Here is a 72,089-nt window from a genome sequence, read left to right on the forward strand (position 1 = left end):
AAGTACCTGTGATTTTTGTTGTTGCATTTTCACTAAAAAGTCAAAAACATGTTTTGCTCCCTAATGAACTCTCATAATTTTTCCTCCGTTTGAGCATTAACATAAACTGAAACAAGTAGAAATAAAAGGCCATCAGATCCCACGCAAAGCTTCAGCCTGAAGCATCATGTCTGCTGTGGGACTTGCTTATGGAAAACGCTGGTCTTCAAGAATCCCATCGAGTGGGCATTGAGAAAAACAGATTGGTAGATCATAACCCGAAAAGCAGGCTTGGAAAGTAAGGTCCCATGATCTCAGAAGTACCTTTTCCAACCTTGTTAGAATCGAAGGAACAACCTTCTCCCACACATGGCCACCTACAAATAGTGTTTCTAGGGGATGCTAGACTGAAGCCAACATTTCTAATTGAAGAGAACGTGTTAACCCACATCTCAATTGTATGTGTGTGTGTACACATACACATGTGCAATGATTAGTCGCCTGAGTTAATTATAACATCCATAATGCAGTATTTTCTTTATATATAGCTTATGTAAATTGCCCACATAATGGCAAATGAATATGATAGAGAATCTGAAGTTATTGATTTTTCTTTTATACACATTTTGCAGTGCCAAAACCTTGGTGTTTGTAAGCAGTGGCATCTGCAGGAATGGTCAAACAGGCAAAGATGGCCCTTATAGCATCATGATCTATAGCCCTACTCCTTCTCTACATGTGTTAACATGTTTTCAAAAGGGTTCAGCTATGATCGGGATGCCTGCCATCTTGTCTGTTTTGACATCACCCCTTCTAGATATCCTTCAATAATTGAATTTTTTTGGTAGTTTAATATCTTAGATGTTGTCATTATGCATTTTTGTTTAATTGCGTCCTTACACCTAAATTTCATGGTAATGGTAAGTTTTACAATAATACCACCATTAGTTTCATGCAGAGACATTTGGATTAAAAAAAAATAAGTCCAATAATTTGCAAACTTCTTCAGGTTTAGAAGGGCAATCCGTTACAGACGCTATGATACTGCAGTGAAAAAGCTTAGGTAGCAACGCTTATTCAAATTTTTCCAAGATGCCAATAGATTCTTGGCAAGTTCTCCACCTGGTTCACCGTTTTAACTTGCACAAATTCCTATCTCTGATATCTAATTTAGGTAAGTCCTTGTTTTTCTTCCAACAAAACATGCTCATCTTTTCCCTAGCTCAACTTATATTTGCTATAACATTAAAAGGCGGGACATTAAGAGAAAGGGACAATAATTCAAATTAATTGCTTTTTTTCCTTTTCTTTTCGAAACCCTCAAATACAAAAGGGTCCCCTTTTTTGCTGCAACTTGTTAGTTAATTAACTAATTATTTGTAGGACATAGGATGTAGGCCACCAGAGAAGGAAAATACCAGTCAAATTATTTTCCTTTTTTTCTTTATAACTCCCAGATATGCTGTATATACAAAATATTTGCTGCCTGATGAAGCTGCTGACATCCTTAGTTACGCAGCCTTGAGAAGATCCAGATAATGTACCATCTACAACTGTTCCTTTCCCGCACACCTTCTTTAAAATCCAATTTTGAAACTGATGATATGGGACAGAAGCTGGCCTAAGAAATGTCACCTCCTTTTTCTTCCTTCCATTTGAAGAGCTGGATTGCTATGACAACCACAGTCCACTTGAATCTGAAGGCTTTTCCACAGAAATACATTTATCTTAAAGAGTTTCCTGGTAGGATGCTTAAGATAATGCAAAATTCTTTTTTTTTTATTATTATATAACATCTTTGTTCAAGGTCTTGATTTCAATCGGAAAGGTCTCAACAAGGGCTCCCAATGAGTAAGAAATAAGTCCCAGAAGTAAGAAGAAGGCTACAAAAGATGAGGTTTAGATCCAGGTGAGCATTTATAAAAATACAACGGAGAAGAACCGAAACGTCAAGATTCCATTGTCTGGACTTGTCTGTGAAATCATGACAAAATGTATCTAACATTCACCTGTAGGATTTGGCTATGTACAAAATGCTAGGGATCAGAGGTGGGTATTCAGCAGGTTCTGACCAGTTCTGGAGAGCCGGTAGCAGAAATTTTGAGTAGTTCGGGGAAGCAGCAAATTCCACCTCTGACTGGCCCCGCCCCCACCTATTCTCTGCCTCCTGAGTCCCGGCTGATTGGCTGGGTCTTCTTTTGTTGCCCTTCACAGGAGAACGGAGCTGGAAAGCAGGTTAGTGGGGTGGGGAGGGAATGGGGATTTTGCAGTATTCTTCCCCCGCCACGCCCACTAAACCACACCACACCCACCAAGCCACACCCACATAACCGGTAGTAAAAAAAAATGGACTCCCACCACTGCTAGAGCTGTTTTTTAAGGTTCCAGCTAAATTCCTTCAGGAATTTCTGAATTCCTAATTTTCTCTTATTTGAATGCAGAATGATCCATGTTCACTAAACTGATGAGATGACTGTTACCTTTATTTTTATTACTGGTAGTGAATGGGCTGCTTCTCCTCCCCTTCTCAGCATCCTGCCTGCTGGTTCTGGCCAGGCATTTCATGTAGAAACAGCTGGGGTTTGGCACCTCCACAAGCAGCATTTTCCAACCCCCTTCTTTCTCCTAAATAGAAAAAAAAAAAGCTTTTTTAAAAAATCAAGCAGGAGAGGTTGAAAGAAGCCGGTCACTGGCTTCTTTTTCAACTCAGCCTCCAATTTAAGATGGATTTTGTGGAAAGCAGGATTTTCCAGGTAATAAAAAGGTGCATCTGTTACAAGGGCCATCTATTCTCTAAAGAAGCAAGGAGAAATTAACTAAGAACTGCGGTAAGCTTAATTTCTTTTCTGCCTCTGCTAATTAATGCTTAATGGTCTCTGATATTTTAGAGTTCCGTGTACATGTTGAAAAAAAAAAGTGTGGTTTTATGCAAGTTGGAACCGTTTTACAACAGAATTTCTCTAGCTTCTAGGACTTTACTTTGAGCTTACCCAGAAACTTAACTGTAATTTTCTTAGTTATCTATGGGAAAATCTTTTGATGTCACAAGCTGTGCTCCGAATAGTCCTGAAGTTTTATCACCTTTGCTACTGAATGATTTATCTCTGATTATTGAAAGCAAGATAAAAGAATTTTGTACATTTTCCTTTTTAATTAAGCAATCTTATTTTCTGATTGTGAGACTAATTTTCTTCCAAAAGAACTTCAGAGTCAAATAACCTTAAACCAATTCAATACCTTTACTTCAAATTATATCCATATAAATTATGATGAAAACTTGATTTCATTGGGATCCTCCTATACAACTGTCAGGGTCATCTCCTACAACAAGGAGTATAAGTATTATTCTATAAAACGTAGGTAATTTATATATTTGGCCAAGAACATAGTCTCTCTCTGGCTACAATGAGGGCCATATTCTTCATCGTACCAAAGAGATTTGTTGAGGGTCCAGAAATGCTTCTCAAAGTTGCACAATAAGTTTAACAGAAATTGACAAAAGAAGAAATTGTATATAAACTTCACTAAAAAAAAATAATCCCTTGAACTTTGGAATATTGCTTTGCTCTTGTGACAGTTCTATTATTTCTGCAACATTCTGAATCAAAAAGATTTTGTACTTCATCCCATCCATCTTATTTTTTAGCTGATTCTTCTCAAGAAAAACATTTTAATTATTTTTCCTCCAGCAATTCTTTGTAGATTGTTCTATTATCTTTCTAAATGCATCATTTTTTTAAAAAATGAGAATTTCCAGTGAATGAAAATCAGGCTTGTAATGCCAGCAGAATACTATTTTTTTTCTTATTAAATAGCAACAGCTCCTTCATTATTTAGTTTAAATGGTAAAGGCAGAAAAAGTCTAATCGTCAAGAAATGAAGTGTTTTTCTTTAAAATAATTGTTTCCATGTGAAAGCTTTTGTGAGTGCACAGGATGAATACAGGAGGATTGAATATATGGATTTTATATGCAAACTAGAGGTAGTTAGTCTTCTACTAGCATCACTGTTATCAATGACTAGGATTTCCAAGGAAAAATTTTCAGGAGCCATGGAAATTTGGGCATGTTAATGGGTACTAAACCTTACAATTATTGTCCAAAGAAGCAATCATCAATATATTATTCATTCAAGTAAGCATAACCCTTAAGGAGAACTACCTACAGGTAGTCCTAGACTTGTGATCACAGTCAGGAGCAGAATTTCTGCATAATTCCACATTTCTGAACACCCACATAATTCACTTAACAATTGCAGTGATTTGTTTAACATCCATGACAAAAAAATGGTTGCAAAATTAAGCATGACTCACTTAATTTGCCTTGCTTAAGCAATGAAACCTCTAGTGCCAGTTGTCATAAATCAAGGCCTACTTGTAATATGGGACTGAGTGCTAAGATCAGGACTGCACACAGTACCAGGGCCAAAGCAAGGGGTGGGCTTCAAAAATTTTAGCAAGGGGTTCTCTGCCTGGTTGCTGGGTGGCCATGATGGATGTGGCCTAGTCAGCCCCCTGCACCACGGCGGCGGTGGGGGGGCATTTTGGCCCTCCCCAGACTCTGGAGGCTTTCCTCGAGCCATTTCTGGTCTTGCTTAGGGCAAATGACATTAAGACCCCCCTCCCCATTTTAATCCTTCAGATCTCCTGAATTTCTTCTCAAAAATTCAGGTCCATTTCCCTTCCTTTTAGATGGGTTTTATAGGACAACACAGAATATTTGGGGAGGATTAAAAGAAAGAGCAGTTTGGGGAAGTTAAGAGGGTCTAGAAGAGCCATTCTTTGCCAAAGTCTCATAACAATTCACTTCCTAAAGTTTGAGATGTTATTTCTTTATGTCATGGATGGTCAACCTTTTTTTAAATGTATTTTTGACCAACAGCCTCTCTGAGAACTCCATTCAATTGCTGGATGGAAGTGGGAGGTAGAGGATTCAATTTTTTTAACAACCGGTTCTGTGGGCGTGGCTTAGTTAGTGGGCATGGCTTGGTAGTCATGTGACTGGCTGGGCGCGGTCAACTCAACATCACTCACATTGAGGCACACATCTCCTTGCCTGGCCTCTCATGACTGTGGGGAAGCTGCAACAGTCGTAAATGTGAAAAACGGTCATGTCACTTTTTCAGTGCCATTGTAACTTTGAATGGTCACTCCACACAAGCAAAGTAGCAGCAAAGGAGGGGAAAAAAACTCCAGAGAAGTTCCTGAGACAGCAAGTCTAGTCCTGCCAAGAATGTAATAAGGGTTAACAGAGAGGCAGTTTCTGTAAGCAACACCAGAATGTTTCCTTCCTGCCTTCCTTACAGGATTAGGCCAGTAATTTCTTCTAACAACCAGTTCTCCAAACTGCTTAGAATGTTAACAACTGGTTCTAGCGAATAGGTGCGAACCTGTAGAATCCCACCCCTGGAGGTAGAGCCAGAACAAAAAATGTTCAAAGCCATCCATTTATCAATAGCTCCCCTTTTCCGACATACTTTACCTTTTTTCACAAATGAAGGCGAATATACATAGCTCAGGATAATGTTGCAAGATCCAATCTGGGACCAGATTCTTTGTCTTTTGAGCTTTCGAACTCATACTGGAGCCCATCTTCTTGGTTTTCCTTTTTTTTCTCCTTCAGAGACTTTTCCTCCTTTGTTCTCCATGTGCCTATTTATTAGAGTGGGGATTGGCTGTTCTTGCCAGAAACCTTAACTTCCCTTTTGGCAGAGGGGGCTTTAATTGAGTCATATTAAAATAATATTGTCAAATTTCCAAGTGTTGAAATCCATTTAACAAGAAAAGAGCAAAGTCCATCTTCCAAAACAATTTTTTTTATTTGGGAAAGCATCAAATTGGTAAAGTCCATGGTAATTCCGGATCTGACACAACCCGAATTATTGTGGGGAATTACCCCACAATATCAGAAGTTAGAAACAACCCCCAAAAGTCACATTCTCCAATAGAAGTAATTCAACGTTGCTTGATGTCATAAATCTCCACCTAAAGGGGCCTGAACATGGTCAGTTCATTTTCCCAGGGGAAGAAGAATCACTTAGCTTAAACAACTCTCCCTATCTCCATTTCTCCCCACTTAGGAATGTGGCAAGCCCGAAACTCTTCCCTCATGACCACTAAAGAGGAAGTAAGAAAAAGAATATATACAAAGCCTAACTAAAATGTCAATTTTGGGCTTGACAAATATGCACATCCAAGGGGCTTTAGGAGAGCAACCTGTGAACCCCAACTTTATGTGCAGCTTCTCTAAAGTGAGCCCCAAAATCCCATAGTAGATGTGGACTGTCAACAAGTGCGAATATTCTGCTGGTTTTCTGTTTTTAGGCCTTGTGTCAAGATCAATATGTTGTGGTAGACGTGGAGATATATTGCTGCGTCTTTAATAGAGTGATCATTACATCCAATGTGTACATACTGAGGTAACTAGACAATATACATAGCCTTCAAAAAACAGAGCCATTCCTCGTGTCCCTAGAAACCATACTATGGCTTAGCTTTCCAGTCAGAGACTGTACAAGAGTCTGTACACCATGTACAAACTCAAGAGGCAACCAAAGATCTTATTATGACAGGCACGTTTATAGATTAACAGAGTTGGAAGGGACCTTGTAGGTCATCTACTCCAACCCCCTGCCTAAGCAGGAGACCCTACACTATTTTTGACAGATGACAGTCCAGTCTCTTCTTGAAACGTGCTCCTGTCTCCGCCACACAACAAACATACCCTATTATTACATCCTCAAGATGGTTGCTGTAAACCTGCTTCATCTTCTGGTATGCTTCTGGGTTGTTTCTTGTAGGCCCGAATGGGGAACCAAAAGCCTGCCTGATGTTACTGAGCTAAAAACATGGTTGATGAGAAGAGATCTGAGGAACTGCTGTCCACCAATATGGTTGTGTGCTTCCCCAGCGTGATTCAGGCAGGGGGACTTCAACAATGAGCTTGTCCATAATAAAAATTAATTGTACACACATATGGGTGTGTATGAATATGCAAAAGGAAATGTGTAAAGAAAATATTATTTTCCTACATATGACTGCAAAAAGCATAGTTTCTGGAGAAAGCCAAAAGGCTTGCCTTGGCAAATAATGGGAAAGGCCTAGAAAATAAATATGTAACTATGCTTAAGGACCCATTCCTCTTAATGTACTTTACAGAACTATTTTCTTCAAATACACTCTAGGCAATAATTGCCATATCTGCCTATCATACATTTTCACATTCCTTAGCCTGATCCAGTGCCAAGGTTTTTGGCTTGTAATTAACATAGCTTAGAAAATCACAGGATGGATGCAGTTAAGTCTTTCTTTCGCAAATCAGACTTGTCTGTGTTCTCCTTATTGTGTAAAAGTTTCAAGGAATAGACCTCTCCCCCTCTCTCTCTCTCCTTCCCTCCCTCTCTCCTCCTCCTCTTTCTAATGGCAGCACCTGAGACATTCTAAACATGAATTTTGGACACCTAAAATTGATAAAATTCACTGAGATCCAAAAGACCAAGGAGAACTCTCATTAACCTTTTGTTTATGCAAGAAACTTTTTTTTTAATCAAAGGCAAACTTTCCGCAAAATTTCTAAACATTTGTTCAGGGTGGTTACAGCTCCATCTAATACTGTTATTGTTCAAGGTCCCTATGGAGGATAAAATTTGTAATCTAATGAATGCAGAAAGCATCTGGCTAGTATGGCTTAAGATGCAGTCTTAAAACCTTTACCTGCCTAAGACACCCTGGTTATTTATTGCATTGACTCAGGCTTGCATGCAGCCTGAGTTGAAAGCAACCCTGAGAAGCTTACAAGCCCAGATATACCAAAAAAAAGGTTAAAAGGAAGATTATAATGCAATGGTAAACGCAACAATCACATATTCAGCAGTAGGCAATTCACAATTTCTTCCTTGAAGGGAACAAAGACTCCAATCAAACGCGCGCACACACACACATAGTTTTGGAAAAGCCAAATTCTTAATGTCTTTCCAAAATCATTCTGATCTTGGGCAGGTCCTTTTGTGGCATTAGTTAAGAAGGCCCAGTCCTGGGACCCACAGCCAGACCTCTCTTTTGCTCAAGATTCTTTAAAAAAAAATTACCAAACCAACAAACTTCCAGAATAACTGGTCTTTTATAAATGAATCACAGTCAAGGCATGAGTTGACTTTATTGTTGCAGGATATAATAGAAGGCTGAAAGCCTGGCAGTAGATTGTCTGTAGGATGTGGTTAAAAAAAAAAATCAAGATGGCAACCACAACAGTGACAATCAAATCTGTGTTTGTTTTTTACATATGCACACATAGCACTAAGCCATAAACCACGACTTACACACCTTAAACAAGCCAAATTATCCTCTAGGGTTCTCCATATGCTCATTTTATATATATCTTACAGAACTGTATGTAATGTATGAGCTCATTCAACAAACCATGATTGAAATAAATCATGTGTGAATTCTCTGGCAGCTGACCTCATGCAATTTATCCTATCTCATCTGAACCAATCTTTGGTGAAATTCCTTTTTCTTTTTTTCTGAAGTAAGAAAGGTAGTATTAAAAGAGTTGTCAATTTTTTAAACGTTGTCCAGGGCACTTAAAGATCTCAGCAGAGGTTAAAAAAAACTTGTTCTCTGGACTTGGAAAGAAGCAGAGTTAACCCTTTTTCTTTACTATTACTAATTCTTTACTATTTAGTTAGAAAAGCCCCAGAGAATATTATATTTTGAAGCTGATTAGGAAGCTGAGGAAAAGGCCATGGTAAACAACTACTGGAACGCTGGCAAGAAAAGTGCATGTGTGTATGTGGGTGACTGCAGGAGGCAAATGATGTTATCAAGCAAATGCACAACTTGCATGAAGTACATGCGTGAGATGCTGGGATTTAAATATATAGTCCTGGCATGGATATTACGGTTGGCATCATGAAGTTAGTTATGAACACTATTGATATGTCTATGTCCATGAGGTGATTAAATGACAGGTTTGAATTAAGGAAGCCTCTACTTTTAAAGCACTTAAAATATTGTTCACATCCATTGAAAACTAATGAGTATTTTTGAAAAACCCAAAACTTTTATCATGAATTATTCTGTGACTGATTTATTGTTTACCCTTTTTGAAGACAATTGTTGCACAACAAGAATGCAGTCTGTATTTTTGAAGCGACTAAAGGAACAGATTGCACATTACATATGTGAAAAACAAAGTGCCGGCATGTTTTTGTTCAAATGGTGACTGATTCTGTTACCGGTTTATTTATCTTAAGAAATGATTCATTAACACCAAGGCAGAAATGACTGGAAGAATGTATTCAGCATGATGTATATGACCTGTGTGTTGTAATACAAAGAAAATACAGAATATGTGTGGTATGTATTGGCGGCCACATGTTATTAACCTAATTAGTGGCACTTCCCTTGATTAAATTAGTATTACATATGTTAAAATGAGAACGGGAGAATTTGTGCAAGAAGACCTGTAGTTATAGAATAAGATGATTCAGGGATTCGATCCTATGCCATGATAAAGAGGAACTTGTACTTCAGAGGTAGTACAAGTATCTCAGAAAACCCCAGCTGTTTGGTGGATGCAGCATTCAAAACACCACTTGAACTGGCCTAAAGCAATAAACTTCATGGTTAAGTGAGCCAGCCTAGCGTAGTAGTTAAATTGCTGGCTCTAGAAACCAGGAGACACGAGTTCTAGTCCAGCCTTTGGCATGAAAGCCCAGCTGGATGACTTTGAGCGAGTCACTCCCTCTCAGGCCAACACACCTCATAGGGCTTTGTTGTGGGGAAAACAGGAAGAAGGAGATGTATTTATTTATTTATTTTATATGCCGCTGATCTCTTGGTTCAAGGTGACTCTGAGCGGCTTCCAACCAGGGGTGGGATTCAAAAATCCCAGCAACCAGTTGACTGCCCAGGTGCTAGGTGGGCATGGCCATGGTGGGCGTGGCCTACCAGAACTTCCTGTTTCCGGCTTCCCGTAGGCCTCCAGAGTCTGGGGAGGCTGTTTTCATCCTCCCAAGGGTCCAGAAGCCTCCCGTGGGCCTCTGGGAGGGCGAAAACAGCCTCCCTTGGCCTCTGGAGGCCCTCCAGAAGCCAGAAACAGGCCTGTTTCTGGACTTCCAGAAGGCCCGTTTTCTCCCATCCCAGAGCACTTACCTGCATCAAAAATGGGTCGTGTGGAGTCTCCTGGGAGGTGCGGGGCGGGAGGGGAGTGGCCAGCCGGTCGGTTGAAATATCGGTTCAGTGAACCAGCTGTAACTTTAACATCCATTTCATCCGAACCAGTCCAAACCAGTAGAATCCCACCCTTGTTTACAACATAATGCAGTAGTCCTCAACTCACAACAGTTCACTTACTGATTTTTATTTTATTTTATTCCGTTTGTCAATTGCTTAGATAGATAATAGGTACAAGTAAAAACATAGTTATGAATACATGGATACAAATAAGAAAAAATAAATAAAAGAAACAATAGGACACGGACAGTAGGCATGTTTGTGCGCTTATGCATACCCTCTACAGACCTCTTAGGAAAAGGGTGAGGTCAATAGTAGAAAGTACTGACCATTCCAAGTTCCCACAGCACTAAAAAAGTGACCGTTGTATGACCATTTTTCACAGTTACCACCTCAGTTGTGGTCGTTAAGTCAAGGACTACCTTAACTGTATTTAGTACAGTTAGTCCTTGACTTACAATGGTTTGCTTAGTGACCATTCAAAGTTACAATGGCACCGAAACATGTAACTTATGACCGTTTTTCACAGTTACAACCATTGCAGCATCCCCATGGTGACAAGATCAAAATTCAAATGCTTGGCAACTGGCTCATATTTATGACCGTTGTTGTGTCCCAGGGTCATGTGATTCCCTTTTGCAACATTTTGACAAGCAAAGTCAACGGGGAAGCCCCGTTCACTTAACAACCACATTACTAACTTATCAACTGCAGTGATTCACTTAACAACTGTGGCAAGGAAGGTCATCAAAGGGGACAAAACCCAGTTAACAAACGTCTCACTCAACAACAGAAATTTTGGAGTCAATTGTGGTCGTGAGGGCACCGCCTTGAGTTACTTGTGAAGTAATAAAGGCGGGATAAAAATCTAATAAATAAATAAGAGAGGAGGGTACTGTAGCCCCTTATGTAATACTTACAGTTCTCCTTATATGGGAAAGTTTAAGGACCCCATGAATCATGCTGCCATCCGGGGGTGTGGGGGGATTTCTCCCCCTCCCAATATGAATACAAACACATCACTACTTTAAAACAGGGGTGGGCAACGAGGCCCCCTTTATGACCTGTGGACTTCAACTCCCAGAATTCCTGAGCCAGCATGGAGTTGAAGTTCATAGATCGTAAAAGGACCAGAGCTCCCCATTCCTCCTTTAAACAAGCCCCAGTCTCATCTGTGAGGCCACTCGTGTGCATATATAAATAAACCTACATCCGTACAGCAATTCAAAGCAGAGTACTAAGATGTCAGCATTTACCCAGCGAATCTGTAATTGGCCTCTTGTGAAACATCCTTCAGAAACAAATTGACAGAACTGAACTCCGGCTTGTCGTTTGATCTGTAATAGTCGGAGGTGATCTGAAGACACTTCCTGGATGGGGTGAGGTCAACTGATTTTTTCCTTATCTTCAGCAAGGTTTATTCCTTTCATTCATCTTGGCAGCACTTCTTGTATGCATTGTCATGCCAACGAGATTGCTTTCCCCCCACCCTCCTTCCAAATACTAAAAACTAAAAAGCAAACAGTTCTTGGAAAGGAAGCAACATGGTTTCTCTTGTATTCTCCACCTCACCCCATTCAGAGTTGTTTCTTTGGGAGGAGAAAGACAATCTAGATTCAGCTTCCATATAAGATTTTCCTCTGCATTTCACAGCGTTCCTCATGCTTTTGACCATAATCAAACTTCAATTCTTTTTGATAAGGGAACTCAATTCAAAACCAACAGTGCAATGTTATCCTTTCGGAAATATTCCCACTGAGTTCAACTTTTGAGAACAGAGAATGGCAACTTTCAATTGCTAGAGTCCCTCCAGCATAAATGTCAGCAGACCTCATGTTTCCCCTTTGACCATAGTTTCTGTTTTAATTGTTTATGATATGGAAAGGGTGGGGGGGGAGGAGAGAAATCCATAAAAGCAAGCTCTCTCTCTCTCTCTCTCTCTGTTATATCAGTTATCTATCTTAAAAATAGTGGAAAAGAAGAAAACAAATCTACAAATTAGTTTATGTTGCCTTAATTTCCTCCAAATAAAATTCCGAGCCATAGAATTCTTGTTTAAATATGTAGAGGTGAGCTTGATAGAAAACAGACGACCTCTCACTGTATTCATATAATATTTACTGCAATCATAAAAGCATACGATATGCATTTACGTTATCTCCTGTTTCATTTCTCAATTTTTGGCATGTTTAAAAGAGAACCACTATAAGTATATAAGCATATCATAAGAAACAGTGTTACATTTCCCATAAGGAGCTAAATCTACCAATTTTTCCCCTAAAATCTCCAATATCCTCCAATTAATTTTGGATTGAATTGTACTTTTAAATTTATAGTAATGTGGCATTAGGAGATGGCCAGGCTGAAACTGAGGGAGGAGTCAAGGACATCATCAGTTTAGAGTCCCTTCGCATCCACAAGAGATCTAAGTCCAGCCATCCTTGAATTCCAATGACTCTTATCTACCACCAATTTGCCTTGACAGTAGTTCAGATTCTTGTAGTGAGCTAATATGGATTAAATTTGTACTTACTTGAACGGCTTTGGTTCCTGATTTCTTGCACCTGACATTGGCCTATTAATGCTAAATGTTCATTCATTCATTGTAATTCTTCATTCTATTCTTCCCTATCCTTCAATATCTAGATTAATTTAATGCATTACATGTCACACATAAATAATGTGCAAATAATACTGCAGCTCTATGAGGGAAATTTTGTTACATCTCTGTAGGTGCACCATCTAACCAACCATGTCCAGACTCAGAACTTAAGCGGGGTTAGGCCTGGCTGGTATTTGGATGACAAATTTCTTAGAAATGCCTGGACTAAATTGGGAAGTCCAAAAGACTTCCCAGGAAAATTGAAGGACAAACTTATTCTATAATTCTGCCAGCGAAAACAGCACAAACATGAACGTGAAGTCATCAGGAATTGTTTGACCTGAAGGACATTTTACTTCCTTTTATTTATTTATGTTTTGTTTCATAAAGCAACACATGGTAGATTTCTGATATAAAACTGGTTTTGAAATGATCACGTAGTTCTCATTTCCCTGTTCTACTTTCCCCAGTAAATCCAATAACTGGAAGAGACTTTGTATATATATTCCCAATTCCTCTTACAAGCCTTGAGTTATCTTCTAATCCAGAGGGGATTCTGAAACGGAGCTACCTGCCTATATATACCTAACTGGCTTCCCTTAAAGTAATAACCACACATTCCGGTTTTCTCTTTTTAAAATCTAATACTGTAGCAGTTTCCTGGCTTTATAATCTTGCTAAATCTAGCAAGTCTCACCCTCTTAACTCTAAACTTATGCAAAGGTCTGCACCAAAAGCATTTCTCTTCCATCCTGTGCAGACACACACACAGGATTTCCACATCACACTAAGAATATGGATTTAATTTATTCTGGAAACCTAGTCATTGTGGTTTGTAAATCATGCTTGATGGCTTTAGTCCAAAGTGTGCATCGAGCTATTGTGGTTGAGTCAATGAACCACAGGCAGAATTATCAATGGCTTCATATTATGGGTAATGCTAGCTATTTTTTCCTTCCAGCCTCAATGAATCAGCTAAAGTTTGACATTTAACCTATGTACCAGAATTGTGATCTTCATACTTCACACAGGAGCCATGAATAAAATATTGAAAAGTCTCTGCTTCAGGAACATAGGCAGTAAATTGAATTCTAAAGGGGGAAACAATCCAATTGCTGACATTTTGAGAACCTATCTTCTTTCAATAAATTTTGGTAAAGAAACTCTAGACAAAAATCTTGGTTTTACGGAGGTGGGACGATGAAGAATTTGACAAGTAGTTTGAACTGAGCTGTGGCTTAAATAGGCAGCCTGCTTACAGCCTTGTGATGTAACAAAATATGATAATAGCCCAGAAGGTCCAGAGCAGATTGAATGGCACTATTTCAGACGAGGATCGAAGGACAGAAAGGAGAATCAAGAACACATGCCCGGAGACTATTGCAGTAGCATACTGTAATCTTATTCAGATTGCAGTAATATAAAATGTGATGCAGTCAAGGCATGACCAAATAAAGGACATATATTCCTCTCTCCAAAAGCCTTTGGATCCAATGAGTTACTCATCAAATGAAAATCAGTGAATGATAAATAGATACAATGTGAATTGATTACCAATCATGGTCTGAGATTATGGGCAGAGAAAATTGGGGGGTGGGATCTGGAAATCTTAGAAACAGAGAATATGAAGGACAGTCAAGTCAAAAGAGAACAATATCTACCTTATCCATCTTTAATTTGAAATGATGAGAGGATGTGGTAATCACAAATTGTCTAGAAGTCGTCACAACAATAACTAAAGGCATGTTGATCAAGGTGCGTAGAACAAACATACACAATATTTTAAACACATTTGCTATGGCATCCACTTCTGTGTATTAGAAATCAACTGCAGATGACAATACCATCTTGTATATTGGTATCTATTAAGCAAGTGGTTCATTTAGCTGGTGTTGTCTGATCTTGAAAACTAAGTAAGATGTGTCTGCCTTAGAATTTGCATGGGACAACTACCCCTAAATCAGACTGGTGATTTTCTTCTTGCTGTTTCCAGAAAGACATTCTGGAAAGAAACAACAGCAAACTATTTCTGTAATGCTGCCAAGAACATGACTTCCTCAAAGTATCATCTACTAGGAGCAATTTCCTTTAGCAAGGGCCTCTATTGAGTGCAGCTGACAAGGAGGCTGGACTAGAAATCACTAAGGATGATGTTAGCTCCAATTTTTGTGGATCCCTCCCCTTGAGGTGTGCGTTTCATCTTGTCTAAGATGGAAAGAAAGCTGATAAATTGTTCTCCCTCCATGTCCACAAAATCAGCATATGTAGCTTTGGGTGGGGGAGGAATTCAGTAAATAAATGAAGAAGTATATTTTTGATTAATTTATTCAGTTGGGCTCTCTCCTTCCACTTGTTGTAGTGTGGAGAACATAGCCATTTTATATCAATTTATATCAATTTTCAATATATTGAAAATTCAAGAGAGTCTACAAACTATTAAGTGCCACTGTTGAGCACACACTCTGCAAGGGAATTTCTGGGATGCAATATGGGAGCGCTGAAAAGTCACGTGTCCCACCACGCCTAGGATGCCACTATGGGATGCATGGCTGTGTGATTTTGCCCCTAGTCTATCAACAATTATCTGTACAGGTATTTTTTTGACTTACAACCACAAATGAGACCAAAAATTTCCATTCGTAAACAAGACAGTTGTTATGTGGATTTGCTCCATTTTGTGGCCTTCCTTGCCACAGTTAAATGCAGTTGTTAAGCTAGTAGGGATTGCAGTTGTTAGGCTAGTAACACGATTGTTAAGTGAAGCTGGCTTCCTCATTGACTTGCTTGTCAGAAGGTCACCAGAAGTGATAGTTTGACCTTGGACATAAATATGAACACTGGTTGCCAAGCATCTACATTTTGATCATGTAACCCTGGGGATGGTGCAACGGTCCTAAGCGTGAAAAAAAAAATGACCTTAAGTCACTTTTTTCAGTGCCGTTGTAGCTTCAAATGGTCACTTAATGAATAGTTGTAAGTCAAGGACTACCTTTATTTTCAACCCTATGTGACTGCCTGTAAAGAGACATGGACGTTCAACACGGAGCTCCTTCCTCAAAGTCCCTCCTCACAATCTCTAAATCCACACTGAAAGGTGAAGAGCAAAACCTGAGGTCATTCAGCAAGAAAGATAATCATACCATTGCTGCCGTTATACTATATTTAAATAGTGATTCCAGACAAACAGATTCTGATTTTTGGTTGTTGTTTTATTTTGCTAGAAAAATACCAAGGACCCATGTTTAACTAATTATGGGTTCTTTCTGCAAACTCACTCCAGAGGACAGGCAGGTGTTCCCTCTTGATTATACTTTGAATTACTGCCATTGAAATCGATATCATTTTTTAAAAAGGAAAATACAGATAACCCTCGATTTATAGCAATTCGTTTAGTGACCGTTCAAAAGTTACAACGGCGCTGAAAAAAAGTGACTTGTGGCCATTTTTCATACTTACGACCATTGAGACATTGCCATGGTCATGTGAACAAAATTCAAATGCTTGGCAACTGACTCATATTTATGACAATTGTACTGTCCCGGGGGTCATGTGAACCCCTTTTGCGACCTTCTGAAAAAGCAAAGTCAATAGGGAAGCCAGATTCACTAAACAACGCTGTCCCTAAATTAACAGCCGAAGTGGTTCTCTTCACAAATACGGCAAGAAAAGTCGTAAAATGAGGCCAAATTCATTTAACAACTGTCTTGCTGAACAACAGAAATTTTGAGCTCAATTGTGGTCATTAAGTCAAGGACTACCCATAACTGTAATTGGCACAGATAGTGCTTGACTGACAACTTAGGGACCGTTCAAATACAACGGCACTGAAACAGGTGACTTATGACCGCTTTCCACACTTATGACCGTTACAGCATCCCCGCAATCACGTGATCAAAATTCAGATGCTTGGCAGCCGGTTCACACTTATGACCGTTGCTGTGTCCCAAGGTCATGCGATCCCCCTTTTTTGCCACCTTCTGAAAAAGCGAAGTCAAGGGCGGGGGAGCCGGATTCACTTAACAACCGGGTTACCGACTTATCGACTGCAGTGATTCACTTCACAACTGTGGCTCCAAAAAAGGTCGTAAAATGGGGCAAAACTCACTTGGCAAATCTCTCTCTTAACCCCAGAACTGTTGGGCTCCGCTGTGGTCGTAAATCGAGGACTGCCTGTACTGAGCCGAGGCCCTTTGTCAAATAGCACTTGGATGGCCGCTTCCCAGCGGGCTGAGATGATTTCTCCTTCCCGCCACGGGCCGCGTTACTTCCCGGCGGTTTCTCCCCTAGAGGGCGCGTCTCGGCCGATTGCCGTCGGTGCCTGGCCGACTTCTAGCAAACCCATAAAAGGGGAAGGAGGCGGATCGCTCCTTTCTTTCCTTGAGCCTCGGATTGGAAGGCGGCGGGGCATATAAATCCCGGCAGGGCGGAGTGAAACAAAGCAGTTTGCCTTAGGATCCGGCGCGGAGAGGTGGGGAGCCGAGTAGCTGTGATTCAAAGGATCCCGCGAGCGCGCCCTGGTTTGGCAGGAGATTTCCTTTTGCGCTTTGGATCGCCTCCTCGCCCCTCGAAACTGGTAACTTGCGTGGGTTGTTTTTTTTTTTTTTAAATCAGAGAGAGAGGAAGAAATCCAAAGATTACGGACATCTCAATGAAGGAAAGAAGAGCTAGCCAGAAATTAACCAGCAAATCGATCATGGACCCTAATCAGAATGTGAAGTGCAAAATAGTGGTGGTGGGAGATACGCAATGTGGGAAGACGGCGTTGCTTCACGTCTTTGCCAAGGACTGCTTTCCCGAGGTAAGTTGCCCCCCCCCCGCCAACCTCGGGGATCCCTCTCGAAGTTTTTTTTTTAAAAAATTATTATTATTTATTTTATTTTAAGCATCGTTTCGGCTGGATTTCCCAGGGAACGGTCTCTCTCGTGCCGCTCGGTGAATGCGAAATGCGACCGGATCCCGGATCCCGCGGTCGAGAAATTAGCCTGTCCCGGACCCGGGTTGGGGATGGTGAAGATGCGGGGGGCGGGGGGTGGGCGGGGGGTGACTGCGATCGTCAGGATCTCAGTTTTTACAATGAAACTCTCCAAGTCTTTCTTCTGAGGTCTGGATCCCGATGGTTGTTGCTGTCCGGATTAAAGCCGCTTCCTCGCTCGTGATTGATAGTGTCACCCAGCCACCCCGGTGGTGACATAAAACCTGTCTTCCTTGGCTGATATATTAGCCCGGGACTGGTTCATTGCCTTATAAATCATGAGTGAGGAAATGGGATTGGATGCCTGCGACTTCTAGCCTCTGTCCTTTATCCTTCCTCCACTCTTTAGAAACCAGGCTTGACTTCCTCGGAGTAAAGATTTGCTGAACTTACTTATAAGCAGTTGAGTTAAATTTAGTATATTTAGCGACCCTTTGATTTGGTAAATTTAACTTGTTTAAGTGAGGGCGTGAAGCCCTAAGAATCTGTTTAAAGCATACTTGTGTGCATGCAGAAAAACTCCAGCAGGACTTTGTCCAGCTACACCTATTGTATCTTTCCCTCCTGAAAAGATATTTTGTGAGGGATGGGGAAGGAGATAACCATTGGAGTGGGGGCATCTAGACCCCTGCCCACTCAAGATTTGAGTACTGCAAAGGAGGCAAGATTCCTCATCTGGGAACAGAATCCATTTTAATTTGTCTTTCCCTGAGCTGGTGCCCACGAAGGACGACTCCCATTAGTCCTGTCTACCCTGACCTTTGGCCAAGTGTGAATAACCCAAAAGGCTGGCTTGACTTTCAAGATCTGAGGAGGATAAACTTGGTTGGAGGGAGGCGTGAAGAGAGCCTGATGCCGCAATTGTGCATACGTTCTAAAGCAATAAAGGAAAGTGCTATTAAAGAATTAAAGGCATGACCGGTGGCTGAGAGATCCTGGGAAAGATTTGTGTTCCTTTCCAAGTCTGTGAATCTTCCGTAAGGAGAGACAAAAAAATGTTAAAAGTGATGTGCTGTTCACTTCCAAGCGACCGTAACACTGTTCTTCTCTCTTTTTGTTGCCTAGAATTACGTGCCCACTGTGTTTGAGAATTACACCGCCAGTTTTGAAATAGACACGCAGAGGATAGAGCTCAGCCTCTGGGACACTTCGGGTAAGAGCCTGGCTGTGTAGCAGGAATTCTCCCCTTCTGTTTCCATGCCATTCCAGTGACTCATAGCTGCCTTGTGTCGTAATTATAAGGCTTCACTAAAACCTCTGTTAACACCCTGTTGATGAAGTAATTACTTGCCATCTAGAAAGCTGCCTTTTTCAGAGGGATCTGTGTGTGTGCATGTGTCAGATTTTGACATAAAGTATTGTGTCCCCTCCTCCTCCCTTCCTTTGTTTTAATTGTAACTCTTTCTGCAGTGTGGTTAATGCTTCCATCATGTTTACCTGACTCCCCCTCTCCTTCCCTCTTATTTTTAATTCTCTCAAGGGTCTTAGGGTAATTAGCTGAACAGATGGGAGAAGGTTATACTGGCCTATTGTGAGCCATTCTTTTTAATATTTTCCTCCACGGCTGGGGGGAGCCGGCATGTGTTCTCCTTCTGGTAATATGTAATTTATACAGCCGCAAGAAAATGAGTAAATACACATATGCCAGCATAGATTGGGGGTGTGCGTGTGTGTGTGTGTGTGTGTTGCTGGATTTTTTTCCCTGCTGTTTTGGCATGCATTTCCCACATATTTTCTTCCCCCCAAATACTCTCCACCACAAAAACGTGTAGGAAGTCCTTCACTTAGTGGATCATGAGGTGATTTTGGCATGGGGGTGTAATCCCTGGAGGATTTGACAATACATCCAGCAGGGGGTGGAAAAGCTTTTGAAATGGAATTTGACAAAAAGCTGAAAGAAGTTTAAAGGCAAATATGAGTTTTATGCCTGAGCATACTTCAAGATATGCAGTCAAGTAATTCTAGAAAAGGGGTAGTGACAAGATAGATAATTGAGGAGTGGGTTGCTGAAATTCAGCAGCTGAACAAACTTTATGCCTTTCAATTGTTTAACCAGCGGTAAGAAAAGGGGTCTTCTGTAAAAAATTTGTCTTGGGATCTCCAGTAATTTGGACATAGACTTGAAATTATCATATTCAGGTCACCTCAGGTTTATTGAGGAAAATAAATGACAGGATTTACTCTCAACTGAGCCATATTGTTGTGTACCTGATAAAATTTGGTCATTTTAGTTGCTGCTTAAAGTAAAGTAGGCCCAGGAATCATGAAGCCTTGTTTGCTAAGTCTAGGAACTAGATCGACATGAATTGACTAACAATGATCCTGTGGCTTTCAAACAAGAATCTTCCCCACCTACATGGGGATATCCGAGCTTGAACCCTGGGCCTCTAGCATCCATTGTTTGTACTTACTTACATCTGAATGATGGTCCTTCTCTTTCCCTGGCCTCCACCTGGCTAAATTACAACACTGGAAACCATTGCTATTTCCACCCTTCTGCTGTGCACCAGATTGTCTCGCAGTCTTCCAAATGAATTTTCTGCCCCATAAATCATCCTCTTGAGACTTTGCCTTTCCGCTAGGCCATCCGGTGATTTAATGCTAGGTTTGTAGATACTGTCACCTCAGCCCATGTTCTATCCTAAGGCAATAATGTTGAGACGGTGGGAGAAATTAAAGAAAAAAGTGTAACCTGGATCATTTCTGAGAGACTGAGGCAATAATAGTATAAAGAGAATAATCTTGTTTTTTCTGGTGGAGATCTATAAAATGATTATACTTCATGTAAATATGGAGCATATTTATAACTTCTTTAGACCTTCAGGCCAAATCTGTAAAGAGCTTTACGATGAACTGTGCAAGGAGATGCTAGGAGCAATGTACACAGATCCATTGATGCCCCTCAGGACTTGCATAAGGCTGAATTCTCTTCTAAAACAAGCTTTCAGCACCTGCAGGATTTTGTATTCTCAAGCACCACTGCAAATCCTAGAGTCTGTCTCAGCCTAATAAAATCAGCTCCATTTAGCAATGAAATAAACACTTTTGTTCAAGCACAGCATTCCATGAAGAGCAAAAGCAGAGAATGCTGGAATCTGCTCCTTTCAGTATTTTACTTATTAAATTAATATGCAGCTGATGTATTACCAAAGTAGCTTAGAAGTCTCTTCTAAGGCCATAAGGAAGTTTACTTCTCTCTAACCTTCTCTTCTGACTGATTTTATATATAAATCCAACCCCAGAGATGAGATCTATAAAATTCTGAGTACAGAACAAATAGAATCTTCCTGGTTTACTGTCATTTATGGTGATTAAAACAAAACACGCTACTGAAGAAGACAAGGGGTGGGAGATAAAGAAGGGTACAGGAGGATGTGAATGACAAAGCAATCTGAACTCTTGTCTGTATTGCTTTAAGCCTGTTGTGTGTAAGACCACCCAGTGAATTAGCATTCTTCTGAGGCAAAGAAACCCCAAGAGTTGCTGAGGAGGACGCCTGTTTTACAGCCTAACGCACAAAGTACAAAGTTCTCTCTGGTTTTAAAAACACTTTTATGTATTAGAACAAATGTTTGTCTGCCGGTTGCAGGAAGCAACGTTATGAAATCACGTTGTGGTACAAAGAATGGCCCGATGGCGAAAGGATGTTAATAAAAGCCCCAAATGGCAGGCCTTGCTTGTCTTGTACATTGGGCAACGTTTCTACAGCTCTTTTGAAGACACCACAATTAAGTCCTTTCTGCTTTAGCAATCTTCACAGCACATTACTGCTGTTGGCATCATTGGAATGCAGGCTTCCAGATGTGGATGACAGCTGGGAGGCCCGCAGCTCTGATTCTTTTTCTCTTTCCTCCTCCCCCGACAGAGGAATGTGTGCTGCTTTTCTCGCTCCACTGGGATAGAGCAGAATTAAATTCTCTCCTTCGACCCCGTAGCAGGAGAAGAAGCATGAAATGGAGAAGGGCAGTGAAGGAAAATTAACACAAAAACCTCAGAATTTGTGCTTTTGTTCAAAGCTGGAGATCTCCTAAACTATGGTACATGGTTAGGGTGGCCTGGAGAAACATTTTGTTTTTAAACTTAACGAGTGAGAGTTAAATTCCATTAAAGCAATGGGCCTTATTCTAAATCTAAGCCAACCACTTCAGATTAGGGTTCTACTGACATATTTTAGCCATTCTTGGAGTTATAAATTGGTTGTTAAGTATCAGCTGCCTAGATATTTTGGGCTGTGGTTCCCACTGCTCTTGGCCTGATGCCCTATTAACTGAAGGTGAAGAGAATTAACAGTTTTTTTAAAAAATCTGGCATTTACTGGATTAATTATCCCAGCATTTTTATGTTGCTAAACAAAATAGAACAATTTCTTCCTGGCATGAATCAAAGATAGCCTTCCAATTCCAACAGGATATGATGAAACCGACTTCAAAAACTTTAAGAAGATTGCCTTGATTCTTAATTATTATGTTTCTGTATCTTGAGTTCTTTTGCTCATCGGTGTCCTAAGATCTCTTCTACACTGCCCTCTGGTATTTTTTAGGTGCTTAATAAGCAGGGGCTATAACTCTAAAAAAAAAGTAATCCTCATCTGTATTACTCACACCTGCGAATTACTGGGTAGAGAAACCTTAGTCTGTTACTATCCTTCTCATCTTTGTTAAAGATTAGCATATCTTTTGCAAGCTTACTGTAGAGGAGAAGACTGTTCTGTTTACTAGACATATTCTTGTCTAGAGATTATAGGACTGTAGCATGTCTCTGAATGAAAATCTAGGCCTACTTTGAACTGCATAAACTTTGCATTAAAGTCTGATTGCTTGAGTAGGACACGTCTCAAATATCAGAGTAGCAATAAATATCAATATAATGGTCTGAAATAGTCAACCTTTGATCCTCAATAGTAGAATCCAGCTTTCATTGCCATCTTTATCACTGGCTGTGCTGGCTAGGAAATTGGCTATCAGCACCTACAGGACTATATGATCAACCCTATTAATGACATAGGGGAAACATTTGCTTGACTATAGATGATAATTGGGGCAAAAGGATGGCAAAACAGAATAAAAAGAACAAAAGGACAATTTCTCATTGAGAAATCCCAAAGTTGGTATGAGTTTATGCATGGGGGAAATGTGGTGTTCCATTATGTAGTTTATTTAGAGTGAATTTTTATAGACTTCATGTCTACCAGAACTAGTCTTGAACACAATTCAAGAAAATAATGCCTCACTTTTAATGATACTACTTGGGTAGTGCTCATCCTTCAAATGTTGGTTGAGGATCCCAAAACATTTCAATATGACTCTTAATCACTTGTGTTCTCATTAAGTGAGTAGGTCTATTTTATTTCACTGTACATTTGGGATAAACATTCCTGGATGAGTAGTGTTCTCAATTAACAGCAGTTAATTGCTGTTTGACCAAATCTATCCATTTGGGCTTAAAATTCGTGCAAAGGTTTAGAAATCAGCAAGTACAATAAACATCCGAATGTGTTATGCTTTAATCTACGCCTAGACCTGCTGGGATTGCAAACATTCAAATAGAAACCAGTAGAGATGCTTTAGAGCCATTTTTGTAAAAGCCCAGATCTCAAATTGTAAAATGTGAGAGAGTGCAGTCCAGCCTGCACAGTGTTTTGTGTTATAAATCTAATAAAGGCAGCACTGCCTTTCTGACATGCTTAAAGCATCTATACCATGAGAAGGCAGCTTAGCAGCTCTCTCTTCCCTTCAAGGTGGACCCCACTTCTGATTATGAGCTCCTGATTCAGATTGACCACTTATGACAGGGGTGGGCAATCCTTTAGCGATTCTAAGTGGTGAGATATATCTATAGCAAAGTCGAGGAGGCTCCATTATTCATGTGGGTGACCTTGGTTTTTGATGGGAATGCTGCTGTTTCTTTTGAAATGATCTTCTGCCTCTTTTATATATTATCTCAAGGTTTTCATTATTTCCCAATTCAAAATTGTGCAGAATCGTGTTAGCTTGTTCAGAGGAGACTTCCTCACAAAAAGTGGACTTGGGGAGTTCCTGAAGTTTGAAAGTTGCCAATCTTTTTGATATCCTGCAAGATGAGAGCCAGTTTGGTTTAATGGTTAAGGCATCAGGCTAGAAACTAGGAGACCTTCAGTTCTTGGCCCACTTGAGGTACAAAGCCAGTTGGGTGACCTTGGGTCCATCCCTCTTTTGCTCAAGCTTAGGAAGATAATAAGGGCAAATCACTACCAAAATCTTGCCAGAAAACTGGAGGGCTTTGCCCAGGCAGTTATGAGGAGTTAATATGATACAAGGGGATCAAAAAGAAAAAAAAAGCTGTAAGTCATAACCTGTAAAATGTACTAAAATATTAATATTACACTCCACAAAGTACCCACCCTAGGAGAGTGTTCTAATATTGTCTCATTAATCTAAATTGCACATGAAGTGTACCAATCAGATTGGACAAATCACTGTCTTCCTTGTTGCAGTTATTGGAAAATAATTTGCAGTAAATTATTTATTCTTTCACAGTCATATTAATACAGATTGTTGCCACAGAAAATGAACTCATTTTAGCAGCTTTATTTTGCTATATTAAGAATTTAAAGCACCTGAAATGAAAACCAAATGTATGTTTACTGGGGTTTTTTTTCTTTATGTTAAATAGTCTATCCATCACACCTAGCAGATGTTTTTATACTCTCTTATTCAAATTGTTTTCAGGCGTTCAGATTTCACAGTTATACGGTTACCCAGTGCTAAATCATAGGACATCGAAGGTAGCTAATATATGAATTTTGATTAAGTTTAATTAAAAAAAAAAACCACGATGGCATACCAAGGGGCCTTGACAACTTTCAGATTGATTGATTTTGATATTAATCTACTAGGGTAATCCAAACATAGTCTTCCTAGATGGGTTGGGTTTCAACTCCCATAAATCCTCAAAGAATGTTATCATAGGTCAAAGTAATTTGTCTTCTGAAGCATTCTGTGGCCTTTTGGAATGTTGGAGTAGCCTGAAAATATGGTATAATTTCAGGGGACATTTCATCTCCTTGATCAGTTTAGCAATCAGGATTGTTATATGGGCTAGCTTTGATTATAAAAGCCACCCATGATAACTTAATTGAGTTTAAGAAGCTTTTTCATGTGTGACATCTGGAAGATAAGCATATAAACTGATCACCCGCTCAGCTTAGGGAACTGGTACTGGAGGCAGTGGGTCAGCCTTTTATTCCTAGATCAGTGGCAGATCCCTGATAAAAATGGTGATCAACAGTTATTACAAGTTACTGTTACACTGTCAGGCACTACTCTTTTCTGCTGGTCTTAGTGCTCATTTTACATTTTGTGTTTAAAATTAGCCCTGGTGGCGCAGTGGTTAGAATGCAGTATTGCAGGCTGACTCTGCCCACTGCCAGCAGTTCAATCCTGATCGGTGCAAGGTTGACTCAACCTTCCATCCTTCCAAAGCCAGTAAAATGGGGACCCAGATTTTTTTTTTTGGGGGGGGGGCAATATGCTGGCTCTGTAAAAAAACTCAGGGTTGTAAAACACTGTGAAGTCTAAGTGCTATTGCTCTCGTGCTTATTAGACCTACTTTTCAATGGTCCTAAAACGATGGACAAGCTTTTGAACGTATATTAGAAATCTTGATCAGGCAACAAGGGGAAACTTTCATCAGGCAGCAAGAAGGAAAAACTGGGAGAGAAATGGTCGGAATGAAGCTAGAGAACCTGCATATAGCCATGTCAGGTTGACAAGTGGGATCAAGGTGTCAGCTATAGATCAGGCTTAGAGAAGCCTAAATGTCCTTTCCTAATAACAAGGATACCAACATATGGAGTGCATGTTGTGATGTTGTGGCACAAGATCTGCTCTCTCGCATTTGTGTTGCAACTTGGCATGCAAATACATAAAGAACGGAGTTTGCGCTGTGATGTGCCATGAAACATTTCCTTGTCTTCTTTCCCTTTATAGATAACTTGACTGTCCAAAATTGTTCAAGTAATAACTTTATTTATGACCAAAAGATCCAAACAGCAAAATAAAAATCTAATCTAAAATGTAGCATTAGATAAAATAGTTTTTAACAGATAAAATAATCGATAAATATTACAGAATACATTGAAAATTCTAGCTTGTCGATGTATTACAATTGATATGTGAGTGATAGGATTACAGGTGAATCTGCAGCTTCCCTGTTGACTTTTGCTTGTCAGAAGGTTGCAAAAGGGGATCCCATGACCTTGGGACGCAGCAATGGTCCAAAGTATGAACCAAGTATGGCCAAGCACCTGAATTTTGATCACATGGTCGAGGGGAGGCTGCAATGGTTGTAACTCTGAAAAATGGTTATATGAGTCACTTTTTTCAGTGCCATTGTAACTTTGAAAGGTCACTAAAATGAACTGTTGTAAGTTTACCTGTAATAAGTAGTATGCACAGTAGATTGGACAGAAAATTATTTTTGCCTAGAGCAGTGATGGTTGACATGCAAAGCCATCTGTGCCGGCACGCAAGCTGCAGACAAACTTACCTCACTGGGCATGCGCGTGCCTCACAGCTGATTTTCGGCCGGCTTGAGGCCTTTTCCGGCCTCCCAAAGGCTTGAGGGAGGCTTCTGCAGGCCGAAAACTAGTCCCGTTTCATCACTTTCTGTTTTTCCGAAAATACCGGAGGTGACAAAACAGGGCTAGTTTTCGGCCTGCAAAGCCTGCAGAAGCCTTCCTCAAGCCTTTGGGAGGCCGAAAAAGGCCTCAAACGGGCCGAAAATCAGCTGTGAGGCACAGAGTTGGTAAGGGGATGGCGGGTGTGTGTGTGGATGGGGATTACACGTGCATGAGTAGGGAGCATGGGCACATTGCCTTCTGAGTTGTGGCACGCGAGTGTGAGTGTGCAAGCGCACACACAATTTTTGGCACAGGAGCCCAGAAAGGTTAGCCACCACTGGCCTAGAGCAACCCCCTACTCCCACCCCTTCCCCAAATGATTACTGAAACAAATGTGTTAAGGAGGCAAGCTTGACATGGAACGTTAGCTTTCCAGCAGTAAACTTTGACCTCAGAAGACTATATCAACACTTAACGCAGATTCCTAATCTCTGTGAACTTCATTGATGTAATGAATTCTGAGTCCAAATATTCATCGGATGTACAGTGATCTAACTCAATCTGGACCATTTCTCTGTTTTGGGCAGGGTTTCAGTTTTTTTTAAAAAAAAACCATCTTGGGGAAAGATTGAACAGACTGCTATTGAGCTCTCTTGAAAAGAGACTTTTTAGATTTAGCACACATTCTCAAGATGCCTCAGCACTGAGGATTTTGTTCTAAGTAAAAAGGTTGGGAGGATAAAATGCCCTATTGAATTCCATCTTGATGCTTTTGTTCCTAACTGCTGACTTCCTTGGGCCGAAATAAAGGATGGCTTTTGAAAGAAAATACATTTCTTGGGAAGCATACTGTAACTATATAGTCTTAAAAGATGCAGCATACAGTAACATTCCTCAGTCATTCCCTCACATTTTTTCCCAGATAAGAACGCCAGATTGGTTTCTACTATCGTTGGATTCAGCACATTTATAATTAAATAAGGTGACTCTGGCATATCAGTATATCATTCATAGACATGTACATATATGGTGTGTAAATCTCCTGGGTGATGACTGAACACTTAGGTATGTGTCTAAAGAATTGTTATTATATTTTTGGGGCGAGGTGCTTCATTCTTCTCTTATGCAAGCAATATCTCTATCCAAAATTTAATGAACCTTAGAAGTTAAGAGTTCATCGTGCCTGTGCCTGTCTCAAGAATGTTGAGAAGAGAAGGTGGCACCCATGCTAAGAGCTACACAATAGCTGTAGGTCGGAAATTAAAATATTGTGCATTTCCCCGAAGTTAGTCAAGGTTTTATAGCATGATGATAAAGCATAATATCTGGTTATCAGTGGGTTGCACTTGAGAGAACAGTGGTATTGGAATACCAGCTTAAAAACCTATGATCATGGTTACATTTTTTTAATTGATTGTGGGTGTGCCATAAAAGTATAACTTAGATTTTGGCCAGCTAATTAATGGTCGCCAATACATGGCCTTGCCAGCAAAAATATATATAACGTGGAGCTTTATATATGTTACTTGAACTCTTTTATCAGGAGAGGGCAGGTGGGACCAGTGACTTTGTCCTTTAAAGGAATGCAAAGCAGGTTGTAATGGCCAAGTCCAACAATTTGGGCCTTTTTTGTGAGAGAAAGCCTTGGTAGGAGCAAAAAGTGATCATCTACTCTCTGATTGTGGCTCAGGAAAGGTCAGCAGAAACTTCTCCCAACACTACTGAAAAACAGACATGAAGAGGCCACTTGGAGGTTGAGTTCATCACAAGAAACCATGGTCTGATATTGCATCTGAATACAACATAAGCATTTGTAGGATGTCAGTTGCAGGTGCCCAATGAATAAACTCAGGAAAGTCCAGACAAGAACATTTTTGTCTTAAAAGGCGGGGTCAGCACAGCACTAACTTAATTGCAAAAGACTTCAACTTTCATATCCCAGGGAAAATAATCTGGTGGCATGTTGTGGAAAAGAACTTGGCAAGATGTCCTTGGTAAATTTGTGCTAAGCAGGGTTAGTTATGTTTCTTTAGATCAGGAGTGGGGAATCATGGCCCTTTTACGATTTATGCTGTCTTAGGAATTCTGGTACGTACATATAGTCAAGGCTATGGTTTTCCCAGTTGCGATGTATGGCTGTGAAAGTTGGACAATAAGAAAGGCTGAGAAAGAATTGAGGCCTTTGAACTGTGGTGCTGGAGAAGACTCCTGCGAGTCCCTTGGATCAAACTGGTCAGTCCTAGAGGAGATCAACCCTGACTGCTCTTTAGAAGGCCAGATCCTGAAGTTGAAACTCAAATACTTTGGCCACCTAATGAGAAGGTAGGACTCACTGGAGAAGAGCCTAATGCTGGGAGCGATTGAGGGCAATAGAAGAAGGGGACAGCAGAGAATGAGGTGGCTGGATGGAATCACTGAAGCAGTAGGCATGAGCTTAAATGGACTCCAGAAGATGGTAGAGGATGGGAAGGCCTGGAGGAACATTGTCCATGGCATCACGACTTCACAACTAACAACAACAAAGGAATTCTGGGAGTTGTAGTTCACAGATGATAAAAAGGCCATAGTTCCCCACTCCTGGTTTAGATGGACAAATAATCTCACTTGATTTAAAACAATCTGTATTCTCCAAGAGTAAATAACTTTTGGGGGGTGAAGGCTATATTTTAACTCTGAATGACAGGTCACAGAATATATTTAGAGAGAGGCGAGGAGTCTCTCTCACCATTTGCATTTAAAATTAAATAAATACACTATTTCACAAATATTTAATGGCTATTAAATATTTCTATCACATTCAGAATTGTAATGCGATAGGCCCCTTGGAGTTACTTTAGCATAAGCTTTCTTCTCTAGATGTGAATTCTTTGGCCAGCTTGAGCATTCCTGAGAATTTTGGGAATTGTCTACACATCTGGATAACATCTAGGTTTGGGATAAGTCACTCTAGAAGTTGCTTCTTAAACTCTAGCTTTGAGGAAATGTGCTTATATTTTTCTCTATAGCAACCCTATTACAGTAATAACTGTTCTGTCTATGAAATGTTTGGCTATGTTGCCAGGTTTCAGCAGGAGTCAGTGAGATGCTTCAGGTTTATTATCCCTGTATAAAAGTTAGCTCTGCTGTTGACACTATAAATACACATCTTGTAGAAGACCATTTGAGATGCCCAACTTCATATGTTTTTCTTTTGGGGTACTGCTTCTCCGTTCCTAATCCAAAACCTGCAGTAATACTACAGAAATGGTGAGAAAATTGTGCCATCAACTATCTTCATTGTATGTAGTATTTGAATGAGGGCTAATGGAAAACTAAGGAGATTCCTTCTTCCTCTAGAACTTTAAATAACTTGTTCAGCATTCGATCCTTAGAATGGGAGAAATTAGCCTATGTCCAGGAGCAATCTTCTCCAATCAGTACATAAGCCCCAAATTAAACTTGAAAGGAAATTACAGATCAGCTTTTCCTGGCCGGGGCTTTGCTCCATATGTTCCTGTTTCCTTCAAAAGTAGCATTCCTCAAATTCTTTCCTCTTGGTCCAGCTGCCCTTTTTTCCAGATGAGTTCCTTTTGCTGTTTGCCTTAAACACCTTGGAACAGCAGGAGAGGGGGCATTTTGCAGAATTCTCTCTATCCTGCTCATTTATCATTTTATACAACTCCTAACTCATATGTAGCATGCTGCAGATTTAAAGTATTAAATATTGCTCGGTCCCCAAAGCCAAAGGTGATCTGATCACCAAATGTTTGCGTGTCACCTTCCAGCAAACAGTTCTGCCATTCCTGTCAAACAGACAACAAATGGTCAAAATTGGGAGCGTCCTATCCAGTTCTGTACCTGTCAACAGTGGGGTCCCCCAAGGCAGTGTTTTAGGACCAACTCTTTTCATACTCTATATAAATGACCTCTGTGGTCATATTAAGAGCAACTGCATTCTCTTCGCTGATGATGTAAAGCTGTTCAATACCACAGACAATACTGCTACCCTTCAAAAAGACCTCAACTGTGTATCAGAATGATCAAACAAATGGCAACTTCAAATCTCAACAAATAAATGCTCTGTCCTACATACTGGCAAAAAAAAATCAGAAAATAAAACCCAGGCTGAATAGTCAAGACCTTGTTGATGATCCAAATTCTGTCAAGGACCTTGGAGTACTCATCTCTAATGACCTAAGTGCTAGAGCCCACTGTAACTACATAGCCAAAAAGGCGTTAAGAGTTGTTAACTTAATCCTATGTAGCTTTTTCTCTGGTAATATTACACTAATAACTAGAGCATACAAAACATTTGCTAGACCACTACTCAAATACAGCTCATCTGTCTGGAACCCACATTACGTATCTGATATTAACACAGTTGAGAAAGTTCAGAAATATTTCACAAGAAGAGTTCTCCACTCTTCTACTCGTTGCAGAATACCTTATGCCACCAGACTCGAAATTCTAGACCTAGAAAACCTAGAACTATACCGCCTTCAGTCTGATCTAAGTATAGTATATTAAATCATACGTTGCAGTGTCCTACCTGTCAATGAATACTTCAGCTTCAACCATAACAATACAGGAGTAAACAATAGATACAAACTCAAGATTAATCGCACCAAACTTGATTGCAGGAAATACGACTTCAGCAATAGACTGGTCAATGTCTGGAATACTCTACCTGACTCTGTGGTTTCTTCCCCAAACCCCAATAACTTTAACCTTAGACTTTCTACTGTTGACCTCACCCCTTTCCGAAGAGGTCTGTACGGGGCATGCATAAGCGCATCAACATGTCTACCATCCCTGTCCGATTGTTAATTTTTTTTTAATTTTTCTTATATGTATCCATGTATTCATAACTATGTTTTTACTTATACCTGTTATTTTGTAAGCAATTGACAAAAATAAATAAAACAAAAACAAAAAGTATGCAGCCAACTAACCAGCACAGAGGTCTCCAAACTTGGCAACTTTAAGACTTATGGACTTCAACTCCTGAAGTCCACGAGTTTTAAAGTTGCCAAGTTTGGGGACCCTGATCCAGCACAATGATAGAGAATGTTTGCCAAGAGAAGACCCCCTGGTAGTCATCCCAGCACCATCCCTGCTAAGATTTGGCTGGCTCTCCAAAGCCCTACGGTGTGCTATAAAAAAATAATAATAACAAGATCAGGAAAAATAAGGATCCATCAGGAAATAAAATAGTCTAGGATTGAGATTATGCAGTAATCATCATATGCTGATTGTCAAATTTCTTTTTGTTTTGTTTTGTTTAAGAAAAGGATCTGAGGTAGGTATGGAACAGATATCCTGGCTGATTGAGCTCCTCAAAAGGATATTTCGTTTCTTCTCCATTTTGTGTCAGGTCAATGATAACTAGGAGTAAATGTGTTTTTAAGGATGCAGTCTAATTCTTCAGATTCCTGGGAGAGAGAGAGACCACTCAACCAGTTAAAAATACTTAAGCCATTGACTTCTTCAAGAAGCAGCCTGTTCTAGCAGGCTTTTAAGTTTCATGAGAGCTGCTTGCAAAGACAGTGTGGCTGGAGGCGATGTGGAATTCTGCATTCCAGAAGACCAATTCTCTCTAATGACCTATCATAGATTTGAGCAGGTCATTAAACGGGGGGATTCTTTTACTGATGTACCATGGAAGTGACCCTACAGATAGGACAGAGAAAATTAATAGTTTCGTGTAAAGGCAGGCCAGACTTATGGCGACTGTGGCCAGATAACTGCTTAGGGTAGGGACATAGTTATACCCTTGCTGCATATCTGGTGATCCGCAAAGCTGTGGGTAGCCTGAACATTCTATGAGTGTTATCATGATGACTGAGTAGAATCAACTGTACAGAGAGAAGCAACCTGGAATTAAGGATAAATTTCTTAACAGTGAGAACAATTAAGCAGTGGAACAGCTTTGCCTTCAGAAGTTGTGAGTGTTTCATCTCTGGAAGTTTTTTCAAGAAAAGACTAAACAGCCACCTGTCTGAAATGGTACAGGACCATGACGACGAAGCTAGGGCACGTGTGCCAGAAGTGGCATGCAAGAGCCATTACTGTTGGCACGCGAGCCCTTGGCTAGAGCAGGTCTATTGAGCATGTGCAAGCGCTGCCCGCCTGACAGCTGGTTGTCGGGTATTTGGTGCACATGTGTGGGAATGGGGGTGTGCAAGAGACACATGGGCATGCACAGAGACGTGTGGCGCATGCAGGAAGACCACACACGCATGCACAGCTGCATGGCGTGTGGGGGGATCGTGCACACCTGCACAGAGGCGTGCGGGGGGGCTGTGCATGCATGCGCAGGGGGAATGTCCCCCCGGCACATTGCCTTCTGGGTGCTGTCACGCACAAGCAAGCAAGCGCACAGTTGTCAGCCCAGGAGCCCCAAAAGTTTAGCCACCATTGGTATAGGGTCTCCTGCTTGATTAGGAGATTGGACTAGAAGACCTTCCAAGGTCCCTTCCAGCTTTCTTCTGATTGACTTTAACTGCTGAGCTTCAGCAGAAAAGTCCTATTGTCTGTGTCCTCAAGCACATTGCTTCTTGTTGCCCACTCTGTGGAAATGGGATGCTCAGCTGAGTTAATTGATGACTTTGACCCGAGAGAGTTTTTCTCTTCTTGTAGACGTGTGTCTCTAGTTAGGTTGATACCAGTCTTAGGCAGGGAACATAAGCGGGATGTTTATTGAGTTTTTGGTGGTTGCATTATCGGGTCACAAGTTGTGACAAGCTAAAGGTGCGAGTGCCTAGAACTTTATAAGGAAAAGTCTTTGCTTAACGATGGCAACTGGGAGCAGCAACTCCATTACTTAAGCGATCACTTAAGGGTCACATGACTGCACCAACCGGTGACGACAGTTGTGGCAGTCCCAGTTGCTGCATGAGATGAATCCCATGCAGTTGCAGCTCTCGTGGTCCAATGATTGTGACCTCCTGTCAGCTTTGCTATTGACTTTGCTCGTCAGAAGGTGGCCCGTGGCCATCACAGGACTGCAGGATGCTGCAACAAGACCCATTGTAAGTCCCACTCGTTCAGCGCCATTGAACGGTCACTGAATGAATGAAGGAATGGTCGTTCAACATGAAAAGAGGGTATAGTTAATGAAGCATCCAACTGCTCGCCCAGCACTCTTCTTTGCAGCTACAAAGATCTGCAGAGTGACGAAAAGATTAGTAGCTGGATCTCTCATAGGGAGATAACGCTTGGGAAGGATTTATGGGAACAGGCTCTAAAGCATTGTACATATTTTTTTCCCCATTTTGGAACATTAGGCTGACTGGCTGCCTTGGGTATTGCAAAAGTAATGCTGAGCATACATTTTCTCTAGGGTTCGGGTTTGAAGTGAACCTAATAATAGTGTTTAGATCTAGAATTCAATCTAGTTCTGAAAAATGCTGAGGTAACAAATTGAACCTAGCTACATTAGTCATGAAGCAGAAAATTAGAGGTGTGTGTCATTTTACTACAGCTGTAGACCTTTTAAAAGAAGGCAGACAGCTCCTGGGCTCTCTTGGCCTAAATGTAAGAGATTTTTTTAGTGAGCTTAATCATGTTTTAGTTCTCCGGAGAGACGAAAACAATTTTAAATTGTTGTTTCCCTTCCAAACTGTACGTGAGAGCTTTTTTCTGGGCAGCTGCCTAAGCACTTGCTTCATTTACGGATAGGTGACCTGCCCACAAGAAATGGGTTGAAGAGGATCTGCGTGCCCAGTTGGTTACCCTATGTGATTACGACTTAATAAATGTGAGACATGTTCAAAAGATGGTGGCCATTTCATCTGAAGCTAGCCTAAATGAAATGACCTTTAATATGGGCTTCCTACTGATTCTAATGGATGACAGACACTTGAAGTTGAGGATCAGGAAATCATGATACACGTGACACCCATGAGAGTTCTCTAATTTCTCCCAACCCAACCGTAGGCCTTGTCATCAGAGCTGAAATCTAATGCATTTGGGGAGCGCAGGATTAGAAGTGATTGTCATGTGCCATGATTAAAACTCTCGGGGCATATACTTTTGTGATACACGTGTGTTTTTCTATTGTATAACCCTGATTTAATTTATTCTTACAGGGTCTCCTTATTATGATAATGTCCGCCCACTTTCCTATCCAGATTCTGATGCCGTCTTAATTTGCTTTGACATCAGCCGTCCAGAAACTCTTGACAGCGTATTGAAAAAGGTAGGTCTTTTAGAAATGTGTGTATCTATGAAACGCTAGTTTTCATTTTTATATGTTTAAATATATCATCCAGGCTGGGGATTGCAAAAATTCAGCTACTGCGTAGACTACAATGAAAATATATAAAAAGAATAGCTCATCATTTTCCCGAGCATATTCAGCTCCCGATGGCAAGCATTGGGCATCTACTTTTGTTTCTCTACTTGGGATTTGAATTCAGATATTTAGCTTAGCACTGAAAGGGATCAAGGATGTATCTCTTGAGCTATATGTTGGCCAGGAATCATAGCTCAGTAGAGGAACATATAATCTGAATCTTGAAAAACTAGATTGTCAAAATCCCAGCATCCTTACCATTGGCCAAGTTGACAGGATCCCCTGTAGATTATAGCTGAGGAACATCTGAAAAAGAACAGGTTCTCCACTGGTTCAAGTTTGGTGTAAGGCAATTTTATTGTTAAACTATTTATTGACAAGAAAAAAGCCGCTGCTCTCAAAAGGAGGAGAATACTGAAAATTAATATCTGACTCTTAATCAAATTACAAACCGTGTCTTTTTTAATTGACTAATATGGTAATTTTGTACAGCTGCTTCTTAAAATAAATTGCTTCTTCATCTTTCCTTCTTAAATATAACATTTGTTTTTAATTGTTTCTATATTTTATGATGTATGCCACCCAGAATCATTGGTTCAGATGAGTGGCTACAGAAATCAGATAAATAATCCATGGTTTAAGGTCTCAGAAGCTGAACTAATTTGGTTGACTCAAAGAAGGTGTTCAGCCTAGGCCCCAAATTAACCACTGTTAGATTTGGGTAGAATTTTATCTTTATTAATTGCAGTATGATCTGACTTGTTTCTTACCTCAGACATTATGAAAAATTGACTATCCTATGAATTTCATAATTCCCTATATGCCTACCTTGTTCCTAACATTTATGACATTTTAATATAATATTAGGCTAACTGGAAACGTATGTGAATACATAAAACATACTAAGGAATGTCTGCTTTTGGTGATTATATAAAACAATTGAAGATGAATGAAGAAATGACATAAAAGGGATATGAGTAGACAGAAATGTAATTGAAAGGGACTAAAATTAGAAAGATCCGTCTTTATTTCTTTGAATTATGAATGGACCAAGAAACACTGTTTGAAAAACCAGTCTAAAAAAAGATGGAACATTCTCCTCTTCTCTATGCTATTTATGAGGAGAAGGAGGATATCTCATCAAGCCAAGGAGGGATGTCAAGCTAATGAAATACTTGAAACATTATTTTCTAGTTTTCTTGGCTGCCTTTGCCTAAGAACACTGTTCCCCTATATTTTTTTAATGCAACAGGATAATGATTAAGAATCCATGTCCTTCCAGGTGATATTCTGTGGAGATTGTCAGCAATCCTGGTCATAGCTGTCTCAAAGGTGCTTTTTCTCCCTTCAAAAGGTAGCTGGACTATTTTTTTCCTCGAGGAAGAAGAAAAAAAAAACATTTTACTTCTCCTCCAAGAAGCTTCATCAGTTCCATCCCCCACCCTCCATCAGAACTGATGAAGCTTCTTGAATGAGAAGCAAAACGTTTTCTTCTTCTTCCTCAAGGAAAAAAAAAAACAGTCCGATTGCCTTTTGAAGAAGAAGAAAAAGCATCTTTGAGACTTCCAGGTGATACCGAATTTCAACTTCCCAAAACATTGAAAGCAAGCTGAACCAAACAGGATGGTGAGGAATTCCAGTTGAATAAGCATCCAAGAGTTCCTCTTGCCTGATATATTACACGGGAAGTAGATCTCTCATTACTTTCCAAAAAGAAATATTCAGAGAATTGCTAATGCTAAACTCCTATAAGTTATCACCCATCGATTGAAAATAGTTTTACTGGGAATGTAATCAAATTGAGCCTATTATATTCAGAAGGACTTACAGACAAATAGATGGGAATCCCAGGAACTAAAGGATTTGAAAAAGCAATACATTCGTGTATATTAGGCATGCTTTAGTTTTACACAAACCTTCAGCTATAGGGAGAAGTCGGAGAATGCACATATGATCTTCTACGTATGTTAAAAGAACAACTGCCCGGGCCTTATATACAATTCAATTACAGGTGATCAGGGGTGGGATTCAACCGGTGTTATTACCGATTCGGTGACCACATTTTAATAACAACTGTTAACAACTGTGTTATTAACAGCCGCAGTGATTCACCTTAACGACTGAGGCAAGAAAGGTCGTAAAATGGGGCAAATTTATTTAACCAATGTTTCACTCAGCAACAGAAATGTTGGGCTCAACTATGGTTGTAAATTGAGGAGTATCGGAACAGTGTTTTCTGTGGTTAATTGTGACTAAATTGGATTACCATTCCCACACACACACACACACACACACCCCAACTGCCTGGCTGATATGCATTTTGTAATGTAGCCCATTTCTAGAATTGCTGCTGATCTAACACATTCCACCTTCTGCAGTGTCAGGAAATCTACACCTAGGTTTGCTGCTTAAGCTGCTTTATATTAAAAAGAAGGCAAGTCCATTTTCACGCTGTACAGAACCTCATTTTGTGCCTGTGCGTGATACCGGTTGAGACCACAGTTTAATCTAATGATTACGGTACACGAAATTGAGGGAGCCGTTGAAACTTGCTCTCCCAGAAACTCCCTCGATTAGATCTCGGCTGTCGGTTGGTCGTGATGATGATTCAAACGCAGGGCAGCTGGGCTTTCTGCAGGGGATGCTGAGCTTCGTGTTTGCCAGCCTTTCTTCCTCAGCCCTCTGGAGTTTGGATGGGTTTAAAATTAGCAGCACTAATTTTAACATAAGACTTGTCCTGACAGGCCATTTGCCTTCAGATGGCTTCTGATCTTTGGTGAACCATGTAAGAGACGACTCTGCATTAAAACACACTGGAGGTGGCCGTGGTGCATATGTAAAGATATATGGATACTAGATGTGAATATAATACACACATATCTCTGTCTACAATGTGTGCATGTGGAGTCCTTGGTGGACTCTGAGCTTGGTTATTTGCTTGTAGACATTTCATTACCCAACTAGACAATATTATCAGGGCTAGTGGGGGTGGAATTTGCTTCCTGTTTTATATACAGCAGCAACACAGTAGGACAGTAGCTTTTTAGATACAGTGAGCACCAAAGACTTCAGGATAATGAAAGAAACCGGGAGATATTATAGACTTTCTCTCCTTTTCTCTCACACGCATGTATGTCTCTAACCTCCTGCTAATCTAAAAGTTCTCATCACATCATGATGCAGTGAACACTTCTTGCCACCCTTCATTTTTCTCCCTGGGGCAAATGTTAAGGAAATAAAATTCTCACTTCAGCATGGAGGTTTGCTGGTTCCTCTAAGGTACAGCAGGATCATACTCAGCTGAGACTGCACCCTTTGGGGAGGGGGGGAGCAGAAGAAAGAGGTATAATGTCATCATCAAACAGGGCTGCCTTGAAATTTTCAGTCCATGCCTGTCATTTTTAGGGAGCTTTAAAAAAAAAAAAACTTTTCCAGACCTATAAGAGGTTTTATATACTTATTTGCTTCAGAACCACCTGCTGCTGTTATTTGCCATTGCCCATAGTTGGGAGATTGTATATTGGAGGAGGGAAAGGAGAATGAGGATGAGAAGAAGAAGATATTAGGGTCACATCTATGGCCAGAGTTTTAAAAAATATTAAAAGGGAGGCCTAGATGAAGCAGTAGTATACTACTGTAAGCCACCCAGAGTCAGTCAAGATGGATGGCATATAAGTTGAATAAATAAATCAAAGTATCACACTTATGACATGCAAAGGGACAGGAATGTGCTCATGCTGGGACTATTCTTGATTTTTTTTTTAACCTCTGCCCCTTCCCATGCATGCAACTGGGACCACATATGGTCCATGGATTGTACTAATCCTTCACTCTTTTATATATCTGCAGTTCAGAAACTCAGTCTGTGGAGGGAAATGGCTATTGAGATCTAGTCCATATGCACTTAAGCATTCATATAAGTTTCGACTGGAAGAAAAGGATTTAAACGATAGGCATCTGCACATGCAGAGGATGTAAATGATGCAAAAATGATTGAATGTGCATCCTAACATCACAAGGCAGACATTTATGATTTGATCCAGAGTAGAGCTGAACCTTACAATCCTATGCATGTTTGCTCAGAAAAAAAAATGTTTTATTACCTATGATTGATTTTACTCACAGATATGGGTGTGTAGGATTACAGTCCAACACTCTTTAATACTTTAATTGGATGCTTTACTGTTACATAGCACTTCAAGTATACAGCTAATCGTGATAGGGATTAACGCTTTAAACTTCTCAGTGACGCAAGGTGCTCTACTTTGTTATTATGGCACTGCAAGAATCATGAATATCTTATTTTTTACAGTGGAAAGGAGAAATTCAAGAGTTTTGCCCCAACACCAAAATGCTTTTGGTTGGCTGCAAGTCTGATCTGCGCACAGATGTTAGTACGCTGGTAGAGTTGTCCAATCACAGACAGACACCGGTGTCATATGATCAGGTAAGTTCTGACGATTCCATATTTTGCTTGTTACTTGCAGACTTTTCTAATGATGCCTCCCATCTCTATTTGTAACACAGTGTAGCAAAGACAGACGTAGACGCTACACTGATTTTCACCATTCATAATTACTACAGGCACTGAGAATTTCGTGAAACCAGAAAATGTCAATTATTGACTCATGGTGCTCGGAGAGCCATTGGTTACTTGCAGAGCTCACTCTGCAATTAAGAAAGCCCAGGTTCAATTTGTCCAGGTAGAGCTACAGATAACTGAAATCTGAACTATGAGTGGACAAGTCTTTTTTATTTGGGTGCCTGCACATTTTCTTTGAGTTCTCTCTGGAGCCTCTCTAAGTGGTTTACAGAATATTGCCCCCCCAACAATCTGGGTCCTCATTTTACCCCACCTTGGAAGGATGGAAGGCTGAGTCAACCTTGAGCCAGTGAGCTTCGAACTGCCAAACTGCTGGCAGCTGGCAGTCAGCAGAAGCAGCCTGCAGTACTACATTCTAACCACTGCGCCACCACGCCACAGTCCCCACATTGGACCGGAAGACATGATAGAGAGACTGGATGATCTTTTTGTAGGAAGGCCTTATTTGAACAATGCTAGCATCGCTACAGAGATTGTGAAGCTCATATTAAAGGAATAGTCTTATGCGTGAACGATTGCATGTTGCTATGCCAACACTCCTTAACATGTTGGGTGAAACCTAGTCTTGATGGTTTATATGAACCTACCCATTGCTGCTTATTCCATAGGTTGTGTTGAAATCAAGCTATGCAATATGTAAAGGCAGCACAAATAGCAGAAATGTGTTTGCATGTATCCTACCGGAGTCCAATTCCTCACAACTGAGGACTTCATGGAAGAGCTTTTTTATGAACAGAATCCACTTCAAAAGGAATAAGGTTTGCTCCCCTTGATAACTCAAGAGTATAATCTGCAGAAAATGTTATCAACAACTGCAGGCTTTGTGTCTCCCTCCCCCTTTTCTGTGTTGCTCAAGCTGGATAGCTAAACCGGGCAGGAGTCCATTTGGCTTTAAAACGTTCTCCTCCCTTTGTGGGAAAAGTGAACTGAATGTGTATTTCCTTTTGTCGTGATAAGCAATAAGACAAAAACGGCTGTAGGAAGCACGTCTAATTTACCACCCTTTTCCCCGATGAAGATGGCAGAACACCTTTTTTTGTATTGTTACAAAGCTGCATCAACCTAGATCTGATGTAACACAATAGCATCAAATAACCCACTTCCAAAAAATTTGCCTGAGGCAAATGGATTCAAACTGCATTGAGAACAGTAATGATACTTTAAAGAAAACTTGAGTTCAGCCGGCATACAACTGGTTTACAATTTGTGGATTTTTGTTTGTTGTTGAACACCAAATCACATCAACCCCAAGCCAAATGGTTGATAGTGATGATGTTTGAAGATGCAGTCCAGCTATGTCTGGAAAATAACATAGTTCCTTGCCCCAGTCTTCAGTGTCTTCAAATCCTACAGCTTCAGGATATTTGTCAACCTTTTTTAGGTCTATCACATCTGATGAGCTCTTGACAAGGACTTGTTAGACGATGCTGAGTTTTCACAAAACTTTCACATGAAATGTTGGCATTTCCCCCCCCCCCTCCCAATGTTTACATCTCAAAAGTGATACGTGCTAAAAGTAGAAAAGCAAAACAATAATATAGCAAAACAATTATGTCATTAGTCCTCCCTGTTTTTTAAAAAAAATTACACACGAAACCATTTTTGTCGAAGACGCAGGAATTTGTTCCATGTGAATTGTCAAGAAAATAATCGGGATTTTTTTTTTTTTTGCTTCACACAGTGTTTGCTTTCTAAACTTTATCAAGCTGTGATTGAATCTTATGAAGAATTTTTTTCCTATACAGAATCTATAGGAATAGATAGGGGTAAAAACCTACAGATGACAACATAGATGAATACTATGATAAAATGGAGAAAGGGGTTTTTTGTTTTTGGTTCATAGAGGAAGTTTGATCTTGATAGTAGAATCATGCGGCCTTGAATCAGGGCTTTATGGCATATAGCATAACCACAGTCTTATGCCTTTCAGGACTACATTTTTGTGGGCACCAAATTGGAGCTTTGTAAAATAACATATGAAACAAATACTTCTCTGTGGCTTCCCATGTAGCCCTGGTGAGTTTAACTTTCTCACTGCAGCTTGATTGTCATGGATAATTCCAGAAGCTATCTGGTTGCCCCTTCAGTTGTAGACAAGTCATTTAATTATCTTGATTTATTTTTCTGCCAAAATGTTTGAGTTCCGCACAAAATTATCCAGCTTTCCTTCTGAGAATCAACTCAAAACTCCAGCTCTTGTTATCTAAAGAACCAACAACCTTTGGTTTCTGAATGTCTTCCAGCTCATTTCCATTAGGCATGAAGTTCTCCAGTGACAAAGTACAAGAGACAGTTCCTTAACGTCAGTAGTGAGACTCATATTTGTACAGAGTATGCAAACTGTTCTAAGTTCTAGTTGAACAACATTTTTTTCTCTGTCCAGGTTGAGCAAATAAGCATTATTACCAAACAGGAAAGTCAAATATTTGTTTTTCTTCCAGTTTTAAGTGACTCGTATCCCTCCCTGATGCTTTAGGGCACTAAGTAGCTCAGAGGAATAAAATTATAAATCTGATTGATAAACAACATAGAGTTTGTTTATTCATTGTTGGCTTAGTGAAAGTTGAGGGTTTCTTGAAACACTCTTCTTTGCCTACATAGTATAATGCTAGACTTTCCTATGTCGAAGCATATATGGATGATTTTAGAGTCAGGTTACAGGTTTTCCCAGTCTTGACTAGCGATAAAAAAAGATGCCATCTGCTGTCCAGAATCTTAGCTCAAGGATCTCTATCCTATTCCTTTAAGAGAACAAAGAAGGTGGCTTAACTTCACCACATTTGGATGGCTTGCTTCATCTTTTAAAGCCCATTGGGTTTTTAAAGTCAACAACTATAGGTCATAATCTAAACTAGCTGAACTATTCAACCTTGTATTTAGGGGGAAAGGTAGCAGACAGCCCAAACCCAAAAGCCTACATTGGTTGCTACAAAAAGAGCGGTCTGTACCGCAGTAGTTAAAGCAATTTGCTCAGCATGGGAAGGAAAATGTGTCTTGTCTGCTGTGTTGGGTTTATGTATATCATGCAAAATTGTGCTAGGAGTCTTCAGTTATTTTTTTTTCCTCACTGCTACTTGTTGCCGGTCATATCTAATCCATTCCATAAGCTCCGTTAATGAGAGGACACACAGACACTTCATAGTAGGACTGCTGATACGAACATGAAACATGCAGACCATTGAACCAGAATTGAGGACCTGATGATTGTTGCCTATCATCTGACTCTGTTACTTCTCTATAAGTACTCTCTTGAAATGGGTGTGGTTCAGTAAGGGCTTTGTGGCTATTGTTGGACTATTAAACTGCTTAAAGAGTCCACTGTCCAAATTGCTGTCAAAGATCATGTAAGGTTGTGATGTGGACAATAAGACCTAGGATCAGCCTTTATTGGTTGAGTGTCCTCCAAATTCATTGAGGTTAATAGTCCTAGAATTGGATGTGCTGGTTTGGATTCTGGGAATTGTAGTTCTAACACATCTGAATGACAATCAGATGTAGAAGTCTGATTTTATTTGCCTAAATGCTCTACCCAAAAGCAAATATGACTTTGTTTAGGTTTGAATTGACTTTTGCTGTGGGCTAATATCTGCCTCTCCTTTGTCTTTCTTCTCAGGGTGCAAACATGGCCAAACAGATTGGAGCAGCCACTTATATTGAATGCTCAGCCTTGCAGTCTGAAAACAGCGTACGAGACATTTTTCATGTGGCGACCCTAGCCTGTGTGAACAAAACTAATAAAAATGTTAAGCGGAACAAGTCGCAGAGGGCAACAAAACGAATTTCACACATGCCAGGCCGACCAGAACTCACCACAGTCACCACAGATCTGCGGAAGGACAAAGCAAAGAGCTGTACAGTGATGTGAAGACTCAAGTTCCTCACTCAAGATAGCCAAGGACCTTGTGTTTGGGGGGATAGATGATAACTCAACAAGAAGTGCCCAATGAAAATGGCCTATTGTATGGGCATGCCAATGCTTAAAGGCCACAGTTTCCCCTTAGTAGGCAAGAACTGTACTTGAGGGGGTCAGTATGTAGGGAATCAGTGGGAAAAGATGGATGCTGAAGGGTTGTGAAGCTACTTGGATGAAATACCAAATACGAATGAAGCTATTTGAATGTGCTAACGTGGCTAAAGGGTTAAGTAGCACCCAAGGAAATGATGTTCTGGAGGAAGCTTATTTTCAGTCTATTTTGAACACCAACTTTGATTCTGATTACATCCTAAACAATACTCTCAGATCTAAAGTCAAGATTTTCCTACTCCTTTCATTGTGAATGTTGGCCTTGTGATGCAGTTTTAGTTTTTTTCCAAAGAATATATCTTTGCCTTTTAGTTGAACCTTAAAAATAGGATGAGTTATTCTGGAGGAGAATGCTGTTAGATTTTAAAAATATATGTTGTGTGAGAGGACTAGAGTGAAGGAACAAATTAAATACTTTTTAAAAGCTACTGTTATAAAAACACGGATGGATAAGGAAAAGGGTTTTAAGAATCCCTTTTTCAGAGCAGACCTTGAATGCAACATCTTGCCCTTCATGCTTGACCCATCATTTTGGATAATGGGCTGACAATTAAGTTGGATTTCAATGGCTTCTTCAGGAGGTGTATACAACAAGAATGGCATAGGTGGAAGAGTAACAACATCCAACAAATGGTGCTAAGAGTTAGTTATAAAAGAGCTTAGTCTTACTGCCCTCCTAACCAGCTCTTTTAGTGTGAAGGAGGCCAACCACAGCACTGTGTGTAAGAGAGTAAGTGCTGTTTTGCTATATGACCTTTTCTACAGTTCTGTCCTGGATATTTTCTGTTTCGGCTAGCACATGAGCCAACCTTCTCCAGTTAGTTCCATTAAAATGTATCTCAGAGAGAGAGAAAGAGAGAGAGAGAGAAATGGCTGCGTATGGATGACCGTCTCTTATTCCACATTTCTGTTTACTTGTAATGAGCACTCTGAGGAAATGGGGGAGGAGGAGCCCAAAGAATGGTGGAGCCTTAACAGGTCCCATGTGGAAATAGGATATTGCATTAATCCTGAAGGTCTAATGCAAGCCTATCCAGACAGTGATCATTAAACATTACTTGGGTGACCCAGATTCTGTCAAATTCCTTTTCCCTGACTGATGACTATTGTTACATCCACTAAGCCAATCTCAAAAATAGTTTGCAGATGTTGCTGTGCTTTGAAAGACACTGCAGAGCTCTGCAGAGAAGGCCTGGCTTCTCAAAAGCCAGCATTTTTCTCCTGTGCTTCATTTTTGAAGTACTTCCACGTGAAAAGTCCAGATCTATTGATTGCCACCGTGATAACGCTTTTTGATGAATGCAACGGTATGCTTATGGCAGTATTAAAAACAAACAAACAAAAAAGCTGGCAAGTGCTTTCCGTATTTAAGTATTGTAAAATGAGAAATAAGTTAACTGTTTCAGCAGAACATCACTTTTTAACAAATGTTGGTCACTTTGTATGTTTGGTTATTGTTTCTGCAGTATTTATTTTCTTTTAAATAAAAAAAAATGTTTAGTCGTTGATTACATCTGTTTTCCTATGTTGTTTTATACTGTCCACCACTGATATTTCTGAACAGAAAGACCAGTTTGGATGTCCCGGAGATAAAAATCTTGGATCGGTGATCAAAGGGGAACTTATCAATGTTTAGTGTTTGGAGAGAGGTCAGGACAACGGACGCAAAGAGTTGCATTCTGGTTGCTTGTTGCTTTATATAAGAATGTTGAGATGGCACCAGAACACTTTAGTTAATTTGTGGTAAATGCCTGGCATTTTTGTTTGCTCCAGCTTGATTTTTAATAGATGCTGTTGAAAAGACATAGGCAGGAGAAAGAAAAGAAGGGAGGGAGGGAGGGAGGAAGGAAGGAAGGAAGGAAGGAAGGAAGGAAGGAAGGGGAAAGAAAAAGAGAAAAGAAAGGGAAGGGGAAGGAGAGAAAGACAGTGAAATTGGGAAAAGGTAGAGAACCAAGCCTACAAGTGGATTCCGATCTTATTTCAGTGAACATTAAAAGTTTTCATTTCATCATAAATGTTGATGTTGATGATGATGATGATGGTAGCAAGTTGAGATTTTTTTGATGATGGTAGCAAGTTGAGATTTGCTGTTTTTACAGTTCTGTAAAAATGAGTCCTGTAGAGAAGGAGAATAAAGATTGCTGCTGTGGGATCTTCCAAGCAGAAGACTGTGCTACCTTAGTGCTCTCCTAGCTCTACTAAGCTGAGTGGTGTAACTTTAGAGCAGGGAAGTTATGACAGCAAACGCAATAGTACTTTGAGAAGCTGCAATTTTCCTGAAGAGCTGCTTTGAACATAACTGAACCTACAGTTACCTTTAAAAAATGTTCAGCTAATTGCATGAATTATGTATTGTCTTGGTTTGTAGTAGTACAGCTATATTATGAAGTAAGGCTGGCTAGTGGAAAAGAAAGAATTGCTGATCTGTTGCAAATTATCAGTTTATTTATTTTGCTCACGGCTTACTTCATCCGTGCAAGAAAAGTAACTTACATATTGAAAAGATTAGAAATGATTACACATAGTTGACATTTGTAATTAAAATAATAGTACTTATTATGCCTGAAATGTCAAGATCACCTTGTCCAAACCGGCTCTTTCAGATGTGTTCAATCACAGCTCTCACCTGCCATAGTCTTAAAGTGCCTGTGAATCATTGCTGGTTGTAAATGGAACTGATAATTTCTCACGGGAAACCCATTCCCTTAATTTATATTTTTTAGATCAACCTGATGGAGGCTCCCCCCTCCCTCCCCCAATTCAAAGATTTTGAGTTGGGGGGGAGAGAGAAATGACTCATTGAGATTTAGTCTATTAATGTCCTTACAAAGAACCAAAAACCAGTACTGTTTATAAGGTTGTAGCATAGAAGATTAGCCATGAAAAATTAGCCAATAGCCATGAAAGCCAACTGGGTGATCTTGGGCCAATCATTTTCTCTCAGACCACCCCATCTCATAGATTGGGCTGAGAGAAAATAGGAGAAACATGTTCTCACAGGTGGAGAAAATAGGAGGAGAAAGGTGTACGTTGGATATGCTTGCCACCCTATTTGTACAAATAATAAAGGCAGGATACAAATAAATAGAACTAAAATCGATTTGTTCAAGCCCATACACAAGAATCTGGTCAACTCAAGTTCAACACTAAATTGATGCTAGATAAGGGTCAACAGAATTCAGCAGAGGTTGGGTTTGGAGCTCTTGAGGGAATGCAAATTAGTTCAATGCTTAACTCTGCCCCCACCCCTCTTCTACAAAGGGGAAGGAATGACCTGTTGGGATTCCATTCCTTCAATTTCCTTGCAAGGAAGTGGATTGCCACCCAGGTTTTACAGCCTAAATCTGTGTCAAGGAAAAGGATATAAAAACAGGAAAGCCTGCCAACCCCAGGGAATGGCACTATAACCATCATAACAGCTTCCATCGCCAGATGCAGTATTAGGTAGAGCACTTGTGTGTTGGCCAATTAATCACAAATGTACAATGGGATTGCATAATCATCGGTCACCACAGATGGCCAGACATTATTACTTTGCTTAGTAACCAAGGGACGCTTCCGGCTAAGTCAGAACAGACTCCATCAGATATTGATTTGGAAGGACTTTTAAGACGAAGGGTGTTTAGAACAGTCGTTGGGTGTGGCTTTTCTAGATGTTTTAGATTTTGAGTTTTACTATACATTTTATTTGTTTGTTTATCCCACCATTATTCTTTTTATAAGTTAACTTAAGGTGGTAAACATATCTAGTATTCCTTCCTCCTCCCTATTTTCCCCTCAGTGACAATCCTGTGAGGTGGATTGGGCTGAGAAAGTATGTTTGGCTCAAAGTCACCAAGTCAGCTTTTACATCTAAGGTGGGACTAGAACTCCCAGTCTCCCGGTTTCTAGCCTGGTGCCTCAACCATTAGACCAAACTGGTCCTTGATTATCTTTTATACTTGATTCAATCAGCAAAGTGACTCAATCTTGTAAAATAAAAACAAACAAGCAGGGGAAGGCCTGAAGTGTAATCATTGTTTCACTCACTTTTCACAGAAAAACACACTGATATTTTAAAAATGCAGTCCACAAGCACATTTATTTTTTTATTCTAAATCCAAAAGAATTGATATACTGTAAACGTGGGGAAATTGACAATGGCAGTCATATTGTGAGGACATTTTTGGTCAACAATGTTTTAGAATGTATTGACCTGCTTTCTAAAACATACTCTGCTTGCAAATGGAAAGAGCTATATAACAAGCGTCACAATTACTATAATACTAGAATTTTCTAAAACCTCCAACTGTTTTAATAATGCTAATTGTTTATAATTAGAAAATCAGAGAAGCAACAATTGAATTATGAAGTGTTTATGTGGATTCTTTGAAACACAGAAATATTTTTGTCAAGTCAAGAAAAACTATTCCAGCCCTATTTTTAGGTTCTATGCTAGAACCAAAAAAAAGCTATAATATCAACTATTTCCCTGCTTTTAAAGTTGCAAGAAAAAAAATTCAATGTTCTTCCAACTGAATGACCTGAGCCATTAAAAAAAACTGTTTTTAGGAGAAGAAAAAAAATGCAAGAAACACATTTTTATTTTTAACATGAGAAACTAGATTTATTTTGGGATTCCTGTGCAAACTTACAATTAAAGTATTGTGTTTGCCTTTTCCTTTGTCAGGAATTGGAAAACAAGACACCCAGAATTCCCAGTGCAATCTTTAGCCTTGAGGGAACTGTCCTGATTTTGTTTTTCTGCTTTTTTCCCTAATGCTAAGGAGAACAACTGTGCTAGGAACACATCCTTCTTACACACTCACATCTGATTCTTTTATTGTTTTAACTAGATCAGACAAGGTACGTAGCCAACTCTTTATCTTTAGTTAAGTGGCCAGAAGTTGGTGGAAAGATCGTAATTGTATGAGATGAATAGTATTGCCTAATTTTTGTTGCTAGTTTCTTATCTGGATTAAAACTATAAGGGCCAACGATTTGAAGTCATATCATAACAACCCTAGCTGATCTTCCAGCTGCCTGTCCAGCAAGATGCATTTTTGGTTGTTCGCTTGAGCCAGGAAAATTATGGCTGAATAAGCTTGATCTGTTTTCAAAGTGGTTTCCAATATAATTAATTGCTGATCAGCGGCCAAAATGCATTGAGTTTCTTTTCTTAGTCGCATTGAAGTCTTAAAAGACAAACAACCCAGAAAGCTAAATAATTTCTCCCTGATAGGAATATAATAGGAACTTCAGGATTCCACATATACACATTTAGATCCAATATCAACTAGCATCCAAAATTGCCCAAAGACTTTTTCTGTGCGTAAGCTGTTATAGGTATATAGCTACATATTCATGACTTGTGCCTATTTAATTATAAGTTTTGCTCCTAGCAAAATACAAGGGATCATATGAATCTCCCTATACATTAATTTCTCTATTCTTCATTATTTATAAATAGGCCCATTTTTTTTAAAATGCAGATTTAATGAGCCAGGAAATAATTGTATATTCTCCTAGCTAGTGCTGATAGTCTAACTTTCAGAAGTATTTTTGTCACTCTTCCTCTCTTGAAGATAATTGATATTTGAAGACAGAGGAAGAATCTCTGCTGATGAGCCTCTTTCAGGATGATGTTAACATCAGTGTTCTCGAAAGCTATTCTAGTTCAGCTTTGGAAGAGACAAGATGGTTCCCATGATGGCTTATTTGGATCTGGATGTCTTACTTCAAAAATATATGAAAGCCAGGAGGGGTGTTTGTGTCTTGGATGCTCTTTGAGTTTGATTATCCCAAAGTTCTTCAGTTCTTGGATGAAAAGTGAAACATCTTCAAGGAAAAACAAAGTCCACTTGCCTTTTCGAAAAGCACCTTTAAGATAACCATGACCTGGACGACTGAGAATCTCCATAGACACCTGAGCTTGGTTATTTTCTTGCAGACATTTCATTACCTAAACTAGACAATATCATCAGGACTAGTACTGATGATGTTGCCTAGTTTGGGTAATGGAACATCTACAAGAAAACAACCAAGTTCAGAGAGCACCAATGACCCCCCTCATTTCAACCCTCAGGTATAAATATTCTCTTTTAAAGAGCTGGCACTTTCCCCTATCATTGACATTAGTTATTTAAAACATTTATACAGCAGCCCATTTTAGCTTCAGGAAGTCATTACACATCCACACTTAAGGGGAACATTGCAAATCTTTCCCTTAAAGATGGATTTTTATCATTAAGCTACTGCAAAGCAGACCTTTTGGACTACAGTACTGTGTGTGTAGGCATCCTTTTAGATTCAGGTAACATAGAAAAAATTTAATACATACATTTCCTCAATTATTAATGCATTTCGATTTTAGATTCCATATATGCAGGGACTATCATTGATGAGAAAAATGATTCTCTCTAAATTGGCTGAAGCCTCTTTAATGTCACAACTCTCCTTAATTGGCTTTTGTTGTTTGGAGCTTCACTCCAGGCATACATTTAGACAATTATCTATAATGACAAAGATTTAAGCCATCCCGATTCAGATCATCAATTGGTCATATTAGATAGGGGTATTCGGAAGGGCTGCAAAGCCTGAAGATCAAACCTGAAGTAGTTAATCAGAGATTAACAATTTCACTCCCTCCATCCCGTAATCACAAAGAAATAGCTGCTTTTTTCATTGGGAAGTCAGGCCATCCTGGGGGAACAGTTATAAAGCTAGAGTACAGATACAGCAAAGGTCGAGTAAAAAATTTCCTACCCCTAATCACTGCCCATTCTCTAGAATTCTAGATTATTGTAAACACTTGACTCAGCAAACTCTTAAATTACTCCTGCTTGGCTTCTACTTATCCCTGGAACATTTTGTCAGAAACAAGCAAGGGTGAAGCAGGAGGAGGAGGAGGAGGAAGAGGAGGACTCTTTATACTAAATTGGTATACTGAGATTGCAGTATTTTACCTACAGATATATATTAGTAGGTTGTTTTATACTGTATGTATCTTTCTTTCTCTCCATCTCTTTCTCTCCCTATCTATCTATCTATCTATCTATCTATCTATCTATCTATCTATCTATCTATCTATCTATCATCTATCTATCATCTATTATCTATGTAACTATTATCTCTATCGGTCTATTTGTCTTTGATAACTATTTCTCTCTATCTTTGCTACCTATCTATCAATTTCCATGTATCTATCTGTCTACTATCTTTATATCTTTCTATTTATAACCATATTTCATACATTAAGGTTTGGTTTAAATATTCAGCTGAAACTTTCTAAAAGCAAAAAAAAAGAACACATAAGAAGAAAATTTCAACAAATTTATCATGGTTTGGATATGGTATTTGTCTTATTGTTCAGTATAGGAATGCCCTGTCATTCTACCACCCTCTCATCAGCAGTCTACAGTTTCATAGTCTTACTATACTTCAGATAGGCCCCAAAGAAAGATAGCAGGAAGAAATCTCTTCTAAAGGGCTTTTTCAAGCTAGAGATTGTTGAAAGACATGGAGACTCCTGAGGAAAGAGGACAGAGAGGGATACAACAGAAAAGAAACAAAGCTACCTCCACTTTTTTGTAGCAATGTTAACTCAAAAATATCAGCTAAAAATTCTAATGTAACCCAAGAATTACATGGGAATCTGAAGGGGAAGAAAACACCCCTAAGATCAGTTTCAACAGAATAATTTCTGTCTCTCCCATATGCAATGTCTTTCTATTGGGGAGAGGGTGAGGTGGAACATAACTTAGTCCAGGGGTGTCCACCTTTGGACAACTTTAAGACTTGTGGCTGGCTGGGGAATTCTGGGAGTTGAAGTCCACAGATCTTAAAGTTGTCAAAGCTGTCCACAGGTCTTAAAGTTGTTAATCTAGGCCTTGTCTGTTTGCAGGAGTTGGATTGCCCTGGATTGGATTCTAGACATGTCACAACCCAACGATATTAATTGAGCATGGCAGAGATTTATCTGCTCAGATATGAAATAGTTCAAAATCTAATAATTCTTTTTGAGTTATTTTAGTAATATACATCATAATCACCCATTATTTATCATCTAATTCAGCTTCCTATACTCACCAAACTGCATTAATCATGCAGTTTCTTTTGAGCCATTGATACTGAAAGGATGGCTGGAGAAAAGAAAGAGGCGATCAACCTTTATGCTATATTGAAAGGATCAAATGATGTATGAGACACTTTTAGTTCCTGTGGACCTTTTGAATTATTTTACCTATTCTCTCATCCAGCATGCAGTGAATAATCAATTTCAATCAGCAACAGAGAATCACAAACAGGTGATCTTTTGCTTTTAAAGAGAAGCTACAGTACATGTAATGATTTATATTATATTAATCCATCCAGGGCCCCCTTATTAACCCCATCTCTATCGGGAGCAAACAGGCAGCTCAATCCTTTTCAACTTTACTTGAAATAGACCAATTTTCAAATAAAATTTCAGTGGAGGTCTGTGCAATATTCAACAATGGCATTCTCCTTGAGCTTAGTATGGTAGTCTTAGTATGTAGTTTGGGGTGCTTTTGAATCTATCATTAGCATTAGATGTTTGAGTGGCCTCCAAGAAATTAAGATTGTGTTAACTGCTCTGGAGTTGGTTGGATAATCCAGTTGCAGTGAACATTGTGTTAATTCTCTTCTACCTGGTTTACTGCAATAGGCTGGATATTGGACACCTTTTAAAAGCAGTTTCAGAAACTTCATCCAATCCAGATGTTCAACTGATTCATATGTAAATCAAAGGGACAAGAAGCCTAGCCCCAAACAATGCAGAAAATATTATGGCTGTGCATACAAAGCACAGATATAAAGAAATGGGAATGTGTTGCCCCATTTCAAATTGTTTAAAGCAGTCACGTTTTTTTTTCTAGGCTCACATGACTATTTTAGAAATGCTGCCTCTTCCAGGTTTGTCTAACCCTACACAATAATCTAAGCCTGGATTAAAAATCCATTCTGTATATACAAAATATATTTAAAATGCAATATTCTAAAATGCAAGCTATAATAAACAATATACACCCAACAAAGGAAGTGCTTCATCAACATTCACATATATTATACCAATTGTATAAAACAAAACAAAAAATCTGGGGAACCTGAAAAAAAAAAACCCTGAAAAATTAGCAGCTGAAAATGCAAATATATATAGAAGTCCTCAAAATGCTAGTTAAACAGGATTACCCATGCTTTCCTAATTTCAGTGAGAGAGTTTATTGGATGTTTGCACTGCATTTTTTTTTTTAATAATGTGCTGACTTTTATAAGTTTGGATCTTTTTACGTCTATGTAACACAGTAGGGTTGTGCAAGCTTTTAAATTGCTTCAGGAGAAATATGTCTTGGGCTCAGAAGACTGATAAAAAATGGACTACTTTAAAGAACAGAGATGCAGTACTTATATTTTATGAGCCTCGTAGTGTGTCTTCTGAATAGTTTTTGAAGCCAGCGCAACCAAACAACGTGTTATATATGCGGTATGCTATCAAGCGTGTGATCATCTTGAACATGGCTACATTTGTATTTGTGGAATGCTAGAAGTCACAATGTATGCATTCAAAGGGAATGGATAAGTTGGATGAAGTCTGAAGGGGAGGGGTTGGGTGGAAGACTAAAATCTGCACGATACCTGTGTTTGAGAGAAAGGTAGACTTTGATGGCAGTTTTCATCAATTAACCACACTGACTAGACCGCTACGCAAACAGACTCACTATTAGAAATAGCGCATAGTGATTACTGCCCAATTCAATTTCTTCATTGAGAAGAAATTAAGTTAAAGATGAATCCAACAGGAAGAAAGTTTTGGAACAGATCCCAAGCAGTCAGCAAAACCCTTTCAGAATTCAGCCATACAATGAAGAATGCATTATCAAAACTCGTGCATTAGAATTAAATGGGCCAGGCTGCTAAGAATGAGTAGACAGATTAAATATTAGGTCCTAGGAAAAGAGCCACTATGTAATCTAAGAAAAGTAGAATAGACAATAGAGAAGCTAATAATAACTTCTGTCAACTTTTCATTAAAGTGCTAGATCATGGGATTTGTTGGAAGCAAACCAAGTCTTGGATATTATAATAAGGAAAGTATACTTGGGTTTGAAAATATATTGTGTTTTTTTTTTTATTTTACAGAACTCATACTAAAGAAAGATGCTTGATTTGATACTCATGTCAGATATGTTGGGTTGTTGTTTTCTAAATCATGGAGCTCACAAATACATACTTCCCCTCTTTATGCACATTAAAAAGATCTGCAGCAGGTTATTCTTTTTCTTATGGGTATAATGGTAGATCAGAAATCTAAATTGGGTATCATACAGGGAGCGCTATCAAAACTCATTAAAAAGATCTGCAGCAGGTTGTTCTTTTTCTTATGGGTATAATGGTAGATCAGAAATCTAAATTGGGTATCATACAGGGAGCGCTATCAAAACTCATTGATTCCAAAAAGAAAAAAGAAGAAACCAGAAAATGTAAATATTTTTGCTGGGGCTATTGTAGCAATGCTATAAAATGAACAAACTAACAATCAAATGGCAGAAGAAGAATTAAAAGGGAAAAGTATAATGGCCACTAAAATATGTAAGTTTAATGCAGGGGGCCCAAAGCTTGGCAACTTTAAGTCTTGTGGACTTCAACTCCCAGAATTCCTCAGCCCGCATAGCTGAGGAATTCTGGGAATTAAAGTCCACAAGTCTTAAAGTTGCCAAGTTTGGAGATTTCTGGTCTAATGGAACACTTCACAGCCAGAAAGGACAGACTGGTTCTTCTTTTGTTCTGAACCATCCTTTGTTATCAGAATATTCCTGAAGTTACTCAGCTCTTACACTTATCTCTGTCCTTCATCCTTCTTCTTTTCCACCCATTGTTAAAAAATAAGTCTATTTTCTTGTAGGAAAACCTATTTGTCCTCAAAAACAGCCTATCGGATTATTTTTTAAGAAACCTCCTCTGAAATTGCTCTTTGCTCTCTTTTATGACCTTCAGGAAAGAATATAAACCTTCTTCACTCGGATCTTTTCAGTGTAGTTAGTCATGTTTTAGTTTTGGTTTTTTTTTTTTTCTCAAGTGAATTTTAACTGTCACAGATACAGTATTACTGTTAACTGCTTTCAGTGTCCCATTAATGGAAAGGAGAGCTATAGAACGAAACAACTCTGAATCGCTTCTAGAGGGCATCTCCTTTGTGTTAAGATAATTCAACTATCTTTTTATCCTTATGTGATAAATATACTTCAAATTTGGTTCTCCTGGTTTAATATGTATACTTAGAAGTGACTCAATTTTTATTCCTTCTTTTTTCTCCTTTCCTCTCCTTAATGTCAGCAGGTAGTAAACTTGCTTATCTTGTTTATGGTTTGAACTTGGGGTCAGGTTGAGTTAGTACTTGGCTGAAGATACCGGGACTGTAGGCTAGGCAGCATGGCTGGCTGCAGAATTCTGGAAGTTGAAATTCACAGGTATTAAAGTTGTCAAATTTGGAGATCCCTGGGCTAGACTGAAGAATATTATACTGCATCTCAGAAGGAGCAGGGATAGACTACTTCCACAGATGCCAAGAAAATGACATGATTATGTCCACATAATCATCAGAAATGGAGCTCAAGTTCAGAATGTGTTTGTATTCACCTTCAAGCATCCTGAATAGCCAAGAAGAAAACATCTATCAGTGGAATTGCTCCATGCATCCATTAAGACCATCCCAGAATGAGACAGAATAATAGTCACAAAATGCTTAAATGATAATAGTCACAAAATGCTTAAATGAAGATGCCAAACTGAGGTCATTTTCCCCCTGTCCATCAGCAAGACACGGCAATCAATTGCACTGGAATTAAGGATTAGGATGGTACATGATAGAATTAAAGAGAATATGGGAACGAGGAGACCCTTCCTTATTAATAAAGTATCAGGGTTCCAAGTAATAGACCCATGAAATTTGATATCTGTCAAAATCAGTGGTGGGATTCAATTTTTTTTTACTACTAGTTCTATGGGCATGGCTTGGTGGGCATGGCAGGAAAAGAGTACTGTAAAACCTCCACTCAGAGGTGGTAGTCGCTGGTTCTCCGAACTACTGAAAATTTCTGCTACCGGATCTCCAGAACTGGTCTGAACCTGCTGAATACCACCTCTGGTCACAATATTGTTGCAGAGTCCAATTTAAATTTCTGTTGAATTTCATGAAAATATGCTAAAAGTGTGTTTAGTTTGAAGTTTACCACTAACCATCATCTCAGATCAATTTTCTCCATTTTTATAGAATCAATGTTATGGTGCTATAATAAACATGGCTGAAGTGCTCATAAGATATATTTTCCAACACCATAATATTTTGTGTGTTTTATTAAACCAGGAACTCCTACTTCTCAGCTTATGATGAATCCAGGTTTAGATGACATTACATCTTTTCAAAATGTCAACAAATACTCACAATGGATACTGAATGGGACGCCATGTTGAGAAGGTCTAAGCATCAGAAAAGCTTGGAGCATAATCGTATACGAAATGTCACCGAACAAAAGGATGGCTGGCAAATACAAATCTAAGTAGATTGGTTTCTGTTTTATGATTAAACACCACCAGCCACACTGCTCAGCAAGTGTTAAATTGACTTTCCCAAGCTTACTCATGATTGCGTTAAATGAAGGTTGCAATCTTGGTGGTTATGAGGACATTGTGTTTTCTAGATGAATAATGGGCTAGAAATGTCCAGCTAGCAATACAAAATTTGACATAATCAACAGAGTATACCTCCTCCTTTTTCCTTGCCCTTTTACACCTCATTTAAGGAACAAATGTGCCTTCATTTTGCTCAATTATTCCTGCTCCTGGGGTTGCCCAAAATTTATTTAACACTCTTTACATTGTTGGTATTGCCTATCATTTAAAGAATTTTTTGACAGTATTTTTAAAAGACATATTTTTAAAAAATGCAGTATTTTCTTTCTGTATATTAGAGCACAATTTCATATATATATATATATATATATATATATATATATATATATATATATATATATATATATATTTGTTTTCTGAGGTTCTCATGGGTATTTGTATGTGGATCTTTGGTTGTTCGGGATTGTATGTGGATCTTTGGTTGAACAACCAAAGATCCATATATATATATATATATATATATATATATATATATATATATATATATATATATATATATATATATAGATCTTGGTTGTTCGGGTTTTCTCCGCGTAAGATTCGAAGTATCTAGGCACGTTTGATGAAGTCTCATTCATCATCTTCAGGCTTTGTCTCCGGCTCTGTGCTTCTCACAGAGCCAGAGACAGAAGCCTGAAGATGATGAATGAGACTTCATCAAACGCTTCCTAGATACTCGAATCTTACGCGAGAAAACCAACAACCAAAGATCCACATATAAATACCCGCGAGAACCTCAGAAAACATATATATATATATATATACACACACACACACATACATACATACATACACAGAGAGAGAGAGAGAGAGAGAGAAACATACACAGACAATACATTAAAAAAACATAAAACCATCTTCTATTTTGTACATACAGTGTGTCAGTTGGTTTAGAATCTTTTGTGCAATCTTTTCATAATCATTGTTCACAATTTATATCAATCTCACATTGTCAAACTAACATATGCTTATCTATTTATCAGTTATTAATTATCCTGCTATTTATTCCATTAATATTATATTATGCTGTCATCCTATGGTTATATATGTCTACATTATATTTTGTATCAGTCTTTTAAACTTCAATAACAAAATTATCTATTCTCTTACCTTACCATGCCTTTTTATCCAACCATTGATAAAACAAATCCCATATCATATAAAATTGCTTGTCTTCTTGTTCTCTAATTTCAAATGTCAGTTTACTCATTTCAGTCCATACTTTTTTTAATAACTTCCTCCTGCATAGGTATTTTGTCATTTTTCCAGTTCTTTGCAAATACAATTCTAGCCGCTGTTGAAACATTTACAATCAAATATTTCAATTCTTTATTGTATATGTCTGGTATGACTCCCAATAAAAAGATCTCTGGTTTAAAGCCTATATGTTGTTTTATCATTTTTTCCAATCATGTGTGGATTTTAGTCCAATATTTTTTGGCGTCCAAAACGTCCACCACATATGGTAATATGAACCAGGTATCTGATGACATTTCCAGCATTTATCCGATGTATTCTTAAACATTCTTGCAAGTCTCGTCGGGGGTAGGTGCCACCTGTGAAACACCTTATACAAATTTTCTTTATATGCAGTTGACATTGTCATTTTATAATTTTTAGACCACAATTTTTGCCATTTTTCTAAATCAATCCCATATCCAAAATTTTTCCCTCAAGCAATCATCATTTATTTAACTTGTTCCTCCTCCAATTTAAATTCTAATAGATGTCCATAAAGTTTTTTAATTACCTTTTCATCAGTACCCATCAAAATTTTATCTAAATCGTCAACTTATCAAAAATACCTTCTGCTTTAGAGTCTTTATCAAACCTAGATTGTATCTGCAAATATGAAAACCAATTCATTTTTACACCTTGTTCTTCCAACGCTTGCATAGATTTAAGTTCAGCCTTTTCATTCAATATCTCACCACATCTAATTGTTTGTTCCTTTTTATATATTATTGGGTAAGAAAAAGCTTCAATAGTTGATATCTATGTTGGAATTTTTAAATAATATTGTCTTTTTATCTTCTCCCAGTTCAAAAACAATGCCTCTTGAATATAATGTCTTCTAAAATACCCCTGTGTTTTAGTTCCCTTATATCAGAGAAAGGCATGCCATCCCAACAGGAAGTCATGGCCTTCTAAAGTCAGTAATCTACTGTTCCTTAGTGTTATCCATTCCTTTACCCACATCAAACTTGATGCCTGGTAATATTGCTCCCAACTGGGCAAGGCAAACCCTCCTCTTATTCTTGCATCTTGTAACAGTTTTAATTTTGTTCTTGCTTTTTTACCCTGCCAAATATATTTCATCACAATTCTATTTAAATCTTCAAAAAACTTTTTCCCTAGTCGAATAGGAATTGTCTGGAATAAATATAAAAATTAGAGCACTATTTCAAAGAACTAACCAAAATGGTTTACTAAGGTCAAAGGAGAGAATGAAATTTCTTGGTCAGATAAATACATGCAATAATTAAGTCTTTTAAAAGAATGATTTTATTCTAAAATGTGCAATTGCCAAATTAAGAAAAAGTCCCATAAAGCTGATGAGTTCATAGTTGAACATAAATGAACAGCATTTTCCTTTTTTTTTGAAGTTCTCCAGTTTTGGTGATGTGGATGAGATTCATTGTTAGCAATGCTGACTGCGTACAACTGCTTTCCTCTTCACTATATTTCCCTACCCTGCTTTTCTTAGTTTGCAAGCTGCTAGTAATTTCACTGGCATTCTGGCTATCATGTTGTAACCTCTACAGAGTCCCACACAATGCATTTGGAAGAAAAAGAACCTGACATCTGGTACACGTTTTTTCAACCTGGTTTTCATTTTCTAGAGGGATGAAAAAAAAGAAGAAAATAGACAAATTTCGTCAGAAAATGTCTTCTGAGAAATTTCAGTTCTACTAAGCCAGTGTTTCGCAACCTCAGCCATTTTAAGATGTGTGGGCTTTAACTTCCAGAATTCTCCAGCCAGCCTTGCTGGCTAGGGAATTCTGGGAATTGATGTCCAAATATTTTTAAATGACTGAAGTTCAGAAACACTGTACTAAGCTACTTCGCAACTTCAGCACATTTGGAAGGAAAACTTCTCCCCAGGGTCCTAAAGCTTTAATGGCTTAAAGTCAAAAATCGGTGCCAGGAATAGGAATAAACTACTGAAGTATCTTTTTCCCAAGAAACTTCAGTCTGTTCTCTCTGTTTTTCCTTTGTTCTTCTGAACAATCAACCATCATTTCATGACTAACAAGTATATTCAACTGTCACAGGCTTGTCTATGCATATCTCCCTTTTTCTCTATGTGACATACGTACATTCTTTATACTTTCCAATTTTGAAACTATCTCAAGTCTACTGTTATCCCGCTTCATGTCATGTGGATACAGTGCTACCAGGGGTGGGCTTCAAAAATTTTAGCAACAGGTTCTCTGCCCAGTTGCTGGATGGGCGTGGCCATAGTAGGCGTGGCCTAGTCAGCCTCCTGCACCACGGCGAGGAAGGGGGCATTTTTGCCCTCCCCCAGGCTCTAGAGGCTTTCCTCGAGTCTCCAGGAGGGCGCAAAATGGCCTCCCTGGGCTCCGGGAGCTCTCTGGAAGCCAGAAACAGGCTTCTTTTTTGGCTTTCCGGGAGGCCCGTTTTTCACCCTCCCTGAGCCTCTGTGCGCGCCCTGCATAAAACAGGCAGCATGGGGACCCTTGGGAGGGGTGCGAGGGGTGGCGCCAGTCAGGAATGGGATTCGGGGGTTCTCTGCACTATGCAGAATCTTAGCTAGAGGTTCTCCTGAACCCCTGCAAACCCCTAGCAGCCTTTCCTTGAGTGCCTCAGATCTATATTTGGAGAATGACTTGACTGTCAATGTAGAAGCCAAGGATAATGGGAGTTTTATACCAACTGCGGGTAAAGCTATCTGATAACATAGCTATTGAACAGGAAATTGAACTATCAATAATGACAGCAGGAACATAATCAAATATACTATGTTTTGTTATTATTTTACAAATGACTTTGATTTATTACCATTCTAATTGAAGGTGGTCATGTGTAATATTCAGAATACATTTTCAAATGCATAAAATACTAAGACGTTAGAAAAAACATTGATTTTTTGTGGGAACATCACTATTAAAAATATACAATATTTCATTGTGTTTGAATGTATAAGATCTTCTGATTTTACATCACATGTAGTAATTTTCATTGCTTTCAGGGGGCTATATGTAGCCTTAACAACTCTAAGATGACTTAATCATTATTTGAATTTTTCCAAATATTATTACTATTTTATTCATATTTTTAATTCTGTAGGCAAGGCTGGATAGTTAAACAGAGAATTAATGTCCTCAACAAATTCTAATTTATTACTATCCCATGTCTAATAGCATCTAATTGTGATAAAGTTATTCAATATCAGGAAACCTCCTGTCTGCTAATTATTGTTTAGGAGTCAAATTACATTAAGAAAAAATAAAACAAATTGTAAAATTAGCAATAGCATAATATGAGACTTAGACTTATATAGCAATAGCACTTAAACTTACATACCACTTCATAATGCTTTACAGCCCTCTCTAAGCAGTTACAGAGTCAGCATATTGCCCCCAACAATCTGGGTCTTCATTGTACCAACGTCAGAAGGATGGAAGGTTGAGTCAACCTTGAGCCAGTGAGAATTGAACTCCTAGCAACGAGCAGAGTTAGCCTGCAATACTGCATTCTAACCACTGTGATACCACAACTCATAAATTAGTATTTCGTTAACTCTTTTTGGTTAAAAAAAAAAATCTGAATAACATTTTTTCTAGTGAGAAGTATAGAGACTAATAGAGGGGTGTCAAATCTTGCCAAGTTAAAGACTAGTGAACTTCAGGGCTGGATGGAGAATTCTGGGAATTAAAGTCCAAAGGTCTATAAATTGACAAGGTTTGGCACCCCAGAGGTCCACCCACTGTGCCCATGTCTAGATTTTTGGCTTCACAGTTCATTCTTCTACGATGAGAAGTGAAAATGATTCTTTAGTTTCAGTCCTTCCTGGAATAGATTGCTGAGAATATTCAGAATTTCATTTACTCCTCACTCAAAAGGGTGCTATAATGAAAATACTAGGACATTTGAGGATGCGGTAAAAATTCATTGATGGCAGAGCGAGGAATAATTGGATGGGATTGTCATGAACTTTTACCATGAAGAGGAAGTTGGGCACTTTTAATTTTATAAACATAATTAAACAGGGTTATGTGTTTTTCTAGGTATAGTATATTCATCTTGTTTCCAACCATATTCTACTTTGTGATGACTTTAAAAAAAAATATTTTTCAATTAAAAAAGGATTTTACAAAGATTTTAAACGCTGCAGAACTATAGAAGAAGAAATAGAATAACAGTCTAAGAGAGTTGGAAGGGATCTTAGAGTCTTCTAGTCCAGGGGTTGCCAACCTTTTGGACCTCAGGGATCACCAAACTCATAATTTTAGATCCCAGGGATCACTAACCAGTTTTGTGGGTGTGGCCTAATTTGTGGGTGTGGCTTGGTGGTCATCTGATTGGCTGGGCATGGCTCGTATGTAAATATTATAAATATTTATATAAATATTGAATTTTTTATAAAAAAGAGCAACTTTTACCCAAAATCAGGCAAAGCAGGCAGATTGAGTTGCTCAGAGAATCACAGATTCATTCAGAGATCTATCTATCTGCCATCGGCTAGCTCAGTCTCTCAAATTTGCTTGCCATGAGTCTGCACTGAATTTGCTTGCAAGCAAACCTTCAGTCCTAAGGGAGGTTCGGCTGTGCTGAGCTGAAGATCTAAAGACTAGCTAGAAAGCAAGAAATCCAACCATTTCCTGCTTCCTAGCTAATCTAAATCTCTTGCCCAACAGAACAGATGATGGTCGGAAAAAGGAAAAATAGCAATTTAGCAGGCAAGTTTACTGGGTAAGGAGTGAGTGGGTGGGGAGGGTTCCTGCAGGCCATGTGGGCAATGCAGCCTTGTGTTTCTGCGCAGCCTGGATTAATTGCTTTGGGGGGTGCTCTGGGGTGAGATTTCTCTGTGGCCCACCAAAATATTCTCACAGCCCACCAGTGGGCTGCGGCCCTCCGCTTGGTTCTAGTCCAACCTCCTGCTCAAGCAGGAAATCCCATTTAAAAGGTTATAAAAAGATAAAAGAAGACGAGAATGAATAACAAAAAGCAAGAAATAGAATGATAACCGAAGAAACAACTTCCAGTCTTTTCTGCAGCAGTTATAAACATGGCATTTCTACGCTGCCCTATTGCACATCATAATTCCCTTTTTCCTATAAACAAAATTTTTTAATCAATAAATCCCCCAATCAGCATTTTTTTTTTCATTTTCATTTGGGTTTTTTTGGCAAAATCTCCACAAAGGGTTTCCAGATTTTTATAAAAGTAATTATACTTAGCTCCTTAATCAGCCTAATTAATTTAGCCATTTTTGCAAACACAGCCATCTTCACAATCCATTCCTTCTTTATTGGCGTTTCTGTAGTCTTCCATCTTTGTGCATATAAAATGGCCTCGCTGCAGTTACTGTATATAAAATGGATCATCCATGAGCCTTTTTTAGTTGAGTATCCATAAATCCTAATAAGAAAAGTCCCGATTTCATCTGAATGTTAATTTTTAAAACTCTCTCCATCATCATATGTATTTGTATAATTGTTGGAGTTTTTTGCTTTTTCATAAGTCCACTGTGGATGATAGAATAGAATAGAATAGAATAGAATAGAATAGAATAGAATAGAATAGAATAGAATAAGCAGAGTTGGAAGGGACCTTGGAGGTCTTCTAGTCCAACCCCCTGCTCAGGCAGGAAACCCTATATCTGTGATGGCAACCCTATGGCACGCATGCCAGAAGTGGCATGCAGAGCCTTCTCTCCGGGCACGCCAGCCATCGCCCGTTCTCTTCCGGGTTCCTGGCTTGGTGAGTGTGTTGTGGCTTGGCGGGCATGGCAGGGGAAAGTTACTGCAAACTCTCCATTCCCTCCCCACCCCGCTAACCTGCTAACCTGCTTTCCATCTCCCTTCTCCTGTGCAGGGCAATAAAAGGAGACCCAGCTGATCATTTGGAACTTGGGAGGCAGAGAATAGATGGTGGTGGGGCCAGTTAGCGGTAGTATTTGTCAGTTATCCGAACTACTCAAAATTTCCACTAACGGTTCTCCAGGATCTGCTGAATACCACCTCTGTTCCTCACTGCTAAAACATGGGCAGTAATTTTATTGAGTTGAGTACAGAACTATTAAATCTGAGCTACACAACACCAAATAAAAACTATATAGTAGCAGAGAGACCAATTCTAGTGTTGATTGCATTATTGCAACTCCAATGTGGTAGTTGTAGATAAGGTGTTCCTTTGGTATTGCTAATGCCATGTTTTATGCCTCATACATAGTGATTTAATCACAGACAGTTCTCACAGAAATCAACAGAGTGTACAAGAACATGCATATCCCATCATGCTTCAAAGTCCCTGCTGTACCAACATATATTAAAGACTTTAATGCACAACTCATCTTGGTTCATAATGGCTGATTTTTGTCAGAGTGTATGATACAACTCAGCTTTTGAAATAACCAACCCTTGTAGAAAGCTTTTACACACTGTAGTAACTAATATGGTGTAGGACTAGGTTGCAATGAATGAGGAAATATAATATAGATATTACCCTTCAGGTTGCAGTTACATGGTGAAACTGAAAAAAAATATGGTTGGCACACTGTAGTCGCTACACACTTGAATTTTTTTTCAGCTCCCACACCAAGATCTAAAATATGGATTAGATTCTTGGTGTACCTGACAAGTGTTTAACTCCACTCAATGTGAACAAACCAACATACGTTCTTTGAGTGACTGTTTTCAATGTATATTTGCAAAATCTGTCAATGATCTCTATAAAGCTGGTAAAAAACAGATTTATATACATAAATGCCCCTCCATGGAGAGATGCTACAATATATTAACCCTGATGCTTGAATAGCTTATAAGTGCAGAAGATGAATATTGACTGCATCGCACAATATTAGAAGATGAAAAACTACATCAGTGGTTTAGAAAGATATTTTGGAATAAAACTTATGTCTAACATATTATGCTGGCTGGCCATGCTTCATGTAACTTTAAACATTATTACTGCAGACTAAATCTGGAAGTAAATATTCATAAAGCTAAATCTCCATTAAGTGGCTAAATCATGAGATTAATTTAAATAAAAGAAACATTAGCAGATTAAAAAAGTACAATATCTCAAGATAGAAAAAAATAGTGACTTTGAGCTAGGATACCTCTGTTCTCATTAAAAGTTATTAAGAAATGAGTAACTAGTGGACAAATGGACATGGACAAATCACATTATAGTTTACATCTTGCTTGTTCTACTTCTGTTTTTCTCAAGATAGAGAATATCTTTTTTACCATAGCACAGAAAAGTTCTAGCTGGAGGGATACAGAGATAGTCAGATGTTAGGAAACAACCATAGAGTTTAACTGCTTCACAAAACAAGACCAACTGGCTATCCCTCATTAAGAGTCCTTCAGAATAAAAAAATGGATTTATTTAGTAACCAGTTCCAAAATGGATGCCCTCTTGAATTGAAACTGCCTACCGTTTTTTTCCCCCCCAGAAGCTTTCTCTTTCTAAATAAGAAACAGAAGCAAGGTTTGGGGAGCAGACTGAAAGCAATTTCAATGATCCTTGCAGCAAAAATAGCTTTCTGTTTGAAATCAAATGGGGTTTTGCTCAGTGAAGAATTTTGTCCTTACCCTATTGTAAGTCAGACATTCCTACTCACCTCGATTGCAAGGTCCTTGTTTTCTGGATCTTCTAATCTGTACATTTTATCTTTGTTAAGGAATAAGTGATCAAGGACATGTATTCCTTGCTTGGCTGGCATTGGAAGGCCACCAGGACGTTTGACTGTCAGACACATTCATGTGTAAAACAGTGACTGAACAGAGCACTTTTTTTTTTTTAACCAAGCTAGCTTTTCAAACCACAATGAGCACCAGAAAGGGTGCTGCACGCTCGAAGGTTAGCTTATCGTAGTACCAACTGCTGTAACTGCATCTGCTCTCAACTAGCCAGAAATCATGTTTAATAACAAGAAAACCTACTTCGTCCAAATCCCTGTTGGGAGGGCTTTATCCTGAACAAAAGAGCCCCGTGGGTCATGATTTCCATAACAGATGCAGGATCTGATGCATGACAGCTAAGCAGAGTTTTTCCCTGCCATTATTCCTCTGCATATCCATCTGCAAGGCCTAGCTCTTTCGTTTTATTAATTGTTCTTCGTGTCCCAGGCTTTGTTCTCGCAGCATGTTTTTGTGCTACTCAGAACACGGCAAAGGCCTGGTTTCCTTTAACCATAAGGCTCAAAGTGCAGCATCTTGAAATGGGGATATGAATAAAACTTTTTATGGCTCTTTTTCTCTTAGCCTCTGCCGGCCTCGTGCTTAATGATGAAGGCCAGGCTATTTCATCAATGCAAAAAGCAAAAAGAGAAACAAACAGAAATAAACCTGGAGGCTCCTTTTTTTTTAAAAAAAAAATCATATTAGAGATATTTATAGTAATTATTTCCTGTATTATTGTACCTATTGCCCATCTCAGATAGCAGGAAATAAAACAAAAAAAAAACCTCTTAACAGGAAACTGCTAGCTTACTCTAAAACACAGAGAGAGTTTTTGTGTGTTTCAGTTTGGAATTGAGGTTTGATGGGTAGAGAACTTCTTCCTGCGACATTCTTTTTGGAAGACTATCTATTCTTAAGATCCTCCCGCTGGACAGAATAAGGAAAGGACAGATGGAGGATGGGACAAAACTACGGAATAATAATCAGGGGGAGTGGCCTGAAACACAATGGGAACTACTGCTGCTACTTTACAGGCCTGAAATATGCATGTGATCAAATTTTAAATGCTCACATCTCCCTTTCTTATTCATCTCACATCCGTGCCTTTCCTGCAACCAGTTGGAAACATTAGGAATAAGGATAATGCCATGCCTCTGTTGGAATCTGATTCGAAGAGGGAGGCCGAACAGCTGACAGGGAGTGGGAGTGTGGCTCCCTTGGCTGTGGAAGAAACTGGGGAAGGGCAAAGGCTGGGCAGAGCAAGGAAGAGGTAGAACAAGGGAGAGGGAATTTGGAGGAAGACCCAGGCCCACCCCCTCTTCATCCTAGGTCACGCAGGGGGGAATGGAGAAGGGAACAACCTGAGTTGCGTAGCTTACAGGGGGAGGAAAGGGCTCTGATTTCTTCCTTAGCTGCAGCTGGGAACACAATGTTTAAAAAGGGAAGCTGTGCATAGCAAAGTTGTTGGGAACATATTGTGAATTATCTGGTATCGTTGAAGCTTATCTGACTTCCTGGCTTCTTCTCAACTGTGTGTTTTGCTGGGCTTTCAAGTCTGAAATTCCTTCTCCTGCCTTGTCATAGGACCTAATGGTAAAGACTGCAATGACGACACCATTAAAGCCAACATCTTTAACACATTTTTTGGCTCAGTATTTGTAAACAGCAATGGATCATGCCCAGCATTTCCTAGCCGAACCACAGATAACTACAGTGATCTAATACATATTGATTTTACAGAAGACAATGTTGAAAAAGCACTACGCAATCTAAAACCATCCCTATCTATTGGACCGGATGGAATATGTGCCTATTTCTTAAAAATGTTATCCACTGCCATAGCCAAACCTCTAAGCATAATCTTTGAAAAATCTTTCAGGACCAGTTCCTTGCCTAACCTATGGTCACAAGCCACAGTCATCCCCATCTTCAAAAAGGGAGACCCTTGCCTAGTTGAAAATTACAGACCAATCGCCTTATGCTGCGTCACCTGTAAAGTCATGGAATCAATTATTAACCAATCCATCATCCTCCACTTAGAGACAAACAACCTACTCTCCAATAAACAATTTGGTTTCAGAAAAAGTCTATCCTGTAATCTGCAACTCTTACACTGCAAAAACATATGGACTACACAACTTGATCAGGGCAAAACAATAGATGCAATCTACATAGACTTCTGTAAAGCCTTTGATTCAGTGGTACATGACAAACTACTACTAAAAATAAAATCCTATGGTATCTCTGGACAACTGCATTACTGGATAGAAGCATTCCTGTCAAACAGACAACAAATGGTCAAAATTGGGAGTGTCCTATCAAATTCTGTACCTGTCAATAGTGGTGTCCCCAAGGCAGTGTTCTAGGACCAACTCTCTTCATACTCTACATAAATGACCTCTGTGATCATATTAAGAGCAACTGCATTCTTTTCGCTGATGATGTAAAGCTATTCAATACCACAGACAATACTGCTACCCTTCAAAAAGATCTTGACTATGTATCAGAATGGTCAAACAAATGGCAACTTCAAATCTCAACAAATAAATGCTCTATCTTACATATTGGCAAAAAAAATCCGAAAATAAAATACAAGCTGAATAGTCAAGATCTTGTTGATGATCCAAGCTCTGTAAAGGACCTTGGAATACTCACCTCTAATGATCTAAGTGCTAGTGCCCACTGCAACTACATAGCCAAAAAGGCATTAAGAGTTGTTAACCTAATCTTATGTAGCTTTTTCTCTGGTAATATCACACTACTAACTAGAGCATACAAAACATTTGCTAGACCAATACTCGAATACAGCTCATCAGTCTGGAACCCACATTACGTATCTGATATTAGCACAATTGAGAAAGTCCAGAAATATTTCACAAGAAGAGTTCTCCACTCCTCTACTCGTTGTAGAATACTTTATGCCACCAGACTTGAAATTCTAGAACTAGAAAACCTTGAATTACGCCGTCTTCGGTCTGATTTAAGCATGGTATATAAAATCATACATTGCAATGTCCTACCTGTCAATGAATACTTCAGCTTCAACCATAACAACACAAGAGCACACAACAGATACAAACTCAAGGTTAACCGCACCAAGCTTGATTGCAGGAAATACGACTTTAGCAACAGAGTGGTCAATGTCTAGAATACTCTACCCGACTCTGTAGTTTCTTCCCCAAACCCCAAAAACTTTAACCTTAGACTGTCTACTATTGACCTCACCCCTTTCCTAAGAGGTCTGTAGGGGGCGTGCATAAGCGCACCAACGTGCCTACCGTCCCTGTCCTATTGTTTCTTTTATTTTTCTTTTATTTTTCTTATATGTACTCATTTCATGTATTCATAATTATGTATACACTTTTACTTATCTCGTAAACAATTGACAAATAAATAAAATAAAATAAAATAAAATAAAAAAATTAATAAATAATTGCTACAGCGTGGTTTGTGTGGATTTTTATTTACAGTTTGGATGTACGTTGTTTTTGGACTGAATTTCCTCTACTTAAAACTGTTTTGGGGAGAGTTTTTTCTTCAGCCGAAGGTAACCTGGACAATGGGGGCAAAGTTGGAGCTACTAAAAGGACAATTCTTGCTTATTGTGTTGTCTTTGTGCCATGCCCTGGGTCACCACAGGTAAAGGTAAAGGTTCCCCTCGCACATACGTACTAGTCGTTTCTGGCTCTAGGGGTGATGCTTGTCTCCATTACAAAGCCGAAGAGCCAGCGTTGTCCGAAAACGTCTCTGTGGTCATGTGGTTGGCATGACTAAACTCAGAAGGCACACGGAATGCTGTTACCTTCCCACCAAAGTGGTCCCTATTTTTCTACTTGCATTTTTACATGCTTTCGGACTGCTGGGTTGGCAGAAGCTGGGACAAGTAACAGGAGCTCACTCTGTTACGCGGTGCTAGGGATTCGAACTGCCAACCTTTTTGATTGACAAGCTCAGCGTCTTAGCCACTGAGCCACAGCATCCCTAGGAATAGGGATAGGCAGACCAAAAACTAATTTTTAAAGTTGATGAGAAGATCATTTGTAAAATTCTGGCCACTACTATAATCTCTGTCTCTGTCTCTTTCTCTCTCTCCCCCCACCTCTCTCTCTCACACACACACATCTATCTGTCTGTCTGTCTGTCCATCCGTCCATCCATCCATCCATCCATCTATCCATCTACCATCTTTCTCTCTCTTTCCCACTATTATTATTTTTAAAAATAAAGTGGTAAATCTATAGACAATATTCCTTCCTCCTATGTTCTCCACAACAACAACTCTGTGAAGTAGGTTGGAATGAGACAGAGTGATTGACCCCAAGTCACCCATCTGGCTTCATGCTTGGAATCTCCTGTTTTCTAGCCGGGTGCTTTAACCACCAGGCCAGATTGAGTTCTACATTTATAAAAGAAACCAAGCCATTTTTAGAAGTATTAATTCCAAAGCATAACCAGATAGTTCATTTCACTTCTTCCTAACATTAGGAGTTATAAAAACGGCACTAGCTTATTCTAATAGAAATTTAGTAATCATCCAAATGTCACAGCATCCCAAATTATATTTATTGTGTTTCTGGTGGGATTGAAAACCTCTATAAAGATTTTATGCTTTATCTTTCATTCACCATGGCAACAGATCACAGGCAGAGTATGTCTGTGTTGATGAAGGAAAGGAAGTCATGGTTTATCATCACAAGGATAGTAAGAACAGATGCGTACAAATGAATGGCATAGCAAGCTACAGATCTCTATGGAGAAAAAAAGGAAATTCTCAGGAGACACTGTGTAAGTGCCTTTGATAAAGTGAGGATATGGGGTGTCAACCTTCTCCCCCAAAGCTGCGTGAGCTCAGCTTCTTGTCTATGGCCCCATAAATTAGATTTTTGACAGCATCAGTTTTGGTGAGCATTTTTTTTATGGGTGTTGGAAATGGGCAAAACTTTTAGGTACACTAAGGCTTAATTAATCTTTTCTGTATTAAAAGATTCCACTTAAAGGGCTAAAATCCTGGCCCCATATTTCTTGACGACATCTAGCCGCATAGTTCTTAGAGGTTACCACTGCTTCCCCTGAAGATAGATCTCGTCAGCCCCTTTTTAGTGGGTCCAGCTATAGTCCAAACCATCTTTTTTTGAATCTTTCATTTTGCGGGCAGTGCTTGCTCATCTCCATAAGTCACTTTTACGGGCTTTGGTTTTTAAAAACCTCTGGTCATTCTGCTTACCTTCCTCAGGATCTGCATCTGTTGGTCAGTGTTTGTCTTAATATTTGCTGCCGAGAATTTGACACAATACTTCAAACGCAGTTTGGCCTAGGCAAAACAGAGTAAAAATCTCCCTTCTTCTTCTCTCCGTTCTGTAATAATGTGAGTGGAGCATAGGGTGTATGAGTTTTGTTGCCTGCTCTTCTGAGGCAGTTTTACTCCGGTCTCGTGGCTAGTGGCAATTCTAGGACAGGGGTGTCGAACTCACATCATCACAGCAGTGTCATGTGATGTATCGGAACTTCCCTCGCTAAACCGGGTGTGAGCGTGGCCAGCATGTGACGCCTCCGGCCTGAGGGCTGGGAGTTTGACAGCCCTGTTCTAGGAGATTTCAGCAGCAATAGCACTTACTTATAGTGCTTTACAGCATTCTCCAAGTGGTTTACAATGTCAACATATTACCCCCAACAATCTGGGTCCTCATTTGACCGACCTTGAAAGGATGGAAGGTTAAATCAGCCTTGAACTGGTCAGGAGGGAATTCTTGGTTGTGGGCAGAATTAATGCATTCTAACATCTGCGCCACCAGGGCTCTCAGTAAAACTGGTTTTGATGGCAAGCAGCAATGCACTTCTTTTCTTCTAATAAGGTGGGCTCTTTCTTATTTCCCAAGTTATTCTGACTCCAACTAGGATATTATCTTCAGGGATTAAGCAAGATGGAGAAGTCCCTAATTGACCTTTTTGGATCTTATATTTGGATAGTGCACATATTGTTCTGTTTCTCTAAATTGGTTTAGAAAAACAAATCAGACAGCCAAAGGGCAAATTTCTCTTAAAAACAAAGAATGAATGACAATTAGAGAAGCAAATTATCCCAGTTTTAAAAGCACTACCTATATTTTCCATTGTACAATGCAAACCCAGCTGAGTAACATATTTAATATTATGTCAGTCTTTTGTGTTGGAGCATTTTAATTACACGAGTAATTGAAGATTGTCAAAAGAATCCCAGGACGTTGGAAGAGTGTTCATTATGTATTCACACGGAAAACAAAAAGGATACTGCAGCGCCATAATAAATAAAAAAAACCAGTTAAACTTTAGGCTTATCAGAGCCACAGAAAGCTTCCATCCTTAATTACTTTAAGAAGAAACAACAGGAGCATTAGTATAAGTGATCAGACATTCGTGTCAGTCTGTCCTGTGTTTTATTCTGTAAAGTGCTATGTAGGTTTCCCTAAGGGCAGCAAGAGAGAAAACAATTCATATTCCACGCAACTATTGCAGAATGCTTCCTGAGTTTTCAATCCTTTCACTGTTTATGCAAAATGGTTGAGGGGATAAAAATGACAGCAGAGTTCAAGAATGCGACACGATAATATATTGAAGCAGCAGAGAAATGTATCATCCTTTGTAATAGAAAGGTAAATGACGTGGTTGATCTGTAATGATTCATTAACTGACATATAATATACATGCCATCACTTTTCCGGGCAATTCAGTTTTATATATATAGCATTTTAGCAATACCAATAGCATTTAGACATATACCGCAGCACTCTCTGGGAGGTTAACAGTGTAAGCCTTATTTGCATATTTTCCTCCAATAATCTGGGTCCTCATTTGACTGACCTCCGAAGAATGGAACTTCTCAACTTTGAGACCCACCAGGATTGAATTCCAGGCTCTGAGCACAGTTTGCCTGCAATACTTTAACCACCACATCACCGGGGCTCGGTATATGGAAGGGATGATCAAGAATATACAGTATAATCCTGTTCCTACTCTGCACTATTCAGACAAGTGAGATGAGATGTGGGTTAAGAGATTTCAAAAAGGTGCCAGTGGTTACTTAAAGCAGATGTGTTGTCCATCTTCCCCAGAGAAGGAGGTTGAGCAGGAAATGAAAGCTAGGATCTTCCCCAGAGAAGGAGGTTGAGCAGGAAATGAAAGCTAGGATCTTGAATGTCAACCTTGCAGGGCAGTCCAGACAGGAAGCATGCCCAGATGAACTAAATATACTTTATTGTAAG

General features: G+C 39.2%; 1 protein-coding gene across 2 annotated transcripts; it reads left to right on the forward strand.

The window, feature by feature from the left end:
* Positions 1–17,250: 17,250 nt before the first annotated feature.
* RND3 (Rho family GTPase 3) lies at positions 17,251–44,799 on the forward strand. 2 transcript variants are annotated; one of them, XM_026697231.2, is made up of 5 exons: positions 17,251–17,613; positions 18,853–18,940; positions 34,456–34,565; positions 38,974–39,108; positions 42,878–44,799. In XM_026697231.2, the coding sequence occupies exons 1-5, from the start codon at positions 17,464–17,466 to the stop codon at positions 43,127–43,129; spliced, it is 735 nt and encodes a 244-aa protein (XP_026553016.1). In that variant the 5' UTR covers positions 17,251–17,463; the 3' UTR covers positions 43,130–44,799. The 2 variants fall into 2 exon arrangements, with proteins under 2 accessions (XP_026553016.1, XP_087776396.1); XM_087920270.1 differs by lacking the exon at positions 42,878–44,799 and adding an exon at positions 39,873–40,151.
* The last annotated feature ends 27,290 nt before the right edge of the window (positions 44,800–72,089 follow it).

The sequence above is a fragment of the Pseudonaja textilis genome, chromosome 1 (genome assembly GCF_049901715.1).
Source record: "Pseudonaja textilis isolate UNSWEBS1 chromosome 1, rPseTex1.2, whole genome shotgun sequence".
NCBI lineage: Eukaryota > Metazoa > Chordata > Lepidosauria > Squamata > Elapidae > Pseudonaja > Pseudonaja textilis.

Excerpts from the sequence above, each read along its gene's own strand:
- RND3 (XM_026697231.2), top strand. The coding sequence starts at position 17,464 with ATGAAGGAAAGAAGAGCTAGCCAGAAATTAACCAGCAAATCGATCATG. Across the intron at positions 17,614-18,852 it reads CCAAGGACTGCTTTCCCGAG|AATTACGTGCCCACTGTGTT; the intron begins GTAAGTTGCCCC and ends TTTGTTGCCTAG. Across the intron at positions 39,109-42,877 it reads CACCGGTGTCATATGATCAG|GGTGCAAACATGGCCAAACA; the intron begins GTAAGTTCTGAC and ends CTTTCTTCTCAG.